Genomic DNA, 71,877 nt, shown 5'->3' on the forward strand with positions numbered 1-71,877 from the left:
AAATGCACGAACGAGAACGAACAAATCCAAACGAGTGTTGGGTGACGAAAGAGAGATCTCATAGTCTGAACAATGGAACACGGGCGCATGGAATTAAATTTTCATAAAAAGAAAACAAATTTCCTTAATTGCACTTAAATTGTATAATCTCACAGCCACAGGTGAAAAAATAAAAAAACAATCAAGGACTAACGCAAGCACTACATAAGAACATGAAAATAAACAACACAAGCATAACATATATCTAGAAAACGGTTTGAAGGTACTCCACAACACTCTTGTCCAGTTGGAATGATTTGGACAGTATATCGGCCGGCACCGCCGGTTTGGATCCGAAGACGGCCCCGCTCGCCGTTACAAGGCCTGGGTTTTGGCTGCTTAGGCTGGCGACGGCTACGGCGCTGCCATATCCGACGTTTCTCTGGAAGTGAATAAGTCCTACTGGGAAGACGAAGACATCGCCCTTCTTAAGCACTTTCGAGACGAGGCGGTTGTCGGGGTTGGAGGTGACGAAGCCGGCTTCGACGGTGCCTTCCAGCACCGTCAAGATCTCGGTGGCGCGAGGGTGCGCGTGTGGCGGGATGACTCCCCACCGCGCATAGTCGATGCGGACCATTGAGATTCCGAGCGTGTTGAGTCCCGGCAGTTGAGCCACGGTCATCGGGGTGACGGCTGAGCCGAACTTATTGGACGTGTTTCCGGCAATATGAAGGCCGCTGAAGGAGAAGTGATCGGCTTTCACAAGCTTGGCGTCCAGGCAGGCCGCTGAAGAAGAAGGTACAAATTAAGTTCAATTTTCAAGAAAGAGAACCAGAGCTAGCAGGGTCTGCAACGCAGAAATCTTGCAAGGGACTGGGCTCGTAAGCAAAGGCCATCGAGCACGAGATGGCTAGCAGACTCAGAACCAAAATGCAGTATTTCGCCATCTTTAACTCTAGTTGATTCTACCTTCTCTATATATCTTTGTTTGAATTAGAATTATTGTCTATGAAAGCTTTGACGCAAATCAAGGGGTGCAATTGGCCTCTATATATAGAGAGCTTGAGAATTGAGCAGTGACAGAGGAAAGGAGGAAGAACAAGTCACCTTCATCAGCATTAATTAGTAGAATGTATATCAATTATAGGCTGCCGTCTGAGCTCCAACATATATTGATGTGTTGAGATGGTCTTCTATGACTAACTACAAGCTGGCAGTAATATCGAAGGATCCAAAACGGTAAACTTGTTTCCAGCTGGATTAGTACTGTTGAATTCTAATGGCTGAGGAGGACAGAGTGTCCGTGTTCGATCGTTTGGTAGTAAAGTACTTGTTCCACGCTCCTTTAAATGGCGCCGTGGGTATGGCATTATGTGGCAAAGGAAGATGCTTTCTGCAATAATCACTCTGATACAGAAATAGAACAAAAAAGGGTAAATGGCAGCTGGCCATTTACAGAAAATTTTTTGTGATTTAAAAATATTTAAGAAATAAATGGTTTTGATTTTTTGCTTGTATATCTTTTAAGACATTCTTAAATTAACGAGAGGAGTTTGAGAAAAAATATAAAATACAAAGAATAAATTCCTTCCTCTGTCACTTTTGTGGAAAATGACCTAAACTATAGGATTTGCATGCAATTTACTAAAAAAAAAAAAAAAAGAGAGGATAAAATCCTTTATATACACAGTATTATACGTGTTGAAATGTAATTAGATTTTTATAAAATGGCCTCATCAATTTTTGTATAATATATATAGTATCAAAAGACAATTTTGGGAATTAGAGTTTTACTTTTTGTACCTATAATAATGAAGAAAAAATTATCTTCATCTAATTGTCATTTAAAATGAAAAAAATATGTTAAATTCTACTTTGTTTTGTTGGTCGTTATTTTAATTTAAAGTGATCATCACTTGTGTATTATAAAATTGCTATTAATTTTAATATTTAAAATTAAAAATAATAATTTTAAAACTTCAAATTTCAGACTTAATTATGTCAAATCTTATAATGAAAAAAACCCAAAAATCCTTTAAAATTTTTACAGGAGAAGAAAAGGAGGAAAAAAAAATTCTTATTTATGATTAATTATAATTTTTGTTGTTTCTCAAAACATATTTTTATTGATATTTAATTAGAATTCACTTTACTTTTATTTTATATAGATGATGGTTTCGAAGCTGATCATCCAATTCAAATAATGGCCATGTTTTATATTGGTTCTTCTCAGTTTCAAAATACTCCTAGCAATCCTTGAGCTCAATCTTGTTTGTACTTGCTCTACTTACAAAAGAAGGGCCTGCTGTCTCTTATACTGGATCTTTTGACACTCTGATTAGTAGTTAGTTAGTTAGGATACTCAAGATAGAATGATACAATAGTGATGCAATCAATGAATAACTAATATGTAATATATTTTTAGAAAATCACACCTTTATATAGACTTGCTAAGGGGTCGGGGGCCTTGAGCCTGTTCTTAATATTTTCTTCAAAATTATTTAATTTTGTTCTTTTAATTAATGTCATTTCCACTTCTCTCAATTCTCACTTACGGAACTATTATCAATTGTTCATATCTTGGCCGAGCAGCAAGAGTGAATGGGCTTGCCTGCCTAGACGCCAAGCAGGGGCGGATTCATTCATGGCCTAGCAGCTCACAATTAAAATAATTTTTTAATATATAAAATTATTTTTTTAACATAAAAAATAATAATTTTTAATAATAACTTAGTTAAAAAAAAGCTACGGCCCATCCAAAATCTGTAGTTTTATACCTCAAAAAAAAAAAAAATTTAACCTCTTCCTATATAGATTTCTAAATCCGCCCCTAACGCCAAGATCGCCAATGTCGATCAGTTCTCATTCAACAGTCTTCATGCCACTAGAAACACGTCCAATAAGTTTGTCTCCGTCATTACTTCGGTGACCGTTGCTCAATTACCTGGACTCAACACGCTCGGAATCTCAATGGTTCGCATCAACTATGGGTGGCAAGGAGTCATCTTGTCGCATGCGCACCCTCGCACCATCGAGATCTTGATAGTGCTGGAAGGAATCGTCGAAAAGCTAGCTTCATCACCAAGGGCGGAGCCACATGAGGCCCAATGCCCCACTAGGTCAGAATTTTTTTTTTTTAGTTTTTAAGATTTTTTTTTATTAACGTACCATCACGAGTGTCCTCCGTTGTTCAGCTCCACGATTTCGGAAGGAGAGGTAAATTAGGAAATCCAGTAGACAGGTATTGACCCCTAGCACAACCGTAAACGTGAAGGCAACAAGCATTTTTTATTTTTTAAGGTCGCTCATTGCCTGTTGAACTATCTCCTGGGTAGGACTCGAACACTGAACCTGGGGTCCAAAGAACAACACTCTAGCACATTCTTCCTTTGCCAGTTGATCTACGCCTTGGGGCTGGTTTTTAAGTATTTAAAAAAATAATATTTTATATTAATAAATCAAACACTCAAATAAATTTTCATAAATTGTCTTTTAAAAGGCATTCATAAACTTAAACTCTACCATGAACAATACTCAACAAAACTTTAATCATATTTTAATACCATCGTTGTAAAATTTTCTCTATAATCTTTTTACTAGTTTAGTATTTTAAAAATGTGAATATTTTGAATATAATTCTCTATAATCTTTTGACTAGTTTAGAATTTTAAAAATGTGAATATTTTAAATATAATTTCTCATAATAGTAATTTGACCAATATTACTCTTAACAAGATAATTAGGTTTGCTAAGATTTAGAAAGTTTCAATAAACAGATAGAAAATATAAAAATAAAGATTTAGATATAAAATATATTAAGAATTTATTAAAATAAACAAGTAAATAAAATTAATTAGTGGTCTTTTACCTCTCTCTTTGCGAAAATCACTGTTGGAATGACCAAACAATGGGCAGGTAGTGCAAACTTGTGGCCGCCATTGGTATTCCGCTTTGACTTCAACAAAGGTTTATTTCCCACTCATGAGATCTCACCCCACGACAACTACTTTTTTGGGTAATATAATAGTAGCATGAACCTCAATTATAGCTCTAGCATTTTCAATTTTTGGGTGTAAAAAGTGAAATTATTCACCTAAGGGTCCTCCACACACTATTTTACGTATGTGGGAGAGGTTAATCACGATACACAGTAGCACACTAAGTGAAATCTCTCACCTTAAGGGTTCCCCACACTGTTTCACATACGTGAGAGAGGTTAATCACGATACACAGTAGCGCACCAGGTGAAATCCTTCACCTTAAGGGTCCCTCACACATTGTTCCGCGTACGTGGGAGAGATTAATCACGATACACAGTAGTGCACTAGGTAGGAGGCATAATGCATGGTGTCCACAAGGAACCACCCTCACAGGAGGGTGAAACTCTCACACTGTGATTGTCATGACTCGAACCTGCATTCTTGAGTACAATCTGTTACCTAAGAATCAACTGTGCTATGCCGGTGCAACATTCCCAATCCTTGAATCAGTTTTGAGTGGCTTCCCAATTGCACTAGCTATATTGCTTAGCCATGAGTCATTACAGTTCTTCATAGGAACATCATAAAGTTTAACCCATAGTGGGAGAATCATATGCTCCTCTTCCTCTAATGACATTCCCCATCTCTGTTGAAAAATCAATGTTTGGCCCGAGAAAAGCCATGGGCCACCATCAAAGGTCTGTAACCTTTGATCTCTTGAGGCAATCATTCCCCATCTCTGTTGAAAAATCAATGTTTGGCCCGAGAAAAGCCATGGGCCACCATCAAAAGTCTAAAACATTTGATATCTTGAGGCAAAACAAAAGAAAAAGAAGCCCTTGGGGTATACTAGAGCATCTAGAAGTTCGCACTTTCCCCACACCTTCCTTGCAATATACTCAAACCATTGGAAATGGTAATTTCTTCTTGATAAAGTAACCTACCAATGTTGTTATTCATTTTCTTGTGAAATTCCTTATCTTAAGGGCCCCTCACACATTGTCTCACGTACGTTGGAGGGATTAATCACGATACACGACGGCACACTAAATAGGAGACACAGTGCATAGTACCCACAAGGAGCCACCCCCACTCACATGAGGGTGAAACTCCACACTACGACTACCATGACTCAAACCTGCATCTTTGTCTGCAATTTACTACCTGACTAACTAGCTTCTCATTCCATGAAAAGCTACTTCCAATGGAGGTTTAACAATAGAAATATTACCTGGGAGTATATGGTCTGGTTGAAAGAATTTCAACTTCATGGGTTGAGGTTCTGAGGCAACATCCCATCATGATGGTCCGGTTGTGGTGGTTTCTAGAGTAAGCTAGGCATTCTTCAAGTAAGAGAAAGCAGAATCAACAAATATGGCAAAGTAAACAGTGAGGTTGCAGATGGGAATAGGATTTTTATGGCGGTTTTGAAGATGTTCTTGGTGGTGGTTTTGGCCTTGGGGATGAAGAAATTCATGGTTGGAATTATCATATCTGCGTCCTTGCTATTGTTCATGGAGTATGCCGGTAAACATTTGTGCCGAACGGCCACACCTTGAATGAATGCAAAGAAGTTTATCCAATTGTTGATGGAAAGGGTTCTGTTTTTCTTGGAATCAAGAGACAGAAGTTGAAGATGGAGGCACCATTTGATCAAGAAGAGGTGGCAATGTTCATCTCTACTTCTTCGTCATTCACAAAGGGGCGAGGCTATGGTGGTCGCATTCAAGAAATTCAATTTTTGCAATCCAATTATGATTGTGGTTCTGAGGGGAAAGAAGATGAATGATACTGTTCAAGGAATTCAGGTTCTGCAGCCTGGTCTTAATTTTGTGCCTTCTACTCGGAGGATACAAATTGCGAGAGAGGAAATGGGTGGAAATAATGTTGCTTTGGAGAAAGAAGAGACCTACAAAAGTCATAAAACTCATAGAGGCGAGATAAGGTCCAAGATGAAGAAACTTGTAAAGAAGTTTCATGGTTTGAAGAAGAAACAGTCTGCTTCCAAGAATGAAGCCTGTGGTTCGGTTGCAGATGACAAAGCAGATATTGGTGAAATTGAGCACAAAGATGGTGGAATGAGTTGTGCATTGCAGCATGATGACTACGTAGAAGGTGGACAGAATTGTGGATTGCAGTGTGATGCAATTTGTAGTTCGAATGAACCCCCCAGGGTACAAACTGAAAATGACAAAGCTGGGAAACATGTCAGTAAAAAGAGGAGGAATTCAGGGCATCTCATTATTTTTTGTTATTGTATTAGTTGAGCCGGTACAAGGTCGGACTTTATCATTTGCACTTATCATGTCATGGTATTTGCTGGTGAAATTGGGTCGAAGTTTATGGTGACATATTAAAGGTGACACAGGTGATGTCTCAAATTCTAAATAGTGATGTGACAATATATCTTATATGTTATTACATGAGGTTGTAGAAGAGGGACTGAATTGTGAATCACACTATGGTGACTACTCATCATCATTATCAAGTTGAGGAATTGTGACGTAGCGGAAGTCTTCTAGTAACCCGTTTATTCGCTCATGAATATCGAATTATAGGACTCAATCAATAAATCGTTGATTTTAAAGAATACTGAATAAATTGAAGAGAATAAAGGAAAAATTTCAACAGAAATTTTATTGAAAATTCATCAATCAATTCAAAATCTCCTATAAACATAGAATTTATAGGCTATAATTTGATAAACATCCAAAAATCCTAAATCTCAAATTTTACCAAAAAAAGCAAGATTGAGATTTTATTACAGAATTAAAAATCAACAAGAAATAAGAGAAATCTCTCAAAACGGCATGTTAAAATTCACTCCTTAATGAAAGTTAGAGAATCAATTATTTCCTAAAATAGAAAAATTGCTAATTTTGAGATCTAAACGAAGGAATTAGCCCAAAAAAGCATGGACCTCATCAGCGAAGCTTATGACTCAAAATCATTAACCCGATTTCCTTAAAGTTAGCATTTAGAATCGCCCAAATCACACTTGTCATAAAATGCTAAGGTCATCTCATCCAAATCAAATTGGTGATTGAATTAATAAGGGAGATGCACTTTGGCTTTGGAGATCCAGCAAACTTGCAGAATGGATGCCAAAGATAGCATAGTTGGGGAACATGCCAAAACAAAGAGAAATTCAGGGATCTAACTGCTTTTGTGATTGGTCTAACTGAACTTGTCATATTACTTATCTTGTCATGGTATTTCCTGGAAAAATTGACTGGAGGTCTAGGAGATATATATAAAAGGTGTCACTTGTGACGTCTCAATGTCTAGTTTAAGGCTTACATTGAATGGATCAGCACTGGATTTAGGTATCTCTGCTGCATGCTTGTCCAATCTGATTGGCATTGAAGCCCCTTGCATGTCGCTGCTATCTGGCAGCCGCTCCATTACATTAAGTGCAGATTCTACATCATTCACCCTGGACAATTGTGAGGGGAGCGAAGCCCTAGTGGGTAAGGTGTGGTCCAGGACTTCCGTAGATGGATCTATGTTGCACCACGACAATCTCAGCTAATGGACTTCTATGATTCAGTATCTTCGATGTTGCTTTGCCACGTTATGCACCTACCGTGCGTTCACAAGTGGATGACTGTCCAGCCTCATTATGGACAGGGTTGTGTATTGCCAAGACTCAGAAAATTCTTGTGGGAGGTGGGGGCGTCAAGCAGCTAGAGCGTCGGCCCTAGGATTGCAGGAGGGAAGGAGTTGATTCTTGATTGGCGAAAGTGTAGCTGGTCCTTGATTCGGGACAGTAGGAAAGAAAGAGAAGAAGAGAAAGAATGGCCAAAATATCAATTGTGTTCAATAAAAAGTTACATGAGCCTTATCATAGGCCAAAATAATCCTAACTGTAGTTTGATTTGGAATCCAAATCCTAATATGATTTTAATCCAAATCCTATAGTATCTATAATTATCTATAATTATTTGACAAAAATGGAAACAAATTAAAATAACAAGATAACAAAATAAGTCCTACAGTATCTATGGTTTCCGCTACTCCTATATTTTTTAGGAGCATCTCATCCAGTCTAGTAAGAAATTAATGCCCTCAACACTTCAATATTAGAGCCCAGATGGCAGCTTAATCATGAGTACTATTCTAGTGATGAAGACTTGTTCTTCCTCCTTTCCTCTGTCGACAGTGCTCGCTTCCCTAGCATATAATAGAGGCCAATTACGCTACTTGATTTGCTTTAGAGTTTTCACAGACATTCTTCAAGAAAGAGAGAGCAAAGTCAACTAAGATGGCGACGTACCGGATTTTGTTTCTGACTCCCCTAGCTATCTCTTGATCAATGGCCAGTGCTTTCGGGCCTAGTCCCTTGCTAGATTTTTGCGTTGCAGGCACCGCTTCCCCCTTCGGGTGGCAGAGTTGCTTGTTGGAGCAGTCTGACACTGAAACTAAGGATGTCAATGGGGAAGGTGAAGGAAATTGGTGAGGTTGCATATGCAAATAAGGTTTTTGTGGCGGTTTTGAAGATGTTTTTGGTGGTGGTTTTGGCCTTGGGATGAAGAATTTGTGGTTGGATTATCCTGTCTGCTTTCTTGCTATTTTTCAAGGAGTATGCCGGTAAACATTTGTGCAGAATGGTCACACTTTGTGTAATATCCCGAGAGTCCAGAGAAGTTAGTATATATCGAGGATAGTGTAAGAAAGGAAATAACACCAGCTGGATATCTTTTGGACTGAATGTTGGCAAAGAACTCCCAAGTTAAGCGTGCTTAACCTAAGGTAATCCAGGGATGGGTGACCCCTCTGGGAAGTTCGTGTAGGCCCATTAGGGTAAGTTGTTCTGGTCTTTTCTATCGCTCGAACGGGATGTTACACTTTGTATGAATGCAAAGAAGTTGGTCCAATGCTTGATCGAAACGGGTCTGTTTTGTCTTAGAATCTATAATCAGAAGTTGACGGTGGAGGCACCAATTGATCGAGAAGAGATGAAAACTTTTGTCTCATCTTCTTTGTTCTTCAGGAAGCGTGACATGGGTGGTCACATTCAAGAAATTCAAGTTTTGCAACCGAATTATCATTGTGGTTCTGAGGGGAAGATGATGAATGCTACATTTCAAGAAATTCTAGCTCTGCAGCCTAGTCCTAATTTGGTGTCTCCTACGCAGGGAATATGAAGTCCTGGAGAAATTGGAAACGGTGATTTGGAGAAAGAAGACACCAATAAAAGTCATAATATTCATAGAGGCAAGATAAGGTCCAAGATGATGAAACTTGTGAAGAAGTTTCATGGTTCGAAGAAGAAATAGTCTGCTTCCAAGAATGAAGCCCGCGGTTCGTTGGAGACAACAAGGTGAAGGTGGATATGGGTGAAAGTAAGCACAGAGACGATGGAGTGAGTTGTGAATTGCAGCATGATGACTATGCAGGACAGAACTGTGGATTGCACTGTGATGCAATTTGGAGTTCTCACAAAATCTGCAGGGCAGATTCTGCAGATAGCAAAGCCGGGGAACATGTCAGTAAAAAGAGAGATTCAGGGCATCTCATTATTTTTGTGATTGTACTAGTTGAACTTGTACAAGGTCGAATTTCGGCATTTGTACTTATCATGTCATGGTATTGGCTGGTGAAATTGGCCAGAAGTTTAACGGATATATTAAAGCCGAGGCTGGTGAGATCTCAAGTTCTGGATAGAGATTTGACAACATATTTAACTACATGAGCTTGTAGAAGATAGACTAAAATTGTGAATTGCAGCATGGTGACTACTCATCATCATTATCGAGTTGAGAAATTGATGATCAAATTGTTGAAGAAGATGTGCCCTGGAGTTCCAGGAAATTTTCAAGTGTGGATGCCAATGATATCATAGATGGGGAACATGTCAAAACAAAGAGGAATTCTGGGAATCTAACTGTTCTATGATTGGTCTTGTTGAAGTTGGCATTGCAATTGTCAAGGTATTTTCTGGTGAAATTGTCTGGAAGTCTAGGAGATGTATGGAACGTGTCACTTGTGATATCTCAATTTCTAGTTAGAGATTTGGGCAACATATTTTAGTACACGTCATTTTGGTCCTTACATTACTAAAGTTGCTTTTCAATTTTCCTTTCTATCAAGCTTTTTTAAACGTCAATGTGTAGTATGAGAGCATGCCATGAGAGAGTGTTCAACCTATGACTGCAAATACAACATGCGGTGGTGTTGTACACCTGATGAACTGTAAACTAACATATACAAAGTTATACCTTTTGATAATTCTTTCTTCTCTTGGCCTTTTTTTAATTGTTGCGCTGCAGCTATTACATTTTATTTCAACACTTCATTTTTCTTTTTCACTGCTGCATTTTCGTGTTATTTTCCATTTCATCATTACTTGGGATTTTTTAATGGTTTGTCAAAAGCTCCTGATTGCAAAATTTTCCTCCTACTTTACATAGATAATATATGCCAAATGCATAAATTTGTGCCTATCTCTACTCTCATCTTCTTCAGTTATTTTGTGCCAGTCACAGTACTTGTTAAATCAAAAAACATCTTCATGTACCGTATGGCCACCCACACGGCATTTGAAATCAGTTACTAGGATACTAGCAATTCACTAACAAAATTACACATATATGATTTTGGATCCTTCGATACTGTCAGCAATTATAGTTGAGATATGTAGAAGACCATTTCAAACTCATCAATGTTAAGAGTTCGGGTGGCAGCTTACTATGATTATTAGTCTAGTCATGGAGACTTGTTCTTCTTTCCTCTGTCGACACTACTCACTTCCTAGCTATATATAGAGGTCGAGTACGCTACTTGGTTTTCACCAGAGCGTCCACAGGCATTCTTCAAGCAAGAGAAAGCAGAATCAACTAAGATGGCGAAGTACTGTATTTTGATTTTGAGTCTGCTAGCTCTCTCTTACTCAATGGCTGTTGCTTACGAACCTAGTCCCTTGCAAGATTTCTGCGTTTCAGACCCCGTTAACTCAGGTTCTTTAGTTTCAACGGCCTTCGCCGGAAACACGTCCAATAAGTTCGGCTCCGCCGTCACCCCGATGACCGTGGCGTAGCTGCTGGGACTCAACACGCTTGGAATCTTAATGGTTCGCATCGACTATGCGCGGTGGGGAGTTGTTGGGTTTTGTGTTTCCTAATGAGGCCCAAGGCGATGACGATGGTTCGGGTTAGCTTCATAGGCTACGGCCCGGGATTTAACCAACGGTTCAACCTACTTATTGGCAACCCACTTATAGAAGTTGGGCCATAAGCCCTTAACCCTCCCTTTGGAGGAGAAATGGGCCTTGACCCATTTGCTCAAGCGAGGGAGGAAGCCCATGAATCCCAAGTCCATGAAGCCCAAGCCCATTTCCTCTCTTTCCCTAAGCCCACAATATAAAAGGGATTCTTCCCCTTTTGTGCCCTAGGTGTGGTGGCCGATTGTGTGCTCTCTCTTGTTCCCTCTCTCGGCCGAATCTCCTCTCATTGATGGCGATCCTCTTGGGGTTTCTTTCCTTCTCGGATGGATGCTTCTTTTTTTTGCTGTGTGCCGCACTTTCCTTGTGCGTGGTGGCTGTTCATCAATGGCGTTTGCAACGCCTATTCAGTCCCAGTTGCTGTCTTCTCTTTGGGGTAAGTTTTTCAGCCATTGTTGAACCCATATCTTTGTGATTTCCCTCTGTTCCTTGGTGGATCCTACTGTGTGTGGAAGCTTGTGTGGCTTGGGTAAGAGGTGTCGATTGGCTGAGAGATTTGGGGGTTTGAGGGCTTCGGTTCTTGGGGCTTTTGGGCTCCTTTGTGGCTTGGTGTCCCTATTCGTTGGCGTTACCTAAGTGGTGATTGAACGAGCCTAGATTGAGCCTTGTAGCAGTCTTCATGACTGCCATTGTTGCTAAACAGGGAGTTTAATTTTCTGCCTTGATTTGTTCTTGCATTCGATTATTTTTTGGTTTGATTTCGATTGAGTTCTAACCCTCTGTTTTGTAGAGTTTTTCGCAACAATTGGTATCAGAGCCTCGTGTGGCTCCTGGGTTACTCAAAATCAAGACCGAATCAAGAATCCCCTTTCGGTTTTGGGTTCGATTTCACGATAAGAGTTTATCAACGCCAAATCTGCGTTTCCTTGATTGTTGTGTGCAGGATTCGATTTGGAGGTGAAATAGCCCATAGCCGAAAATCAATCGACCAAGGAGAGTCCCCTTAACCGGCACTGGCTTGTGAGGAGCCGACGATAGCGACGCATGCCAACTCCGGCAGAGGCAGTGGCTCAAACCATCTTCTGTTTACGGACTGTTAAAAACAGTACGTTCGGTGAGAAATTTCCAAACCCTATTTCTTTTTCCAGCAACTAGCAGGTCATCGTGTGGGGGTGGCCATTAGGATTGAGAGTTACCCTGTGGTGGTAACCATTACTTGTTGCTAGAATTAGGATTATCTGTGATTTTCTTGTGTTAGCATAACCTGTTTTGATGCGGTTAAGTCTTGCTTAGAAAATCAGTTGCTTAGTGCTGTGTGTGAATTATGTCTGGTCTAATCCTTTGTGGGTTCCAGTGGCTGTTTATGATTTACTGTTATCTAAACTGCTTAGTATTTTTTTTTTAAATATTACTGAGTAAACTTGTGCTAATCTGTGTGATTACTGAAATTGCTAAGTGTTTGAAAAATCTGTTTCTAATCGATCTTTGATTCTTTGAGAATCTGCTGCCTAAGTTTTGTTTAAATTAAAACTTTGTGTTTTTCTTTAAAATCTCCTTAGGTTGCATATCTATTTTCTTATACTCTTGGTGGGTATCCAGTGTTTGTTTTGATATTTTATGATTTACTTGTGACTGTTTTAACTGCTTAGTGCTTTAAATCAGTATTATCCCTGTTAAAAATCTGCCCTTGATTGAATCTGTTTTGTGCATACCCATTGTTTAGGATACAGTGTGAAAAAAACTTAGTGTTTTATAGGTTACGCTACTTATTTGTGTGTTGAGCATATTCTTTGAGAACATGGCTACACATTTTGAAATAGGGATGTTCAATGGGAAGGGTGATTTTTCTATTTGGCAACAGAAAATGAGAGGAATTTTAGTTCAACAAAAAGTATCAAAAGCCATAGATGGCAAATATCCTGAAATCACAACAGCTGAATGAAAATTAGAAATAGATGAACTTGCTTATACTTCTATAATCTTGCATCTATCTGATTCAGTGTTAAGGAAAGTAGGAAAACTTGACACAACTAAAGAACTTTGGGAAAAATTGGAAAACTTATATGTTAAGAAATCCACTCCTAATAAGCTTTATTTACTTGAAAGTTTCTTTAGTTTTAAGATTGACCTCTCTAGGGACCTAGATGACAACTTAGATGTCTTTAACAAGTTGGTTCAAGATATCACGAATTGTGGTGAAAAAGTGTCTGAGGAATATAAGGCTGTAATCATTTTGAATGCCATTCCTGATGCCTTTAAAGAGGTAAAAAATGCCATTAAGTATGGTAGGGATACACTAACACCTGAAATTGTCATAGATTCTCTTATGAGTAAGGAATTGGAATTAAGGAGTGAGAGAAAATATGGTGAGGTCCACATGATGAAGGGTAGAACTAAGAATCAACAGGAAGGTTGCAAGAAAGGGAAGAGTAGGTCAAAATCCAAAAATCAAGGGAAGGGTAAGAAGTGTTATGGTTGTGGAAAAATCGGACATTTCATTAAGGATTGTTATTGTTAGATATGAGCCCTAAAGACCAGTTCCAGTGACACAAAGGGACTCGATCTTGTAATTCTTTAAATATTATTTAAATGGCAAGTTTATGTTTTTATTTAAATTGCAATATGGTTTAAATTATAAAACATATATCCATTAGTATAATAAGAAGTGGATACCATTCTTAAGTGTTAAGAATACGAGTTACGGATAATCCACAATTTGTTATACTATAAACATGTTCCTGGCCATAGAATTCCTATCATGGATGATAGCAACTCGTAAAGGCCAGCACATTGTCTTCCTCCTTGTTTCAGTATGAGATACTGAAAGATAAGGTTGGTGAGTCTCGTGCCATTCTGTATGAGCTATAGAAGGAAGATAAGTGGGTGCTCGTTACAAGAACGAGTTCACTGAACGGGACTGTTAACATTAAATCACATGGGTTATTTCTCACGGGTCAATGATTTAATGTTAGCTGCGATTTTACAACTAGTCCTTAGACCTGAGATGACATGGATATCTGTGTATTGGTGGATTAGGATATCAACGATATCATGTGGTTGTTCTAATCAAGGATAATCATACGTATCTATGTGCCTGATTCAGTGATACATGAGGTATGTGTGCATTAGACATGGAATCTATCACCTCGAGATTTATGAGGAGGATATCCTATGCGATCCAGTAATCACTTGACGATAAATCCTTGGCCGAGGTAATATGACGATGGAATTTGTTCCATACGGGTTGTGTCATAATTTGTCAAGATTGATTTTGGATTTGGTCATATGACAAGATTAAGAGATTCGACCTACTGACCATGATCTCATATCTTGTCGGGATATAGGATGATAGAAGGACCGTATTGTATGGTAACGTAGTAAAAGGTTCACAATACCCGCTTCACAATAAATTGGGTAATCATGATATATTGCTAGATGTCACTCATGGTTTACGAGAATTAATTGTTGATTATTCTTGTTGCCAATTTATTTGTGGACCCAGAAAGTCCCACCCAAAAAGAAATTACTTTCAAAGAGAAAATAAATAAATTAGTAATTTTATAATTACTAATTATAGTGCATTTATTTATTGGATAAATAAGAGTAATTAAATAATTATATTATGAATGTAATTATTTAATCATAGATTGGGTTGGGCCTTTTGCTAGTACATTAGGCTTGGCCCAATGTCACTATTGGATTCAAATAAATTCCATTGGATTGGGCTTGGTCCAATTGCATTAAATGGAATGGGCTTGAGAAGCCCAACCCATTTAATGAAGAATAGTTTTTAATTGGAACTATAAATAGCTCCAAACTCTTATTTTCTCTCATAAGTGTCTTCTTGATTCACTTGAATGTAGAGAGAATTTTGGAGAAGTGTTCTTGAATCCAAGAGGTAAGTTAGAAATTTTTGTGAAAAATTTCTTCTACTTATCTTCTCTCTTTGATATTCTTGAATAGAAGTGATTTCGGGTGGACCGACTCGGCATCCTACACTTGGAGGATTATACGGCGGGAAATCTAACGGTGAAATAAGATTTCATCAAAGAGGTATTTTTCGTTTATGCCTTCGTTTTATTAAACCATAATTTCTGAAAAACGGGATACCTCCAAATTAAATTTTAATTTCCGCTGCGCATATGATAAGATCTATGTAACTCAACAGTGGTATCAGAGCCATCGTTTTTCAGTTTTATGGTTTTATTCATGTGATTATTGGACATTGAATTGGTATTTTGAAAAATAAAACAATTTTGGATGAGATCCGAAGAAGAGTTGCATGCCGGCAGCGTTTTAAAACTGATTTAACACTGTTAGACAGTGCTGGAATCAGTTTTGGCGTAGCTGGAAGTATCGAAATTTGTTTCGGGACGGACGGGCAGTACCGGGTGCATCCCGGGGGGCAACCAGCACGCTGGGTGCGTGCTGGGCGCGCCCCAGCGCGCCCAGACGCGAGCGTTGGGCGCGCTGGGCGCGCATGGGCGCGCCCAGATGCGCGCAAGGCGCGGGGCTAGCCCGCGCCGCGCGGGCAGGGGCGCGGGCAGGGCCCGCGCACCAGCGCCGCGCGCTGGTGGGTGCGCGGGCCCCGCCCGCGCACCACCGCGCGGAATGCGCGCGCAGTGCGCGCACTATGCGCGCGCACTGTGCGCGCAGTGGGGGCTGGCCCCCCCCCTCTGTCTGCCATTGGCAGATTTATTTATTTATTATTATTTTTAATTGTTTTAAATAAAAATAATAATAATAAAATAAATAATAATAATTGTTATTATTATTTGTTTTATTTATTTGTTTTATTATTTAAAAATAAAAATAGAATAAATAATAATAATTGTTATTATTATTTGTTTTATTTATTTGTTTTATTTAAAATAATAATGATAATGAATAAAATAAATAATAATAATTGTTATTATTATTTGTTTTATTTATTTGTTTTATTTAAAATAATAATAATAATGAATAAAATAAATAATAATAATTGTTATTATTATTTTATTTATTTATTTTATTATTTAAAAAAAATACCAATGTATAATTAGTTATACAATTGTCCAATAATCATATGATTGCTTATAATATGCTTTTAATTGTTAATAGCATGTTGTGGATGCCTTGTTGCATATCGGTAATGGTCATGGACTTAGGACACTACATGGATGATGTATGTGTGATGTGGATGTATGGATTATTTTATTTAACGGCCTGCGTGCCGAAGGTAGCCGTCTTTTTCATGACGGTTGTAAAATAATTATTTATTGTTTTAATTTTATTGTAAAAGTAGTTTATAGTAAATTGTAAAAGCAATGGATTCACATCAATCGAGGCACGGCTTGGAGTGAAGTCATTGATGGCAAAATAATCAAGGAAATGAAGACCCTATGTGAAAGGGTTATGTTTGTAATAGTTATAGGCGTTTCCTTATTTATTCACCCACGAATGCACCGCACAATTCCAATGGCTGGAATTGCGCTTAGAATGCATGATTGAGTCCATGACCATATCGACTAATTTTATGCAATGTTTATTTACATAGTTGATGTATGTTAAAACGTTGCATGTGAAAAGTGAGACCAATTAATTAAAAAATCTCCCATATTTATAAAATTAAATTGTAACCGGTTGGACCTTAAGAGTTAAGACAATCTAATCGGGGCTCTCCATCACGGTAGAAATTGGGGCTTTTTAATTTGTGTGTTGATCGGCTATGGATACATAGGGGTTGCACATTGATTAAAATACTTTAATTTCTATTTAAAACATTTGATGAGATGGGGATGCACAAATATCGTGACCCAAGAATCTATTATGTGAGGCAATCGATATTCAACTGTGTAGACTTGTCAGCGTGATGGTATGATTTAACTATGTTCAATTGCCAAGAAACTATTATGTGAGGTATATTGGACTGGGAGCCGAAACAAAATATTTGGGTCGTACATAAGATGTACTGGACAAGCGTTGTCCACTTATTGAATTTATTATTCCAAGAATCTATTATGTGAGGAGTAATAAAATTAATAAGAATCCAAATACCCACTAGAATTCATGCCAATGTGAATTTGCTTGTTCCTTTAAATGGGAGTAAGGAATTTGAAAAACTCAGTGGGAGGTACTGTTTGATTTAAAGACCAAAATCAGATAGTTAAGAAAACAAGATATCTAATAATCTACTTATTTTCTGCAGATATATCAAATGGCTTCACTAAATGCACTTTCTAAATTTGTTGACGCAAACCGGCTAACTGGACCAAATTTCAACGACTGGCTTCTAAATTTGAAATTGATTACAAACTTGGAAAAAATCACATATATCTTGGAAACGCCTATCCCTGAGCCAACTGTTGAACATATTACTCAGGAGGAACAAGATACACTCAATAAGTGGCAAGATGATGATCTTGTTGCTAAGAGTTACATCTTGCTTACTATGAGTCAAGAGTTACAGCGGCAGCATAATAAGATGCCAAATGCGTATTCGATTATTGCTCGTTTACAAGAGTTGTATGGTGAGCGAAGTCGAAGTGCTAGATATGAGATATCTAAATCAATCTTTCGAGCAAAGATGTCTGCTGGAGGATCAGTTGGAGACCATGTTCTCAAAATGATCTCCTGGATGGATAAACTGAATGAATTAGATGCTCCAATGCATCAATATCTTCAAATAGATGCAATTCTTCAGTCTTTGCCAGATTCGTATGGGGGTTTTATTTCAAACTTCTATATGAACAAGATTGAGTGTACCCCGGCGGAACTTATGAATATGCTAATAACGGCCCAGAGTACCATGAAAACAGGCACTGTGATGGCTGTGTCCTCTACTAGTAAGACTAGAAAGGGGAAAGGTAAAAAGAAGGCCACCCAAGCAACTAAAGTGATTGAAAAGAAGAAGGGAAAAACTGTTGCCAAAGGAAAATGTTTCCATTGTGGCAAAGAGGGACATTGGAAAAGGAACTGTAAAGATTACCTTAGTTCCTTGAAGAAGGAAGCGACAGGTATGATGATAGTTCATGAGTATTTTTCCATTGCTTACTCTTCTACTTTATGGATTCTAGATTCTGGAGCGACAACTCATGTTTGTGCATCTATACAGGATCTGGAACAAAGTAGAAGGCTTGCAGATAATGAGATTGTGCTAAAGGTAGCAAATGGGGCAAGAGTTGCAGCCACAGCTATCGGCACTGTATCTTTAATTTTATCACATGAACATAGTTTAATTTTAAACAATTGTTTATGTGTACCTGGAGCTTTTAAGAACATTATTTCTATTCCTGTATTGGTGAAAGAAAATTATGAATTTTCTTTTAAGAATAATGTTTGTGAAATTTATTTTAGAAATAAATTGATTGCTACTGGTAATTTTGTCAATAGTCTTTACATTTTGAATGTGACTGTTGATAATAGTGAGCATCTGCATGTATCAAATAATAATAAGAGACCACGTGATAACCCAAATTCTAAAATTCTGTGGCATTACAGATTGGGTCATATAGGGGATGACAGAATCACTAAGTTGGAGAAAGATGGGCTTTTGGGTCCATTAGGTTCTGAACCATATCCAACTTGTGAATCTTGTATCCTTGGAAAGATGACCAAATTGCCTTTTACTGGGCAAGGTATAAGGGTCACAGAATTGTTAGGACTTATACATTCGGATGTGTGTGGGCCTATTAATGTAATAGCCCGAGGAGGTTATCAATACTTTATAACTTTTACAGATGATATGTCTAGATATGGATATGTTTATCTCATGAGACATAAATCTGAATCTTTTGAAATGTTCAAAGATTTTAAAGCTGAAGTAGAAAATCAAACTGGTAAAAAGATAAAGGCCTTACGATCAGATCGTGGAGGTGAGTATCTTAGTAACGAGTTTGAAGATTTTCTTAAAGTCTCAGGTATTATTTCACAACGGACCCCACCAGGAACGCCTCAACTGAATGGAGTTTCAGAAAGAAGGAATCGGACTTTATTAGATATGGTTCGAAGTATGTTAAGTTGTACAGACTTACCTTTGTTTCTATGGGGACACGCCCTTCTTACTGCAATATATATCTTAAACAGAGTTTCTTCCAAGTCAGTTCCTACAACACCACATGAGATATGGTTTGATAGGAAGCCCAGTCTTAAACATGTTAAGATTTGGGGATGTACAGCTTTTGTGAAAAAGCTTAAATCAGAGAAACTTGAGACACGATCTTTAAAGGGTAGTTTCGTGGGTTATCCTAAAGATACCTTAGGATATGAGTTCTATATTCCTGAACTGCAACAAGTAGTTGTAAGCAGGAATGCCATTTTTCTTGAAAAAGAGTTTATTCAAGAAAGAGGCAATGAAAGGAAAATAGAACTTGGTGAAGGGTTCACCGAGCCTGAAACTATGCCACGAGATGTCCAAGTACCAATTGAGGAGCCAGGGTCGAGTGTTGCACGTCCCATTAGAAGAAGTGAGAGGATACCCCATCAACCCGAGAGATATGGTTTTCTAAATGAACAAGAGTTGTTCCTTGTAGGAGACAATGATCACTCAGATGATCCTACCACTTACCAAGAGGCGATATCAGATATCGACTCGAAAAGATGGCTAGAAGCCATGAAATCTGAAATGGATTCCATGTATGAGAACCAAGTCTGGACTCTTGTAGATCCACCAGAAGGTATAGTACCTATTGGTTGTAAATGGGTCTTCAAGAAGAAGATAGGTTCAGATGGAAAGGTAGAGACCTATAAAGCAAGACTTGTGGCAAAAGGTTATCGACAAAGACAAGGGATTGACTATGAAGAAACCTTTTCTCCAGTCGTCATGCTTAAATCCATCAGAATTTTACTAGCCATTGCTGCTCATTATGACTATGAGATTTGGCAAATGGATGTGAAAACAGCTTTCTTAAATGGTTATATAGATCAGGAAATCTATATGGAACAACCTGAAGGCTTCACACCTAAAGTTAACGCAGGGAAGGTATGCAAGCTTAAGAGATCCATTTATGGTCTTAAGCAAGCATCCAGAAGTTGGAACATTCGTTTTGATGATGAAGTCAAATCGTTTGGTTTCATACAAAACGTTGATGAACCCTGTGTTTATAAAAAGGCTAGTGGGAGTGCAATAGCATTTTTGGTCTTATATGTAGATGATATCTTACTCATTGGGAATGATGTAGGGTTGTTGTCAAAAATAAAGGTCTGGTTGTCAAGTAAGTTCTCCATGAAAGATTTGGGAGAAGCAGCCTATATTCTCGGTATACGGATCTATAGAGATAGAACCAAGAGATTGATAGGACTCTCCCAAAATAAGTACATAGAAAGAGTGTTGAAGAGGTTCAACATGGAAGATTCCAAAAGAGGACTGTTGCCCTTTAGACATGGAATCCACCTCTCTCGTGATATGTGCCCCAAGACACAAGAAGAGAGAGAACGCATGTCTAGGATTCCTTATGCTTCAGCAATAGGAAGCCTAATGTATGCAATGCTATGTACTAGGCCTGATATTGCTCATGCTGTAAGTGTTACAAGCAGATATCAGTCTAATCCAGGTGAGCAACACTGGATTGCCGTTAAGAATATCCTTAAATATTTGAAAAGAACTAAGGATTTGATCCTTACTTATGGTGAAGGAGAATTGAAAGTGGAGGGTTACACAGATTCTGATTTTCAATCAGATGTTGATGATAGAAAGTCTATCTCTGGATATGTGTTTACCTGCAACGGAGGAGTATTCAGTTGGAAGAGTTCCAAACAGGATACGACTGCCGATTCTACAACAGAAGCCGAGTATATTGCAGCATCGGATGCTGCAAAGGAAGCAGTCTGGGTCAAAAAGTTTGTGACAGAACTTGGAGTGGTTCCTTCTATAAAGTCTGCCGTCCCCTTGTTTTGCGACAACAATGGAGCCATAGCGCAAGCTAAGGAACCGAGGTCTCACCAGAAGTCCAAACATATTGAAAGACGCTTCCATCTCATTAGAGAGATCATTGGTAGAGGAGATGTCAATGTGCAGAGAATAGATACATCACAGAATGCAGCAGATCCACTGACTAAGGCCATGAACCAGAAGCAACTAGATTTTCATCTAGATAGGTGGGGTATGAGATACCACACTGAATGGTCTTAGTGCTAGTGGGAGATTGTTAGATATGAGCCCTAAAGACCAGTTCCAGTGACACAAAGGGACTCGATCTTGTAATTCTTTAAATATTATTTAAATGGCAAGTTTATGTTTTTATTTAAATTGCAATATGGTTTAAATTATAAAACATATATCCATTAGTATAATAAGAAGTGGATACCATTCTTAAGTGTTAAGAATACGAGTTACGGATAATCCACAATTTGTTATACTATAAACATGTTCCTGGCCATAGAATTCCTATCATGGATGATAGCAACTCGTAAAGGCCAGCACATTGTCTTCCTCCTTGTTTCAGTATGAGATACTGAAAGATAAGGTTGGTGAGTCTCGTGCCATTCTGTATGAGCTATAGAAGGAAGATAAGTGGGTGCTCGTTACAAGAACGAGTTCACTGAACGGGACTGTTAACATTAAATCACATGGGTTATTTCTCACGGGTCAATGATTTAATGTTAGCTGCGATTTTACAACTAGTCCTTAGACCTGAGATGACATGGATATCTGTGTATTGGTGGATTAGGATATCAACGATATCATGTGGTTGTTCTAATCAAGGATAATCATACGTATCTATGTGCCTGATTCAGTGATACATGAGGTATGTGTGCATTAGACATGGAATCTATCACCTCGAGATTTATGAGGAGGATATCCTATGCGATCCAGTAATCACTTGACGATAAATCCTTGGCCGAGGTAATATGACGATGGAATTTGTTCCATACGGGTTGTGTCATAATTTGTCAAGATTGATTTTGGATTTGGTCATATGACAAGATTAAGAGATTCGACCTACTGACCATGATCTCATATCTTGTCGGGATATAGGATGATAGAAGGACCGTATTGTATGGTAACGTAGTAAAAGGTTCACAATACCCGCTTCACAATAAATTGGGTAATCATGATATATTGCTAGATGTCACTCATGGTTTACGAGAATTAATTGTTGATTATTCTTGTTGCCAATTTATTTGTGGACCCAGAAAGTCCCACCCAAAAAGAAATTACTTTCAAAGAGAAAATAAATAAATTAGTAATTTTATAATTACTAATTATAGTGCATTTATTTATTGGATAAATAAGAGTAATTAAATAATTATATTATGAATGTAATTATTTAATCATAGATTGGGTTGGGCCTTTTGCTAGTACATTAGGCTTGGCCCAATGTCACTATTGGATTCAAATAAATTCCATTGGATTGGGCTTGGTCCAATTGCATTAAATGGAATGGGCTTGAGAAGCCCAACCCATTTAATGAAGAATAGTTTTTAATTGGAACTATAAATAGCTCCAAACTCTTATTTTCTCTCATAAGTGTCTTCTTGATTCACTTGAATGTAGAGAGAATTTTGGAGAAGTGTTCTTGAATCCAAGAGGTAAGTTAGAAATTTTTGTGAAAAATTTCTTCTACTTATCTTCTCTCTTTGATATTCTTGAATAGAAGTGATTTCGGGTGGACCGACTCGGCATCCTACACTTGGAGGATTATACGGCGGGAAATCTAACGGTGAAATAAGATTTCATCAAAGAGGTATTTTTCGTTTATGCCTTCGTTTTATTAAACCATAATTTCTGAAAAACGGGATACCTCCAAATTAAATTTTAATTTCCGCTGCGCATATGATAAGATCTATGTAACTCAACAGTTATGCCAAGAAAGACAAACAAAAGGAAGAAGCCAATGTAGTGACCCCCTATGACCCTAGTGAGGTTAGTGAGGTATACATGCTTCTAGATTCTAATGCAAAATTAGTGGGGAAGGACTATGTGTCTGTTGTTCCATTTGAAGGAAGGGTTGAGTATCCTTATTCCCACCACCTTGAGCAAGGTGGAGAGTCCTAACCTAAGTGGGAGGATGAGAGAAATCCTAACCTAAGTGGTAGAATGAGTTAGATCCTAGCCTAAGTGGGAGGATGAGAGAAGGCCTTAAAAACATGTATATGCATTTGTTGCATTTCCTATGTGGATAATATGCATTTGTTGCATATTTAAGCTTTTGTTGCTAGTCTAAGAATTTGTTGCATATCCTATGCATTTGTTGCATGCTTTGCATTTGTTGCATGTGCTTGTTTCGTGTTGCTTGTGTGTGCTGGCCTCATTAGGAATCAAGGTGGAGATTGTTGGGTTTTGTGTTTCCTAATGAGCTCCAAGGCGATGACGATGGTTCAGGTTAGCTTCATAGGTTTCGGCTCGGGATTGAAGCAACGGTTCAACCCACTTATTGGCAACCCACTTATTGGCAGCCCACTTATAGAAGTCGGGCCATAAGCCCTTAACCCTTCCTTTGGAGGAGAAATGAGCCCTGACCCATTTGCTCAAGCGAGGGAGGAAGCCCATGAATCCCAAGTCCATGAAGCCCACAATATAAAAGGGATTCTTCCCCTTTTGTGCCCTAGGTGTGGCGGCCGATTGTGTGCTCTCTTGTTCCCTCTCTCGGCCGAATCTCCTCTTATTGATGGCGATCCTCTTGGGGTTTCTTTCCTTCTCGGATGGATGCTTCTTTCCTTTGCTGTGTGTCGCACTTTCCTTGTGCGTGGTGGTTGTTCATCAATGGCGTTTGCAACACCTATTTAGTCCGAGTTGCTGTCTTCTCTTTGGGGTAAGTTTTTCGGCCATTGTTGAACCCATATCTTTGTAATTTCCCTCTGTTTCTTGGTGGATCCTACTGTGTGTGGAAGCTTGTGTGGCATGGGTAAGGGGTGTCAATCGGCCGAGAGATTTGGGGGTTTGAGGGCTTCGGTTCTTGGGGCTTTTGAGCTCCTTTGTCGCTTGGTGTCCCTATTTGTTAGCGTTACCTAAGTGGTGATTGAACGAACCTAGATCTGAGCCTTGTAGCAGTCTTCGTGACTGCCATTGTTGCTAAACAGGGAGTTTAATTTTCTGTCTTGATTTGTTCTTGCATTCGATTATTTTTTGGTTTGATTTCGATTGAGTTCTAACCCTCTATTTTGTAGAGTTTTCTGCAACAGGAGTCATCCCGCCGCACGCGCACCCTTGCGCCACCGAGATCTTGACGGTGCTGGAAGGCACCGTCGAAGCCGGCTTTGTCACCTCCAATCCCGACAACCGCCTCATCTCGAAGGTGCTTAAGAAGGGCGATGTCTTCATCTTCCCAGTAGGACTTATTGACTTCCAGAGAAACGTCGGGTATGGCAGCGCCGTCGCCGTCGCCAGTTTAAGCAGCCAAAGTCCCGGCCTTGTAACTGCGAGCGGCGCCGTTTTCAGATCCAACCCTCCTGTGCCTGCTGATATTCTGTCCAAAGCATTCCATCTTGACAAGAGCATTGTCGAGCATCTTCAAACCGTTTTCTAGATCAATTTCCCATTGTTTATACCGTTTGGAATTATATATCATTTCTGATTCATGAATCATGTAAGCGCATATGGGGAGAAGGAAGATATGATGGCTGATGAATTGATTTAGTAATTCTACAGGCATGGGAGCGACAATCCAGTACCCTGTCTTGTGAATTGCTTGATTGGAAGAGGGAAACAACAGAAAAAGAGAAAATATCAAGCAAACAAATAACTTGGTTCTCAATTAGAGGGATTAAACTAGAGAACATATCTTGACAGAAATTTTGTTAAATAAGTAGTCAAATTTTGATTAATTTGTGATTGGTTTTATCTTATATGATAAAGATTAATTTAATAGAGAAAAATATTTCAGATAATTTTATCTGAGAGTTAATTCATTATGATTACGATTTGAAGCCTAAAAATAAACAACTCTATTTTATTTATTGATGGTTCACTCTTGATAATTTGTGGAATGATATATCTAATTAAATTAGTGTGGTTATCTGTTTTGGTGAGTGTGTGGATTGTATTTCATAACTTGATAAGTAGAGTTTCATGGTGTCCAAAGTCACTAGTTAACTGAACTTAGAAAATTAGTTTATAGGTTTGGTTTGATTAATAAATTACCTCCTTGTAGTGGGATTATAAATGTAAATTATTAAGCCAAATTAATAATCTTATTCTAATTTTCTCATTTGATTTCTATGTTAATTTAGGCAATCCGAATCTAACAAACTTGAGAACTCTGATTCCAGGTATACCCAATCTCTTAAATTGTACTGCAACTTAGAAGAGAGAATAACATTGTACCCACGTTGCAGTGGTATGGAAGTTCCATTTTTCATTACTATATATGGCAAGGGTGAGATGAGTATGGTTGCCTTTATAGAATTAATTATGTTTTGAGGTGAGTGACTGATAATAGTGCAAAAAGTAAGCCCAAACCCCATATTTTTGCCTTAATATTTTTATATGATAATTTAATTTTTTTATTATTTTAATTATACTTTTAAATGATATATTTTCAAGTCAATTGCATCTTCATCAAAATTGAGTTAAGAGCATTCTACATGAGTGTTTTGAAATGCCCAAATTACAATCGTTGTTGATTATCATCTTCGCCATAACTTCCTTCAATGGTCGTCAACAATTAAGATACAAAGAATGGAAAAGAAAATAGGTTAGAACAAAGAGGGTTTGCGGGAGTAAAGGATTGGTGAAGATAATTGTTGGCAACGAGGTTAGATAGGCAACGTGGTAGGATAAAAAGCAACTGGCGACAAAGTACAGAGGATAAAGGAAAAGGTGTAGGCCGACGATTATGACAGAAGATAAAGATAACCGCTTGTTATGGTGGAGGGCAATCGACAATAAAAAAGCATCAATGGTGGAGGAAGACAAAGAGTTGAAGAAGCCGTCAGTGGGAAAAACAATTCAATTGAACAGAAAGTCAATTGTTGCAACTAAAGAAGAAAGTGGATGGTCAAAGACATCGCTGACTAGAAAGACTATGACTAGAAAAGACGAAACAAGAGCTCTTGTCAATAGAAGAAGACTAACAATTACTCGCAGTGATTAAAGGATTAAAGAAGGCACAAGAACAATCGTGATGATCGAAAACAACGATTGATGTAGTCAACAGCAATTGTGAGGAACTAGTGGTAGTCAGTGACGTTGAATAGACCTTTTCCTCCACCCTTTGTACTTGTCACCAACCACTTCCCTTATCTCGTTGTCGGTTGTTTTTTGCACGTGTGAAGAATAATTTGAATATTTCAATGCGTGTGTGTTGCAAGTTCTACGTGAGATATGCAATTGACTCAAAAATACATGATTTAGGGGTGTAATTGAAACAACTAAAAGTTATGATCACACAAAAAAATGTGAAAGTATAAGAGTAAAAATATGGGATTTGATCAAAAAAAAAAAAAGGGGGGGGGGGGGGGGGTTGGGGGAACCTAAAAGTCACTTAAGTAGCGGAAAAAAAAAAAAAAAAACTGAAGCCATGCTATAAATACACTGTAATTCTTTAATGCGCCTTCACAAACACTATTAGATATGTATCAAGAGTCCTAAGGGTCGATTTAGTTATGGAAGCTCCACTTTTGCATTTACCTCGAGTTCCTTTCATCTTCGAACTTGCTCTTGTTTCATGGAAGATTTGAATATGAGAAAATCAAACAAATAAAGATTTGTCAAGATATGTTCTCTAGTTTAATCCCTCTAATTGAAAACCAAGTTATTTGTTTGCTTGATATTTTCTCTTCTTGCTGCCCTCTTCGGATCAAGCAATTCACATTTTCCAACTTCTTGAGAATTCAAAATTGGTAAAAAAAAAAAAGATGCAAGACAAGACAATGTACTGTAATGGATTATCACTCTTATGTCTGTAAAATTACTGAAATAATATTTATTAAAATAAATAAGATAAAATTAGAATATTTTCTAGACTATTACATGATGGGATCAAGAAAGATTAAGAATAATTTAAAATTTTTATCAAATTATTCGTTAAATTTTTTAAAATATACTAAAGGGCATATGTATAATTTTTTTTATCTATAAAATTTAAAATATATTTATCTTCAAAGAGAAAAAGATAAAACATATATAAAAATATTAAAAAAAGTTATATAATTTTTTTTAAAAAAAATCATTAAATAAATTTAACAAACATATTAAAAAAATAAAAATATAAAATATTTTTTTATATCTTAGTGTTCTCCGTCTATATATTAGTTAACAAAACCCTTCCTAAATCCATTCATCAGGCATCATCTCTTCCTTCTCCCCATATGCGCTTGCATGATTCATGAATCAGAAATGATATATAATTCCAAACGGTAAACAACAGGAAAGTGATCTAGAAAACGGTTTGAAGATGCTCGACAATGCTCTTGTCAAGTTGGAATGCTTTGGACAGAATATCAGCAGGCACAGGAGGGTTGGATCCGAAAACGGCGCCGCTCGCAGTTACAAGGCCAGGATTTTGGCTGCTTAAACTGGCGACGGCGACGGCGCTGCCATGCCCGACGTTTCTCTGGAAGTGAATAAGTCCTACTGGGAAGACGAAGACATCGCCCTTCTTAAGCACCTTCGAGATGAGGCGGTTGTCGGGGTTGGAGGTGACGAAACCGGCTTCGACGGTGCCTTCCAGCACTGTCAAGATCTCGGTGGCGCGAGGGTGCGCGTGTGGCGGGATGACTCCCCACCGCGCATAGTCGATGCGAACCATTGAGATTCCGAGCGTGTTGAGTCCCGGCAGCTGCGCCACGGTCACCGGGGTGACGGCGGAGCCGAACTTATTGGACGTGTTTCCGGCGGCATGAAGGCCGCTGAAGGAGAAGTGGTCGGCGTTCACGAGCTTGGCGTCCAGGCAAGCGAGCCCATTCACTCTTGCTGCCAGGCCAAGATATGAACACTACTCAGATGTGAGCCGAGCAAATACTGGAAATAGAGGTTAAAGAGAAACAGATTAAAAACAATGCACAAAATTAAAGAACCTGAGTTAGCGGGGTCAGCGACGCAGAAATCTTGTAAGGGACTAGGCTCGTAAGCAACGGCCATCGAGCAAGAGAGAGCTAGCAGACTCAGAATCAAAATGCAGTACTTCGCCATCTTAGGTGATTCTGCTTTCTCTTGCTTGAAGAATGCCTGTGGGAGCTCTGACACAAACCAAGTAGCGTACTCGGCCTCTATATATAGCTAGGAAGCGAGCAGTGTCGACAGAGAAAAGAAGAACTAGTCTCCATCACTAGACTAATAATCATAGTAAGCTGCCGTCTGAACTCTAATATTGATGTGTTGGAAATGGTCTTCTATGTATCTTAACTATAATTGCTGACAGTATCGAAGGATCCAAAATCATATATTTGTAATTTTGTTAGTGAATGCTGTGTGGGTGGCCATACGGCACATGAAGATGCTTTTTGTTGTAACAAGTACTGTGACAGGCACAAAATAACTGAAGAAGATGAGAGAAAGACACAAGTAGAGATAGGCACAAATTTATGCATTTGGCATATATTATCTATGTAAAGTAGGAGGAAAATTTGGCAAGCCGGAGCTTCTGACAAACCATTAAAAAGTCCAAGAAATGATGAAATGGAAAAATAACACGAAAATGCAGCAGTGAAAAAGAAAAATGAAGTGTTAAAATAAAATGTAACAGCTGCAGCGCAACAATTAAAAAAAGGCCAAGAGAAGAAAGAATTAGCATAAGGTGTAACTTTGTATGTGTTAGTTTACAGTTCATAAGGTGTACAACACCACCGCATGTTGGATTTGCAGTCAAAGGTTGAGCACTCTCTCATGGCATGCTCTCATACTACACATTGACATTTAAAAAATCTTGATAGAAAGGAAAATTGAAAAGCAACTTTAATAATGTAAGGACCAGAATGACGTGTACTAAAATATGTTGTCCAAATCTCTAACTAGAAATTGAGACATCACAAGTGACACGTTCCATACATCTCCTAGACTTCCAGCTAATTTCACCAGAAAATACCTTGATAAGTGCAATGCCAACAAGTCCAATCACAGAACAGTTTAGATTCCCAGAATTCCTCTTTGTTTCGACATGTTCCCCATCTATGACATCATTGGCATCTACACTTGAAAATTTCCTGGAACGCCAGGGAACATCTTCTTCAACAATTTGATCATCAATTTCTCAATTTGATAACGATGATGAGTAGTCAACATGCTGCAATTCACAATTCAGTCATCTTCTACAAGCTCACGTAGAAAAATATGTTGTCAAATCTCTATCTAGAACTTGAGACCTCACCAGTGTCAGCTTTAATATATCCCTTAAACTTCTGGCCAATTTCACCAGAAAATACCATGACATGATAAGTACAAACGCCAAAATCTGACCTTGTACAAGTCCAACTAGTACAATCACAAAAATAATGAGATGCCCTGAATCTCTCATTTTACTGACGTCCCCAGCTTTGCTATCTGCGGGGTCTACCCTACAGATTTTGTCAGAACTCCAAGTTGCATCACATTGCAATCCACAATTATGTCCACTTTCTACATAGTCATCATGCTGCAATTCACAACTCACTCCACCGTCTCTGTGCTTACTTTCACCCATATCCACTTTGCTGTCTCCAACAAACCGCGGGCTTCATTCTTGGAAGCAGACTATTTCTTCTTTGAACCATGAAACTTCTTTACAAGTTTCATCATCTTGGACCTTATCTTGCCTCTTATGAATTTTATGACTTTTATAGGTGTCTTCTTTCTCCAAAACACCATTTCCGATTTCTCTGGCACTTCTTATCTCCTGCATAGGAGACACCAAATTAGGACTAGGCTGCACAGCTTAATTTTCTTGAACCATAGCATTCATCATCTTCCCCTCAGAACCACAATGATAATTCGATTGCACAACTTGAATTTCTTGAATGTGACCACCCAGGTCACGCTTCTTGAAGGACAAAGATGCAGAGACAAAAGTTGCCATCTCTTCTCAATCAATTGGTGCCTCCACCATCAACTTCTGGTTATTGATTCTAAGACAAAACAGACCCGTTCCATCAAGCATTGGACCAACTTCTTTGCATTCATACAAAGTGTGACCATTCTGCACAAATGTTTACCAGCATACTCCATGAAAAATAGCAAGAAAGCAGACATGATAACCCAACCACGAATTTCATCCCAAGGCCAAAACCACCACCAAAAACATCTTCAAAACTGCCACAAAAACCCTATTTGCATCTACAACCTCACCAATTTCCTTCACCTCCCCCATTGACTGCCTTTGTTTCGGTGTCAGACTGCTCAAACAAACAACTCTGCCACACCAAAGGGGAAGCAGGGCCTGCAACGCAAAAATCTTGCAAGGGACTAGGCCTGAAAGCAATGGCCACTGAACAAGAGATAGCAAGCAGAGTCAGAAACAAACTGTAGTACTTCGCCATCTTAGTTGACTTTGCTTTCTCTTGCTTGATGAATGTCTGAGAAAGCTCTAAAGCAAATCAAGTACCTCTATATATAGCTAGGGAAGTGAGCACTGTTGACAGAGGAAAGGAGGAAGAACAAGTCTTCATCACTAGAATAGTACTTATGATTAAGCTGCCATCTGGGCTCTAATCTTGAAGTGCTGAGGGAATCAATTTCTTGCTAGACTGGATGAGATGCTCCTAAAAAATATAGGAGTAGCGGAAACCATAGAGAACTGATAGGGATTGATTTATCTTGTTTTTATTTATTATTATTATTTAGAAGATGAAGATATATTTGATTTAGAGATCAGAATCATATTTTGATATTGTTTCCTATCTTGATTTTAAAGATTAGATTTAGATTAGGATTTATTTGTTACCTTGTTATTTTAATTTGTTTCCATTTTTGTCAGATAATTATAGATACAATAGGATTTGGATTTAAATCATATTAGGATTTTTTTTAGATGATTATAGATATTATAGGATTTGGAATAGAATCATATTAGGACTTGGATTCCTAATCAAACTACAGTTAGGATTATTTTGGCCTATAATAAGGCTCAAATAACTTTTTATTGAATACAATTGATAATTTGGCTATTCTCTCTCTTCTCTTTCTTTCCTCCTTTCTGTAATTTTTCCTACTGTCCCGCATCAAGGACCAGCTGGACTTTCGCCAATCAACTCATTCCCACCTGCAATCCTAGGGCTGACGCTCTAGCTGCTTGACGCCCCAGCTCCCACAAGAATGTTCTAAGCCTTGGCAATACACAACCCAGTCCATAATGTGGCTGGACAGTCATCCACTTGTACACGCACAGTAGGTGCATAACGTGGCAAAGCAACATCGAAGATACTGGATCATAGAAGTCCATTCACTGACATTATCATGGTGCAACACAGATCCATCTATGGAAGGCCTCAACCAAATCCTACCCACTAGGGCTTTGCCACCCTGACAATTGTCTTGAGTGAATGAAGTAGAATCCACTCTTAACGCAATGGCACAGCTGCCATTAGGGAGTGAATATCCAGCAAGCAGCGACATGCAAGGGGCTTCAATGCCAATCAGATTGGACAAGCATGCAGCAGAGATACCTAAATCCAGTGCTGATCCATTCAATGTACGCCTTAAACTAGACATTGAGACACCACAAGTGACACCTTTTATACATCTCCTAGACCTCCGGCCAATTTTTCCACAAAATACCATGACAAGATAAGTAATATACCAAATTCAGTTAGACCAATCACAAAAACAGTTAGATCCCTGAATTTCTCTTTGTTTTGGCATGTTCCCCAACTATGCTATTTTTGGCATCCATTCTGCAAGTTTGCTGGATCTCCAAAGTTAAAGTGCATCTCTGTCATTAATTCAATCACCAATTCCTCAACTTGATAATGATGATGAGTAGTCACCATAGTATGATTCACAATTCAGTCCCCCTTCTACAACCTCATGTAATAACATATAAGATATATTGTCACATCACTATTTAGAATGTGAGACATCACCTGTGTCACCTTTAATATGTCTCCACAAACTTCGACCCAATTTCACCAGAAAATACCATGACATGATAAATGCAAATGCTAAAGTCCGACCTTGTACTGGCTCAACTAATACAATAACAAAAATAATGAGATGCCCTGAATTCCTCTTTTTACTGACATGTTTCCCAGCTTTGCCATTTTCAGTTCGTACCCTGGGGGGTTCATTCGAACTACAAATTGCATCACACTGCAATCCACAATTCTGTCCACCTTCTACATAGTCATCATGCTGCAATGCACAACTCATTCCATCATCTTTGTGCTCAATTTCACCAATATCTGCTTTGTCATCTGCAACCGAACCACAGACTTCATTCTTGGAAGCAGACTGTTTCTTCTTCAAACCATGAAACTTCTTTACAAGTTTCTTCATCTTAGACCTTATCTTGCCTCTATGAGTTTATGACTTTTGTAGGTCTCTTCTTTCTCCAGAACAACATTATTTCCGCCCATTTCCTCTCTCACAATTTGTATCCTCCAAGTAGGAGGCACCAAATTAAGACCAGGCTGCAGAACCTGAATTTCTTGAACTGTATCATTCATCTTCTTTCCCTCAGAACCACAATCATAATTGGATTGCAAAAATTGAATTTCTTGAATGTGACCACCATAGCCTCGCCCCTTTGTGAGTGACGAAGAACTAGAGATGAGCATTGCCAGCTCTTCTTGATCAAATGGTGCCTCCATCTTCAACCTCTGTCTCTTGATTCCAAGAAAAACAGAACCCTTTCCATCAACAATTGGATAGACTTCTTTGCATTCATGCAAGGTGTGGCCATTCTGCACAAATGTTTACTGGCATACTCCATGAACAATAGCAAGGAAGCAGATATGATAATTCCAACCACGAATTTCTTCGTCCCCAAGGCCAAAACCACCACCAAGAACATCTTCAAAACCACCATAAAAATCCTATTCCCATCTGCAACCTCACCGTTTACTTTGCCATCTTTGTTGATTCTGCTTTCCCTTGCTTGAAGAATGCCTAGCTTACTCTAAAAACCACCACAACCAGACCATCATGGTGGGATGTTGCCTCAGAACTTCAACCCATGAAGCTGAAATTCTTTCAACCAGACAATATACTCCCAGGTAACATTCCTATTGTTAAACCTCCATTGGAAGTAGCTTTTCATGGAATGAGAAAATGGACAACAACATTGGTAGGTTACTTTATCGAGAAGAAATTACCATTTCCAACGGTTGAGTATATTGCAAGGAAGGTGTGGGGAAAGTGCGAGCTTCTAGATGCTCTAGTAAACCCCAATGGCTTCTTTTTCTTTTGTTTTGCCTCAAGAGATCAAATGTTACAGAACTTCGATGGTGGCCCATGGCTTTTCTCGGGCCAAACATTGATTTTTCAACAACAGAGATGGGTAATGTCATTAGAGGAAGAGAAGCATATGATTCTCCCACTATGGGTTAAACTTTATGATGTTCCTATGGAGAACTGTAATGACTCATGGCTAAGAACTTGGGAAGCCACTCAAAGCTGATTCATGGATTGGGTATGCTAGAGCTCTTGTTGAGGTTCATGCTACTACTATATTACCCAAAAAAGTAGTTGTTGCGGGGTGAGATCTCATGAGTGGGAAAGAAACCTTTGTTGAAGTCAAAGCGGAATACCAATGGCGGCCACAAGTTTGCACTACCTGCCAATTGTTTGGTCATTCCAACAGTGATTTCCGCAAATACATAGTGCAAAAATATGTTGAGAAGACTGCTCAAGGTCACTTAGAAAGCACCAAGATAATGGAAACTACTGAAGGAGAACAAGGGGACCATATGGAGGCGTTAGAAGTGGAAGATCCTGATCGAGGCAGCCTATAAATAGACTTTGAGTGAGGATTCTTCCAAGACAAAGCATAGTTCAGTGGCTTCTAGGACAAGGAACAACACTTCTACCTCAAGTCATGTCTAGATAACTAAGGAAACCAACCACACTTAGATTGCAAGTCAAGGTACAAACCAAAAGATTGGGAATGAATCTAGACTTCAGCCACATCTTGCCAATAAATAGTAACTATTTTACTCCCTTGGGGGAGGAAGAAGCCAAGAGCAATGGGGACCCTTCCATGAGCATGGAGGATGGACTTGGTAAGCAGGTGGGTTATAACTCAAAGAATCAGCTTTCTGAAGGTAAGGATGAAGAATCTAAGAAATAAACAAAAAAGAAGGGGCATGGAAGTTCAATTCCCCCAAAGGGTGGTCACTCATGATTAATTCTGCCAATAGGATTATTTGGGGAATTAATACTCCCATTAAGCAATGTGAAGTTGCTACTCTCATTAATGCTTTTCAATTATTGTTTATTGGTTTGGTTATCACGAGAGTTCAGGAGTGTGATGCACAATTAATATCTGCTGCCAAGTTAGGAGTGGGTCATGAATTATTCTGTTTCTTCACAAGGTAAAGTTTGGTTTGAATTATTCTGCCAATCATTGCCAGGTCTAGGTTCTATCTACTTTAGCATGCTTTTCTTTATCTATTGTTTATGTTTCATATTGGATTCTATGATGAGGGAATTATGGAATTGGCTTCAGGTTTTGGTTTGTCCCAGTGGTGATCAACCTTGGCTGCTCTTGGGTGATCTTAATGTATGTCGGTCTCCAATAGATATGATGGGGGTGTGCTACGGTACAAAACAAGTATGAGGCACCTTAATGATTTCTTGTTGCAATGTGATTTATAGGATCTCAACTTTCAGGGGCCTAGTGATCAGGATTGGTGACCAAGTTAATAGCAGGCAAAGTACTTTTAAATTTAAAGGCAAAGTGTCAAATAAGTCACTATACCTTCAAACTCGGGGCTACTTTAACCATTATGATAAATGCCATCTTAATGCCATCAACATCTTAATTTCACTAACTACATCAACTCTATCCCCAATCAAACCCTAACCCAAAAATTAGACCCAAAATCAGATTCCAAGTGCACTAGATAAGAGAGTACTCAAATTTTGATGTTGGGCTCTTGTGTTGTGAGGCATTTGCAACTGTGTGGGATTTATTCAAATCTGATTTGGGGTTCCATTTGGGCATTTTGGACTATATGGGGTCTTCAAATAAGTGTTTGGGGTTTGATTTGGGCATGCATTTGTGACTATGTGGGGTTCTTCAAATCTAGATTTGGGATTCAATTTGGGAATTTGCTACTGTTCTTCGAATCTCAATCGCGACTAAAATGGATGGAATTAAAACGCCATTGAAAGCATTAAAACTTATACCGCAGTGGCTAGCATGGCCCCAAATGAAAAGGTACGATAGGTTTTACAATGGCTAATTTGGACCCATGTTTGAAAGTATAGTGACTTATTTGACCCTTTTAAAGTACAATAACTTATTTAGCACTTCACCCTAAATTCAACAACTTTTTGGCAAATCATTCACTTTTTAGGGGTATAGTGTGTCATGACCCAAGGAGCAATAAAGGGGTAATATAGTAATAGACTTATGATAGTTGTTAGGAGATATTTTACAAGTTTTTAGGAGCACATGAGTGTTGTTAGGAAATTAGTTAGTAAACATATATGCTTATATAAAAGGCTACTGTAAACGGAGGGACATTATACTGGAATGAAAAATGAATATTCTCATTTCTCTCTCAATCTCCCTCATGTTTCTCTCTTGTTTCTCCCCCCCTTTCTCTCAATATCTCTTCCTCAATTCTATATGTTATCTTCCCCCATTTCTGTCCAAATTCCTCTCTAAACATTCTATTCTTAATCCTAAGCCTCTAGGATCCTTCCGAATTCAAATCCTAATCTTAGTTAAACCCTAGGTTCATGACAATTGGTATCAGAGCGATTGTTCTTTGGCTGTGAGTTCAGAATTCAATAGTGCCCGATCCGATTGGAAGTGAGCAAGTTGGGCAAATCTTTGGCGATCGAGCCAAGATTCCAACGAGTAAGGAAGCGAGCCTGAAAGCAATTGCCGAATCAAGGCAATCGCATGTTGGATCCAAAGTATTAGCGGTTCAGTGGGTGTCGCAATTTGAACTAGCAATGAACCTGGTGATTTTGGAATCCAAGGTGATTGCGAGTCCATAGATGTTGATGCAGACGATCAGGAGACTCACTACCAGAGCAGAAGGCCAGTACAGGAGCTTCGTTGTAGTTGGCAAAGCACAGTAGGCGATCAATTATAGACTCGGAATCGAAGACGCAACGGAAGCGGGGTGGGATTTCGATGATCGTGGACCATGGCGAATTCAATCAGGTGAGCTTTGCTAAAATTTCAAGAAGAGTACAACAAAGCCGGTGGACCATTGGACGGTGACTGGGTGAGGCGAGCGCAAATTCAATCAGGTGTGTTACTGGTGTTTCCACTTAAATCAGTCGGCGATTCCAACCCAAACGGACGGTGATTGGGTTGGAAAAGCAAATTCGGTGATTGGGTTGGCGACTTCCCTGGGTAGCTGACGTGAGGCGATTGTCGCCTGTAAATCTGGGCCCTCCTCTTCGAATCTTGAGAGGGAAGCAGGTGGTAGCTTCAAAGCTAGAATTTTAGCTGTCGAAATAGATAGCAGCAATATCTAAAGATTGTTTCTTTGTTGTTAGTTGAAACAATGTTGGGCAATTTTCGACGAGCCGGAGTAGCGTTGATCGAACAAGGAGGCGAAACTGAGCAAAGCATTTTGGCTTAGGAATTGAATTCGACGCAGGTCAGGAGAGTTCCGAGAGTGATACCCAGTAGAATTTGAAGGTAAAATCAGATTCAGCTACAATTATGGTAATTTAGTAGTCGATCAAGGTTCGAGTATTGATAGGAGATTGTTGTGAAATTTAGAAGTGTGTTTGACTTGTGGAGATGAATAGGTTGGCATTATCGACGTGATTCCTGCAAGTATAGAAACTACTTGCAACATGTGAGTTAGAAGAATTGGTAGCTCTAGACAGAGTCGGCCCTACTATAAGGCTAGATATGCGGCTGCCTAAGGCCCTCAATTGTGAAAAGCCTCAATTTTTAAAATTTTATAATTTTATATGTTTTTTATTTTTTTAATAATAAATACTTTATTAAAAATTTAAATTCAAAATTTTATTTTTTATATATTTTTTCTGTGTTCGATAACTTTGATTTTTTTTTACTTTAACTTTTATTTTTTGGTGTATAACATATGTTATTTTTTAAGTTTTTGTATTCTTGTGAGTATTTTTCTAGGTTTAATTTGTTGATTGTTGTGTCATAATTATTGATTAACAGGTAAGCTAGCTATCTTTCTTTTATTTTTGTTACTTTTCAACCAATATGTATCTCCAACCATTTTTATTTAACATAGATGATTTGAGATGGAGTCTAATATAAATTTATAAGACATTTCTCATGAGTCAAATGTAAATTTAAAAAAAAATCATTAAGTTATTTTTAATATTTAATTAAATTACTCATATAATTTATAACTAATAATTGTAATGATTGAATTAATGTAGGTCTACCAATAATATTTTTTTACCCATAGTATGAATTTGATGTTGAATACAAATTTAGTAAAATTAAACGATGTTTTCAATTTTTATTTTAAAAAAATTAATAAATAAAAATAAAAAATGACATCAGTTATGTAATTGATTGAAATAAAAAACTAATAAAATTTGTAGTGGATTGAACTTCAATTTTTTTTTTAATTTAATGAAATAATGAAATTTTCTTAAAAAAATATGTATTATTTATTTTTTTATAAAAAAATTAATGTTTTTGAAAAAGCCTAAATTTTTTTTTCTGCCTAGAGCCCCTAAATTGGTTGGGACGACTCTGGCTCTAGGTGACTCTAGAACCTGCAATTTGCCACCACTTGGATCAACTTTAGAGGTGATTGTTGCGAAGTACATACTGAAGAGAAGTGAGGGATTTAGAATGTACAAAGCTCCTATTTATTGGCCTTCGGGTTGTCTTGCTCGTGAGAAGTTTGCTAAAAGGAGTAGTGCACGCACGAGGGCATTGGAGTCTCAATCGCAACAGAAGGGTGTTGCATTTTCAAGGGGACAACCTGCTCATGAGGCCATTGGGAGCAGTGCATACATGAAGTAGATGAGCTCACAATTGCAATAGAAGAATGCTACGTTTTCAATTGGAGTCAAACAGCATGAGGAGTTTGGCCAAAAGCCTCAGGCATGGGAAAGGAAGTTTGAGAATTAGATCAGCCAATTGGATGAGGAAACAAAAAGTTGGGTACATGATACGAACAAGGAATTCAGTTATATGTTACACGAGCAGTTGCAGGAGTATCATTACAACTTTTCCATGGAATTTTTCAAGGATTATCACGGAAGTTTTAATAAAGAAGACTTCCTTAAAATGGAGCAGCCGAAGGAGAAGTCAAGATTATGGAAGAGTAATTCATTATTTACTTTAGATTTTGGAAAAAAAAAAGAAGTATTCTGATTTCAGCAACAATGACAAGAAGTTTGACTACAATATCGGAAATGGTATTGGTGGTGAATGGCATTATCCAAAGGGAATCGGTAACAATCAGGTGGATAGGACAGTAGATGCAAAGGGACCATTGAATATTTTTGAAAAAGTTCATATAGAGGAAAATTCCAACAAACACAAAGAAGAAGAAATGTTGGACTGCTGACATGGAAACAGGAAATTCTGACAGAAAAAGTAGTTAAGGTTGTTTTGCAAGAGTTAATACATTTGGATGTGCCCAATAAGGGTTGGCAGGTCATACTCGCGGAAAAGAGAGATGTTGATTTCTCTTTCATTCAAGGGAATTCTTCTACGAGTTATGACTCTGAAAGTAGTTCTCTCCACCTACAACAGATTCAAAGTGGTGAGAAATTTTGGAAGCTAATGGTAGCTGGGGAAAAGCTAAGGGAGGTAGTTGAAGAAGTCAAAGGTGTTATCAAAGAGAACAAGACTCCCGCTACTGTGTTGGTTCTTCCTCCAATTGGCAAATCCGAATGCGTGTCTATTGAACTGAAGGATGGCTGGACAAATGGTTGGAGAACTAGTTAGTCAACCATTTGGGTTCAAAATAGCCAACATTAAAGATGATGAGAAGAGGGAAACACATGTGGTAACCCATCGAATGGGTGAATTTCATAATGGACATCATTTGACGACTTTAGGGTTGCAGGTTTCAGCTGCCACTTGCGACAGGGAACGCCTAAAGTCATTGAAGGCATTTGATATGTCTATATCGATAGGTTTTGGCATCGTATTGGATCCTCAGACTATGGGTACTAGCAATCTTAATTTGGTAGCTATTCCAAAACCAAGGGAAATGGTATGTTATTCCTTGGAGGTAGATGCAGCCTTGACTAAAATGATCATCATTTTTGTTCTAGTTGATGAGAACCTAAGAACAAAGAAGAAGAGACCTAGAAAGAGAAAGAAAGAAAAAAGGATGAACCAGATAGAGAAAGCTAGAATTGGATGAAGAGCCATGGCTACTTGCTGCAAGTTCTTGGGAACAAAAACTCTCTCAAGGAGGGGGGAATTGTTATAACCCAAGGAGCAATAAAGGGGTAATATGATAATAGGCTTATGATAGTTGTTAGGAGATATTTTACAAGTTGTTAGGAGCATATGGGTGTTATTAGGAAATTAGTTAGTAGCCAGATATGCCTACATAAAGGGCTACTATAAACGGAGGGACATTACGCTGTAATGAAAAATGAATATTCTCATTTCTCTTTCAATCTCCCTCATGTTTCTCTCTTGTTTCTCCCCCCCTTTCTCTCAATATCTCTTCCTCAATTCTATATGTTATCTTCCCCCATTTATGTCCAAATTCCCCTCTAAATATTTTGTTCTTAATCCTAAGCCTCTCGGATCCTTCCTAATTCCAATCTAATCCTAGCTAAACCCTAGGTTCATGACATGGTTCAATTTGAATGGTCACAAAATTCTGATAGACCTATGTACAAAGTTGTGACAGCTCTTAAAAACATCAATTGAAGTAGTTAAATAGTAAGGTTGGATGTGTTTTGTAAGAGTTGGGGTAGCTTGGAAGGCTTTGTCATCTTGTCAAGTTCAGATCCAACAAAACAACTCCACACCCAGGAGTGAATCACACAAATTATACTTTGATGTCCACTTGCTCCTCAGAACCAACATTAGACCAAGATGTTTTCGTTGGAATGCCGCTGGTTTACATGCCCTCAAGCTTTGTAAGAAACTAAAGTCAGCAAATGAAGCTCTAAAGTTGTTTGAGTAGATGTAAAGCCAGGGTGTTTCTGAATTGGCAGCACAGAGAAATCAGGGCTAACAAATGTATTTGTGGAATTGGACCAATTGGTCCTTTGAGAAGAGTTGGTCCAGGGAGAGGACTTGAACAGAAGCATGCCTACTAAGAAAAAAAATTCTATGTTTCAAAAATTTACTCAGATGCCTGCATTAAAAAATCAATGTTGTTGGATGTTCAAAAAACTGACTAGGTTCAATTCATAATAAAGCCATATATGCACCTTATGTCTTGCTAATGGAATTCCTTATACAAACAGGAAAAATGATCTAAAGCTGCAGAAGCCAGGAAGAAATGACATAAGCTTCTGACATGCTTAAAGAGCTAAGGCACTATTTCCAGACAAGTGAAAACATAATGCGTGTTTTGACAAAAAGAAGATAGAATGTAAGCAATGGATGGTAACTAACACATCAATTTGTATTATATTAAGAAACAAAAATCTAGAACTTACTCAGAATCATGAGTTTGTAGTCCCCCTTGGCATCAAAATGATATCATCAAAGAGAAACAATCAATCTACCCAAAAACAACCTGGAACTGAATGATTGTCAACTCCTAACTGAGAAGATTAATTGTTGTACCATTTCATTTTTCTTTCTTCTTGAGGATCTTCTGCTGAAATTCAGCAATTCAGCTGTGTCACAGATTTCATTTGGACACATATGTTCATGTCTCCTCTGAGGATATTAGAACATGGAAGAAAAGGAAAGAAAATTATCTCACAACTGGAAATCAAAATTGACATTGGGAAGGGTCAGGGTCAAAGTTTATATTTAACTGATGAGGACACTGACCAAATCACATGAGCAATCTTGCAATCAGGAGCTTCCAAAATGGTTAAAAGTCCAAGTAATAACATGTAAAATAACGTGAAAAATAAAGCAATTATTCAAGCAGTGAAATGAAAAAGAAAGTGTTAAATAACATGTAATAGCTGCAGTGCAACAATTAAAAAGGCCAAGAAAAGAAAGAATTATCATAAAGTGTAACTTTGTATGTGTTAGTTTACAGTTCATAGTACAACACGTAATGTTGGACTTGGATTTGCAACCAAAGGCTGAACATTCTCTCATGGTAAGCTCTCATACTATAGATTGATGCTTAAAAAAGCTTGATGGAAAGGAAAAATAAAAGCACCTTTAGTAATGTAAGTACCAGAATGGCATGTACTGAAAACTATATCGCCCAAGTCTTGAACTAGAAATTAAGACATCACATGTGATTTTATGTATCTCCTGGACATCCGGCCAATTTCTCAAGAAAATACCATGAGGAGATGAGTAACATGCCAAGTTCAGTTAGACCAATCACAAAAACAGTTAGATCCCTGAATTTCTCTTTATTTTGGCATGTTCCCCAACTACGCTATTTTTGGCATCCATTCTGCAAGTTTGCTGGATCTCCAAAGTGTAAGTGCATCTCCGTCATTAATTCAATCATCAATTCCTCAACTTGATTATGATGATGAGTAGTCACCAGAGTCAGATTCACAATTCAGTCCCCCTTCTACAACCTCGTAATAACATATAAGACATATTATCACATCCCTATTTAGAATTTGAGACATCACCAGTGTCACCTTTAATATATCTCCATAAACTTCGGCCCAATTTCACCAGCAAATACCATGACATGATAAGTGCAAAAGCCAAAGTCCGACCCTGTACAAGTCCAACTAACACGATCACAAAAACAATGAGATTCCCTGAATTCCTCTTTTTATTGACATGTTTCCCAGCTTTGCCATCTTTCGTTTTTACCCTGGGAGGTTCATTCGAACTACAAATCGCATCACACTGCAATCCACAATTCTGTCCACCTTCGGCATAGTCATCATGCTGCAATTCACAACTCATTCCATCATCTGTGTGCTCAATTTCACCCATATCAGCTTTGTCATCCGCAACCGAACCACAGGCTTCATTCTTGGAAGTAGACTGTTTCTTCTTCGAACCATGAAACTTCTTTACAAGTATCTTCATCTTGGACCTTATCTTGCCCCTATGAGTTTTATGACTTTTGTAGGCCTCTTCTTTCTCCAAAACAATATTATTTTTGCCCATTTCCTCTCTCACGATTTGTATCCTCCGAGTAGGAGGCACCACATTAGGACCAGGTTGCAGATCTTGAATTTCTTGAACCGTATCATTCGTCTTCTTTCCCTCAGAACCACAATCATAATTGGATTGCACAAATTGAATTTCTTGAATGCGACCACGATTGCTACGCCCCTCCTCTGAAAATGACGAAGAAGCAGAGACGAGCATTGCCGTCTCTTCTTGATCAAATGTCGCCTCCATCTTCAACTTCTGTCTCTTGATTCCAAGAAAAAACAGAACCCTTTCCATAAAAAATTGGATAGACTTCTTTGCATTCATACAAGGTGTGGCCATTCTGCACAAATGTTTACCGGCATACTCCATGAACAATAGCAAGGAAGCAGACATGATAATTCCAACAACGAATTTCTTCGTCCCCAAGGCCAAAACCACCACCAAGAACATCTTCAAAATCACCAGAAAAACCCTATTCCTGTCTACAGCCTCACCGTTTACTTCCGCTCTCTCATTGGCAGCCTTAATTTCATCGTCGACCCGCTCCGGCGAGCAAGTCTGCCCAGTCGCAGGGGAAACGGGGGGAGTCGGCAGAACCGGCGGCGAATTCGGAGGACGCGAGCTCGAGGCGGTGTTCACGGCGGTGGAAGTCGGCGAGAGCGAGGAGGAACTGGAACGACGAGGAGGTATGGGAATTGGATCAGGGGTTTCTTTCTCGAGGCGCTTCTTCTTGGAGCGTTTCTTCAAGCGGTCGCGGTTCTTGTGGAAGAGATCGACGAGAGACGTCGGAAAACCGGTCTCTACCGGCAGAGATCCGCCGCGCTTCGGCGGGTGGAGGTGGTCCGCCACCAGGTTGGAGATTCGCTTGCTCTTTGAGTGCTTCCATGGCAAATGCATGATCTTTGCAGGCAATTCAACTCCTCAAATCAGCAAATGGCAAACCAATCAAATCGGTTATCGACAGAATCGCAAAGAAATTGGATCCCGGAAAAATGTATCAAACCATAAACCAGGAAAACAGGCTTTCAACCGTGCAAAGAGTGCACAGAGAAAGCACGGTTTCCCCCCCCAAAATCAAAGAATCGAAGAGCGACGGTGTAGCAATGAGAACACCGCACAAAAACTACATGATCTTTTATTGGGTTTCTTGTCATGCGCGCGGAAAGATCCAGGAAAATCATCCGGGGAGAGAGAAACAGAAATTTTACTGAGACGATACGAACGGGTTGAATCTGAGAACGTGAGAGAGAGGGGAAAAAGCGGACACGGGACGCATGTGAAGTTTAATAATTAGACCGGGGACGATCAATGCACGATTTTCTTCTGACCATTTTCTCGAGAAAGTGACGGATTTAAAAATGGCACGGCTGTTCGTAACAGTTCATGAAATGCAGGGCCTGTTTTTAGCAGCTCATCCCCTCTCGCCCATTTTGGGGAAATTATTTGTTGTAAAGAATGAAAGTGAAAAGACGCAAGCTTTGGAATGGGTAGTAACTATGCTATTTTTTCATCCATTTTGGTACCTCTATTTATCAGGTTTGGTTGTTCCTTCAAGGTTTACTGCTGTTAAAATTACAATTTAAATCCTTTTTATTCATATTTGTGGAATAATTAAAAAGTTGTTACATTTTTTTAGTCAATTTTTAAAAGTAGATAAATTCATATAATGAAACCCCAAAAAAAAAAACTACTAAGGCAAGAGTGTGCTTTTATTCATATTTGAGGGCTGCCATGATTGTTTATGACTTTTTTTTTTTTTTTTTTTTTTTGGCTAAAGACACTTCCAGCCCTATACTTTTCATTTAACCAGTTGTGCACTTCAACCTAGAGGAGGCTTAGGTTATAATTTAGGATTTATTATATCTCTCATTCTTTGTGTGTTATACGCATTTTTTTTTTTTCACTAGTCACTGTTATTGTCATTATCGTTGTCGATTGCACTTATTGTCACCGTCGACCGCATCCGTAGTCACCATCAATTGCACTTGTCATCATCGATCCTATTGTCATTAATCGTTAATGTTATTACCATTACATCTATTCATTATCCTTAGCTAGATTTGGATGACCCTTCGCCTTTTTCAATTGTTGCTACAGTCGTCTCGTCATTTGCCCTTTCATCGGTCGTTTCTTTCTCATCATTGTAGTTCATTGCTACGTTGTTCCCGTCGCCAATCGCCTTTTTCCTTGCCGATTGCTTCTGTTTTGTTCGGTCAAGTTTCGCCTTCGTTGTTTCTGTCAGTCACTAACAACTATCGCTTGTCCTCTCACCATCAGTTGATCTCACATCGTCAATCTTCTAGGCCTCATACTTATTGATCATTTGTCCCTCATTGCCATCAATTACAGCTCATCCAACTCCTTCATGAAGAAGAGGGTAATTTTATAAATTAAGAAATTGTGTGAGGGCAAAATTAGTAGTCGCATAAATCCAATTGTCTCTCAAGCTCCTCAATTGCGCATTATTCCACACACACATTGCTGATTGGATTATGAGGGGGCTGATAGGTCTAAATTAAAAATTAAGGTGTTTAATAGGCTCCAAATTAGAAGTTGGGAGATAAATAGGTGATCTTTCAAGTTTAAGGGCCAATTAGTTAAACAGCAAAAAAGAGGGGCTGAATGTGTCTGACTTTTTTATATTTGTTTGTTGTGGCCAAATAACTAAAGCGTTAAAATGAAGTAATAAAAAATAGGATAGTGATTTGTTAAATATTAAGCATTCAATTTAATTAATCCAATATTAATATTTAAGTGAATTTTTAAGAATTAAATACGAATTACTAAGAAACATGACAGAAAGAAATAATAATGCGCATGCATGGTGGATCAGTTTGGGGTTGTGACAGTAATTAGCTTTGTTGTTGGTGCTGGTGTGATAATATTTAAAACATATAAAATACGAGTTTAATAGGGTTTATTATGAAAAATTAAAGAGATTTAAATAAAAGCTTTATCTGAATAATTGAATAAGTAGAAATACATATAAACGCGTATCTAAATTCATCCTTCTATATATGATTTTAGACCAAATGCATGAATTCACTATTCAATTTTCATTACCCTATATTTTACTTGGCTCTAATTGTATCTCTTTAATATGGAGCAAATTTACTTTTTAACTTTCATATTCTTTTTATCGTGGTACTCTCAATTTTATTTGATCTCAATTGCATTCTAATTAATTAATTTTATGACATATGAACACTTGGCCAATTTTAAAGATGCGACTGATAGTCATGCACTTCTAATAACTTCAATTGCGTTGCCTCAAGATTTGGGTCAATTGTACAATCTATTGTTAATATTAATGGAAACAAAATTCAAACTTTCAACACTATCTTCATTTTGATTTTGAAATTTTTCAATCTAACCCAACCAAATACTACTGGTTAATGGTTATGCCCCCGCTCTCTTTTCTAACAAAAACGATGATGACAATAAAGGTGTAGTGATTAGATTGAGAAAATGAGCGGTCATTATTTGAGACAAGATGGAGGGCCCATTCAAAACTCGGTCCAAACTGATCCTTTCAAGAATCGACCCAAACAAGGGTCGAAACTTCATATTTTTCATATTCTTTTAGGATTTTATTTTTATTAAGATTCTAATTGATTTTTATTTACAATACTACCATGGGGTAGCCAAACACTATAAGTACTTAGTTTTTAGAATTTGTAAATAGTTATTGTTGTGCCATGTAAAAAGAATAAAAATCAAAAAATCAAAAAAGAGTGAAATGGAAGAAAGCTGGCAGCAATTTGTTGCTGCCAGCTGGCAAGACTTGCGGCTGCAAAGCAGCCGCGAGGTGCAACCTCGCGGCTGGCTCGGCCTCGTGGCATGCAGCCGCGAGGCACAGCAGCCTCGCGGCAAGGCGCCGCAACCTCGCGGCCGCACGCCGCGAGGCACAGCAGCCTCGCGGCTGTTTGTCGCGAGGTGCATTCTCGCGGCTGCATGCCGCGAGATAAAGTCTCGGGGCAATTTGCTGCGAGGTTCCTCGCGGCTGTTTGCCGCGAGGCGCAGCCTTGCGACTGCGTGCCGCGAGATGCCTCGCGGCAATCAGCCGCAAGAAGTTACTGCCTTGCGGCAGTGTTGGCCGCAAGGCACACTGCTGCAAGGCTCGGGTGCCTGCGACTACATCGTAGCAGCTCCCCCCATTTTCTTTGGCTTTAACCCATTGAGAAAATGCCACGTGTCGGCACCAGACACTCTTGAGATCCGTGCCCTATAAATACCCGACTATAGAACATTAATGAGGACTTCCAACTTCGGTAAAAACTAGTCACTTTGAATACATTTTTACGATTTTCCTGAATAGTCATTGGGATCCGAGACTGACTTTGGCATCGGAGGGCCTTCGCGGGAGAAGATTCCCGCGAGCCTTCTAACACATTTTTTGAGCATCAACAGGGTCAAAGTCTTGCGGCAAACCTTGCGGCGAACCTAGCGACGAAGGCGAAGTCTTGCGACGAACCTAGCGGTGAAGGCAAAGTCTTGTGGCGAAGTCTTGTGGCGAACCTTGTGACGAAGCTTGTGGCAAGGGCTTGTGGCAAAGGGCTAGTGGCAAGAGCTAGTGGCAAGAGCTTGTGGCCAAGGCTAGTGGCAAGGGCTTGTGGCAAAGGCTAGTGGCAAAGTCTTGTGGCAAAACCTTGTGGCAAAGCTTGTGGCAAAGTCTTGTGGCGAAACCTTATGGCGAACCTTATGACGAAGCTTGTGGCAAGGGCTTGTGGCAAAGGCTAGTGGCAAAGTCTTGTGGCGAAACCTTGTGGCGAACCTTGTGACGAAGCTTGTGGCAAAGGCTAGTGGCAAGAACTTGTGGCAAAGGCTAGTGGCGGCGAAAACTTCAGACGAATCCTTGTGGCAAGCATCTTAACAGCAAACTCCCTTGTGACAGCATCTCTAACGGTAACCCAACTTCACCCGACATCAAGCTCGAGTGGACCCCACACATCACAAATTTTAATTGTTGTATTTTGGCAACAACAGTTATTTTTTTATTTCAATTTTCTAGCAATTTATTCGATTTTCTTCTCTTACCCAATACCAAGTTTCGATGCTTGAAATTTGTTGCTTTGAGAGTATCATTTGTGTGTAAGTTCTTTACACATGCACTACATACTACGTCAGGTGATACTAGAATGGTAAAATCAACAAATCAGATGCCCAATTTTGAAAATGTTAGCAACCAACCTTGCGACTGTAATATCCCGAAAATTGAGAAATAACTAAATGATTATTAATTTGGTTGGGAGCAATTAATAATTGTTAAATATTTTTTTTGGGTTTAAGAGAAATATTAATTTAAATTTTATTTGTGGTGATTATTGAATATTTGTGGGTTAAAAAGAAAGTATTAATTTGTTTGGGTATTTGGAGATTAAAGGAAAAACATTTATTTATGTTGTTTTGAGAAAATAATTATTTAATTGGGAGTATTTATGAAGATGGGAAAAAAATAAATTAAATAGGTGGAATTTTGGAAATGTCAGGGTGTAAGTGAAACTAGAAAGAAATGGGAATTGGGCGATAGTGCAATTAATAGAAGTTTTGGGTGTTGAAAAGTAATTTGCGGAAGTGGCTGAGGATCTATTTATAATTAATAAAATGCGTATATAAATTAGATGGAGTGGCTGGCGCGAGCGGTTATGTGCGCGTGTGCGGTGGGTGAGGTCGCGGGATCGACCCGCGGCCTATGCGTGCGCGCGCAAGAATTTTTGGGCTGATTTTATCAACCCATGGCGCCTGAAACGACGCCGTTTTGGGGCGCCAGTGCTGGTCCCTTGCGCGGCCACGTGGCGCGTGCTGGCGCGCCCAACGGCTGCCTCTCTTACGCCCACCGCCTTGCACGTTTTTTAAGGCCAAATTGGCCAAGCTTTTCTACCGATTTTGCTGCTTTAAACTATTTCAATTGAAGCTAAAAATTTAAATTAATTTGGGAGAGAAACAGAGAGCTCGGGAGATGAAGAAATGGCGCATAGAGGCTGGAAAATTGGAGGAAAGTTCAAGCAAATTAAGGTTTGAATAATTAGGTAAGTTGTGTAAATTATGCAATCAAATTTATACGGTTTGAAATTTAAATTATGGTGTAATTTTATTAATTTTAATTGATTAAACCATTATTTTGCTGTGCGTATATTATATATGTGTATATATGTATATATATCTACACGAGTGCACTGTGTGCAAGTGATGAGGTTTCTGTGTGTAAATTAATTTGATTGTGAGGATTTGTGTGGCAGTGAGTGTGCCGTATGTATATATGTGTAATCAAAGTGTGAGTGTGAATCAGAGGTGAGTGCAATGAAATTGAAATGAAAGAACAATTAAGGAATGCTAGCCGTATGTGCATATAGGTGAGTTATTATTATTATAAATTAATTAATTAATTATATACATTGAGAATGTTATTAGTGTGATATAATTTAAATTAAATTTAAGATTCGTTGGGGTTTTATTTACAGAGTGCCAACATAGAATTTTAGACGATTAAATTATTTATATTACACGATTAGATTTAATTAATGTGAGTTAGGGTTTTATTAATCGTTATTAAACGTTTTACTTCGCAGCGGGAGTGCAAGAAAGAGAAGAAACGGCCGTGTAAAGGCAAGTTCTTAACCCCCTCTTCTTGATCTTTAATTCCCGTGAAACACCCCGTGATTTCCTGTACTTTATTCTCTCCCTTACTTTAATTCGGCTCCTAACTTTATTTGTTAAATTATTATTCATTTGTTCTAATTTATATTAAATTCGAGGCTTCTATAATTTTATTCGTTGTGAGCCTACGGGGGTTTGTACCGCCCCCATTCCTTTCGGAATGATGCTGAACCCAGTTGGGGAACTAGGTTCCTAGTCGTGCGGGCTTACTTACAGTTTTTCTCAGATTTATTTATGGTTCGGTTAGAGCTATTGAGCAGTGGGGCAAGGGTCGGTTGTTGGTGACGTTGGGGTAGACTATGGTACGACCCTGATGTGGACCGTCGGGTGGACACCCCTAGTCACTGGCCGTTGACCGGTGCCGGGCATTGCTGACTAGCTCTGCCGGTATGTGATTTACTGCATGGTTAGATACATTGTATTACTATTCATGATTTGATATGCACATGGGTACGGGATGCATGTTGGGATATTCATTTATTGAGTATGCTTGGACACGGACATTCTAGATTCGTTAGGTTGCATCCAGCGCGGCATATGCATGGCGTGTGGTTTACTATGTGGGCGGAGCATAGCCTGATGCCTGGATGTATGGGCGCCTTGTATCACGTTGATGCTCATTACGCCATTGCATTTTTATGTGCATTGCATGGATACTGATAGTATTTAGTTCTCGGACGGGAGTACCGTTCCGAGGGAGCCTATGGCTCGGTTGTCGGGAGTACCGACGGATACAGGTGACGGGAGTACCGGCCTGGGACAGCGCGCGCAGGTTTGTGGAGATATTTGTTGCCTTTCAGGGCAGCGGCAGGTTGGTATGGGACTTGGGTGCCAAGTGTCTTATGTGGGCCCCAAGGACCGGTATGTGCTTTTATTTTGTTATGCTATTGAGCTGTTGTGTTGTAGCGTCTCATGGCTTGTGTGTACCTGGGGGTTTATTTTGGGAAGAGTTTTTTTGGTTATACTCATCCTACAGCCTTTCTTTTCCTTATGCTTGCTGAGTCTCTCGACTCACCTTGCTTTCCATCATTCCAGGTAGTGGCGGCGTGGGCCATAGCAAGGGAGTCAGCTTTAACAGCAGAGTCGGTGTGGTGTACAGGCAGTCTCGTCAATCCCTGTCAACTCTGATGATTGTGTAGGGTCTACTCTATTATTTTCTACTGTGCCAGGTGTTCTCTCGAGTCTTGTGTATTTCGGCACAGGAGTTTGTGTTTGTTTATTTATCTTGTGACCGCTGTGTTAGCGGGGTACCCGTAGTGCATGCATGTGTTTTTCTTCACTTCCGTTGCTCTCATATTTGAGTATGCATGCCGGGGTGGTTTTTGTCTGATGTCTCATTCTTTTCTTCTCCCGTAGGCGCTCCCGTTCGGGTAGTCCGGGTGGTTGGGGATATCCGGGCGGGGGTGCTTACATTGTTGGTATCAGAGCGTGGTTTGAGTCAGTTTTCGGGGACGAGTTCCTGTACACCAAGGTTGTCGGGTAGAGTTAGGGATGTCAAGGTGAATCGAATAGGGTTAGGCTGTGTCCAAGTTGAGTTTTGTTGATTCGTGTGAGAGATTGTGTCCCAATTTATATTCGTGCAGGGGTGATAAGTGCACGTAGGGATGGGACTATGAGATCTCATAAATGGGATTTATTTAGGACACGTGCCTGCCCCTAGGTGTTTGGGTAAGATGGTGGTTTCGCCTTAATATAGCTGCCTGATGTTTGGTGATGTATACAGATTTTGAGTTTTCCCAATGGAACCCGAAGGCCTAGATCCCAGTGTACCCCTACCCAATTTGGATGCCTTCCCAGAATTGCATTGTTTATGGTGTCAGTGGCAACAGGAGTTTGCTTCTGGATGGGGAGGCGGGCAAGACGAAGAGGAGTACCTAGTGGGTTATGTGTATCGGCTTGAAGAGTTGTCTCAAGAGATGATCCACGAGATCTTTTTGGGGACTGTCAGAGAGACAAGTCATGTTCGCCCGCGAGCACATGAAGGACATGTGGAGGCGACTGACTAAAGTAGTGATGAATGATGGGAGCCTTACTAGGGATTGATACAGAGTGTGCCCAGGATTGGAACACTACCTGACACTCAGTCAGTCTGAGCCACTGTGAGGGTGTCGTCATAACCACCGGAGGGACTTGTTGGACTTAGCTTACTTGGCAGATGATTTGCCGGGCTAACTCTGAGGTGTTTTCTAAAGAGGTCTGGAGTTCCTTGGTCTCGCTAGGTGTTGTCGACGTCCTATTAAGGCTAGCGTCAATGTCATGAGAGATGAGGTCATGGTAAAATGTGAGATGGAGGTCCATGATTGGATTTTGCTAGGGGTGGTACGGGAAGGTCCCACATGGTGGAAAATGTGCTATAGGAGTCTGATGGTAAATGGTAGATCCGTAGGTACCGAGATGTGTATAGGGTGTACTGAGATGAGAAACTGAAGGTTGGGTAATGCGGTAGCTCGTGTGTAACAGTTAAATTGTCTGTACATATTTGGTCGAGAGACGTGTTATTTGATGAGGTATGGAGGTAAATTGAGGTTCTGAGGGGTTTGCATTTTCTTGGAGGTTTAGGGCATCCACCCTAAGTTTAATCGAATCTAGAAGGATAAATTGGAACATTAATACGAAGTCCCAAGAGAGATCTATGATGGGAATTTATTGAGGGATTATTATGGACTTATGAACTTGGAGTTTACAGTGGTTATGCTGTTTGGAGATTTAGCATCACGACCTGGCTATGGTGTGTAGGTGTTTAGTTTTCACAAGTGGAGCGGAGTACAGGTGACGTCGCGGTTGGCGTGACGAAGAGCTAAGGCTGTGAGGTTCTGTAACAAATAGGGTAAAGTAAAGGTGGTAACAGGTGTTTTAGGCTATCGTGGTGCATTCGTGATAATGTGAATTAGAAGTAAGGAAAACCCCTCTACGTTTGGTGTTGTGGGAGATACCCCGGTGTATGGACACGGCCGAAATTGGATACAGGTCTAAGTAACTATTGGGTTCTGCTGCAAGGATAGTAGTTGCTATGAGTACGCGCGGTGCTAATCACGGACCACATGCCCTAGGGTCGGTTATTGACCGAATGAGGAGATGAGACTCCTTTGGGTGCTGGTCAAGTGGTACATCGACAGAAACATGAGATGGCTTGTTATGCCAGTCAGATGAACGCTTAACCCACATCTTTAGGTTGCTTTTCGTTTTTGAGGTGACTTATGAGATGTCGTGGGAATGGAATAGTTTTTGATACGGTGAGGTGTTTTTAGTCATACAGGCTATAGAGTAAATAAGATCGGTTCTAAAGATCGAGTCCCAACTACCGTATAAAGTCTTGAGAGAAGGTATGGTCCTTTAGTTGTTTGGAGTTAAGATCGGCGGCAGGTCAAGATTGAGGGTTGGTGGTCACCGAATAAGTCAAAATTGGGTGTGTTGATTCCTTTAAGGATGGGAGATTTGACGACATTTAAGATCTCGAGGTGTATTGAGGGGGGAACGTGTAACCTTTGACAGTTCTGATTAAATGGCTACTCATGTTTATTAACAGGACCCCGAACGTACGCGGCAAATTGTGGGAGAAAATACTACCGAGAAAATGATGTGTATCTGGTTAAGAATCAGTTGGCAAAAGTCAAACTAAACGATATTGCTGCTGAATTCTTGATTGAGGATGTCGTATCGTTTCTGTGTTCCGATGCGTCGTAAGTACGTGACAGGTTTAGGTCACGTTATCGAATATTAGCTTTTCGAGGATGGCTCCACTCCTATCGTTACCGAATGCACTTGAAGTTAGCTGCATTTGCACTGAGGTTTGTGCTGGTGTAGTAAGTCAAGTAGGATAAGTAGTAGACTCAGATTTGTGGGAACTGGAAAATGATGATATGGAATGTTCTAGAGGTGTTGATGAATAATATCATGAGAGTTGTGAGCGTATCTTGAGGAAATGGATTAAACGAGAATTTCGAGGACGAAATTCTATTAAGGAGGGGAGAATTGTAATATCCCGAAAATTGAGAAATAACTAAATGATTATTAATTTGGTTGGGAGCAATTAATAATTGTTAAATATTTTTTTTGGGTTTAAGAGAAATATTAATTTAAATTTTATTTGTGGTGATTATTGAATATTTGTGGGTTAAAAAGAAAGTATTAATTTGTTTGGGTATTTGGAGATTAAAGGAAAAACATTTATTTATGTTGTTTTGAGAAAATAATTATTTAATTGGGAGTATTTATGAAGATGGGAAAAAAATAAATTAAATAGGTGGAATTTTGGAAATGTCAGGGTGTAAGTGAAACTAGAAAGAAATGGGAATTGGGCGATAGTGCAATTAATAGAAGTTTTGGGTGTTGAAAAGTAATTTGCGGAAGTGGCTGAGGATCTATTTATAATTAATAAAATGCGTATATAAATTAGATGGAGTGGCTGGCGCGAGCGGTTATGTGCGCGTGTGCGGTGGGTGAGGTCGCGGGATCGACCCGCGGCCTATGCGTGCGCGCGCAAGAATTTTTGGGCTGATTTTATCAACCCATGGCGCCTGAAACGACGCCGTTTTGGGGCGCCAGTGCTGGTCCCTTGCGCGGCCACGTGGCGCGTGCTGGCGCGCCCAACGGCTGCCTCTCTTACGCCCACCGCCTTGCACGTTTTTTAAGGCCAAATTGGCCAAGCTTTTCTACCGATTTTGCTGCTTTAAACTATTTCAATTGAAGCTAAAAATTTAAATTAATTTGGGAGAGAAACAGAGAGCTCGGGAGATGAAGAAATGGCGCATAGAGGCTGGAAAATTGGAGGAAAGTTCAAGCAAATTAAGGTTTGAATAATTAGGTAAGTTGTGTAAATTATGCAATCAAATTTATACGGTTTGAAATTTAAATTATGGTGTAATTTTATTAATTTTAATTGATTAAACCATTATTTTGCTGTGCGTATATTATATATGTGTATATATGTATATATATCTACACGAGTGCACTGTGTGCAAGTGATGAGGTTTCTGTGTGTAAATTAATTTGATTGTGAGGATTTGTGTGGCAGTGAGTGTGCCGTATGTATATATGTGTAATCAAAGTGTGAGTGTGAATCAGAGGTGAGTGCAATGAAATTGAAATGAAAGAACAATTAAGGAATGCTAGCCGTATGTGCATATAGGTGAGTTATTATTATTATAAATTAATTAATTAATTATATACATTGAGAATGTTATTAGTGTGATATAATTTAAATTAAATTTAAGATTCGTTGGGGTTTTATTTACAGAGTGCCAACATAGAATTTTAGACGATTAAATTATTTATATTACACGATTAGATTTAATTAATGTGAGTTAGGGTTTTATTAATCGTTATTAAACGTTTTACTTCGCAGCGGGAGTGCAAGAAAGAGAAGAAACGGCCGTGTAAAGGCAAGTTCTTAACCCCCTCTTCTTGATCTTTAATTCCCGTGAAACACCCCGTGATTTCCTGTACTTTATTCTCTCCCTTACTTTAATTCGGCTCCTAACTTTATTTGTTAAATTATTATTCATTTGTTCTAATTTATATTAAATTCGAGGCTTCTATAATTTTATTCGTTGTGAGCCTACGGGGGTTTGTACCGCCCCCATTCCTTTCGGAATGATGCTGAACCCAGTTGGGGAACTAGGTTCCTAGTCGTGCGGGCTTACTTACAGTTTTTCTCAGATTTATTTATGGTTCGGTTAGAGCTATTGAGCAGTGGGGCAAGGGTCGGTTGTTGGTGACGTTGGGGTAGACTATGGTACGACCCTGATGTGGACCGTCGGGTGGACACCCCTAGTCACTGGCCGTTGACCGGTGCCGGGCATTGCTGACTAGCTCTGCCGGTATGTGATTTACTGCATGGTTAGATACATTGTATTACTATTCATGATTTGATATGCACATGGGTACGGGATGCATGTTGGGATATTCATTTATTGAGTATGCTTGGACACGGACATTCTAGATTCGTTAGGTTGCATCCAGCGCGGCATATGCATGGCGTGTGGTTTACTATGTGGGCGGAGCATAGCCTGATGCCTGGATGTATGGGCGCCTTGTATCACGTTGATGCTCATTACGCCATTGCATTTTTATGTGCATTGCATGGATACTGATAGTATTTAGTTCTCGGACGGGAGTACCGTTCCGAGGGAGCCTATGGCTCGGTTGTCGGGAGTACCGACGGATACAGGTGACGGGAGTACCGGCCTGGGACAGCGCGCGCAGGTTTGTGGAGATATTTGTTGCCTTTCAGGGCAGCGGCAGGTTGGTATGGGACTTGGGTGCCAAGTGTCTTATGTGGGCCCCAAGGACCGGTATGTGCTTTTATTTTGTTATGCTATTGAGCTGTTGTGTTGTAGCGTCTCATGGCTTGTGTGTACCTGGGGGTTTATTTTGGGAAGAGTTTTTTTGGTTATACTCATCCTACAGCCTTTCTTTTCCTTATGCTTGCTGAGTCTCTCGACTCACCTTGCTTTCCATCATTCCAGGTAGTGGCGGCGTGGGCCATAGCAAGGGAGTCAGCTTTAACAGCAGAGTCGGTGTGGTGTACAGGCAGTCTCGTCAATCCCTGTCAACTCTGATGATTGTGTAGGGTCTACTCTATTATTTTCTACTGTGCCAGGTGTTCTCTCGAGTCTTGTGTATTTCGGCACAGGAGTTTGTGTTTGTTTATTTATCTTGTGACCGCTGTGTTAGCGGGGTACCCGTAGTGCATGCATGTGTTTTTCTTCACTTCCGTTGCTCTCATATTTGAGTATGCATGCCGGGGTGGTTTTTGTCTGATGTCTCATTCTTTTCTTCTCCCGTAGGCGCTCCCGTTCGGGTAGTCCGGGTGGTTGGGGATATCCGGGCGGGGGTGCTTACAGCGACGATAATCAGAGATTGCCTATGGAGAGTAATCGAAGAACATCAGGAAATAACTTGTAATATGCAACAACAATTAGAGTAGATTAACAATCAATTGGATACTTTATTACGAGGTGATGGTAACATAAACCAAAATAATGGAATGAAGTCGAAGGAGTTAACCTGAAAAGATCAACCATTAATCTTGTCCTTGTTAATCTTAAAAGAGCACCAAGATGGATGACGGTGATGATAGAGATATTCTTGGTCTTGTAATGGCTAATCCTAACTATAGAGGGGTTAGGAAGAATACGTAGTATAATAATTATTAGGGAAACGATGAGTTTAAACTAAAGATTAATATTTCTATCTTAGTGGAGATCTAAGAGGTTCTTGGATTTGTTTACACCCCAAATTAACCAATTTTAAGCCATATAAACACTTAGAGGTGTGACTAATAATCGTGCACTTTTAACAACTTGAGGTGCATTGTCTCAAGATTTGGATCAATCGTACAATCTATTTGTTAATATTAATGGAAATAAAATTCAAACTTTAACCAGTATCTTCATTCCGATTTTGAAACTTTCCAATCTAACCCAACCATAGAACACTACTTCTGCTCATGTTCAGTCTTCCAACAAAAACAATGTTGACAATGAGGGTGAAATGGGTTAGAGATTTACTTGGTTCTTTTGATTTTAGTAGATTTTGGTGTTATAAAAATGCTTCATTTAAGAAAAGGGGAAAGAGAATAGAGGAATTAGATTTACTTCTTCTTTTTATTTTAAACTTTTAATACAAATAAAAATCACATTATCAATGCTAATAACTCCGTCACTCTCAAGCGAGTGCATTCAGGTGTTATAAGACACACTTGGCCCAGTGTTCTTATGGCATAAAATTGATTAATTCAATAATACAATTGAGACTAAGTAAAGTTAAGAATATTATAATAAATAAATAAAATTTAAAAAATAAACTTATGTCATATTAACTGGTTCAAATGTATAATTTAAAAATTAAATAAAGTTAAAAATATCACAATAATAAAAAAGATAAAAGTTGAATGGTAAATTTATACACTTTGCGTATGATCTTTAATGTGGATTGGATGATATGATACTAGAGATGGCAAAATAGGCCCGGCTCAGGACCGGGCTAGGGCCAGCATTTTGTTGGCCCATTTAAGGTCGGGCCGATTTGGCCCGGCCTGCTTGGCTCGGCGAGCCAAATGGTGGCGGGTCAGGCTGGCCTGCTTGGCCCGTTAATCAACCACAAAACACCCCCCCTCAGTCTCACCGCCCACGCCCTCACCTTCGCCCTCTGTCGCCATCACCCTCTCCCTCTGTCTCGCCCTCGCCTGCGCCCCTCGCTCTCGCCCTTACCCTCGCCTGCGCCCTTCGCTCTCGCCTTCGCTCGCCCTCTGTCTTGCCCTTGCCCTCGCTCGCCCGTTTGGCTCGCGGGCCCGTGTAGGGCCGGGTTAGGGCCAGCAATCTGCTAACCCGTTTTTAAACAGGCCAATTTGGTTCGGCTCGCTTGGCCCACAGGCCACTTGATGGTGGGCCGGGCCGGCCCGACCTGTTTGCCATCTCTATATGATACCATCAAATTTATGAAGAAAAAGATTGGGAATGTAGAAATATCTCATGAAATGTTTGTCCAGATATTTCAAAACCGTGGTACTTTCCTTGATAGTGATCCTGAACAACACAGAAAAAGAGTCTGAAATTGTGGCAGCCTATCCTACAGGGGCCCAAGCCCAAGCGATTAACCCTGCATGTCAGTAACCAGTTTCTGGGCCACTCCACCCCCAAGCGCAAGTAGGAATGCGTGCACGTGCATGTCCCTTCGCCGTCAAATCACAAGTTCGAGTGATTGCTTTGCTTGTCAAGATTGATTGTAGCGTTGAGGTCTGATTGACTATCAGCTTTGCTTTCCATTACATTTACAAAAGAAAAGGTGAAAGATATCGAATGATAAGTATTCTTGAATTTAGAGACGCTGGTACAAAAAGAGTGGATCGCGTTGGGTGGGAAGGTTTGGGTGATTTTTCTTTTTTAATGATTTATATGTTCGAGTTCGCTTGAATAATTTTAAAAAGAGTAATATTTTTTTTAATTTATTTTTTTAAAAAATTTGAATGTGGTTATAGACAATAAGAGTAAACTTTTAAAAAATGACTACACACTCCTTACATTACACCTTTACATCTTGTAAATGCGACTTCTTAAAAAGATGATAGAACGCTTCATGAAGCTGACTTCATGTACGTGATTTATTTTTTAATTTTATTATTATTATCTTTTAATTAATGTTTCCTTCTAATAGTAATTTTATTTTCTAATTTTAGGTGAATTTTTGGAATGATAGTCCTTGTAATGTCCCGATACTCATGTCTTTAATTATAAGTTAAGTTTTTGATCCTTACGCAAGATAAGAATCAAATTCATAATCCACAAAACTGATATTGATATATTACTCATATGATTACTTGAGTTATAGCTACAGATATTGGTTGAATTTTTTAGTGCAAAAGGTGAAATCCCTCACCTCAAGGACCTCCACACACTACCCCATGCACGTGAAAGGAGTTAATCATGGTACATGATGACCCCCAATGTAGGAGACACAGTACATAGTACCTACAAAGAGCCACCCTCACAAGAGGATAAAATTCTCACACTGCAGCTGTCATGACTCGAACTTATATCCTTGAGTACAATCTTCTACCCTATGAATCATCCGTACTATGTCCGCGGCGGTGACATTAGTTGAATTCTTATATCTCGCTAAAGCTGCTGCATTGCATAATTTTATTTATATAACAAGTTTGAATTTGGATATTACTAAAATGAGCATTTGTAAGTCCGGTAAATATTAGAAAACAGAGGGGCATATCTGGAAACATGCGCAGTATAAATAACCAATGATGCCGCTTCCTTCCAACGCCCCCTGCCTCCATTTCCGTGCGGCCACTGCCGATTATTGATCGCTTCAGAGATCTCTCCGCTTTTCATCGGACGCAAACAGCCCGTTTCCCGAGAAAATGAGAGAAATCCTGCACATCCAGGGTGGTCAATGCGGAAACCAGATCGGCGCCAAGTTCTGGGAGGTCATCTGCGACGAGCACGGCATCGACCACACCGGTCGCTACAATGATGCCAGCGGCAACCCCGACCTCCAGCTTGAGCGCATCAACGTCTACTACAATGAGGCCAGCGGCGGCCGCTACGTTCCCCGTGCCGTTCTCATGGACCTCGAGCCCGGTACCATGGACTCCGTTCGATCTGGCCCCTTCGGCCAGATCTTTCGCCCGGACAACTTCGTCTTCGGCCAGTCCGGCGCTGGGAACAATTGGGCCAAGGGCCACTATACCGAAGGCGCCGAGCTCATTGATTCCGTTCTCGACGTTGTCCGCAAGGAGGCCGAGAACTGCGATTGCTTGCAAGGTAATCTGGTTTGTTGCTCGACGAACTTTTCAATTCGTTTTGTCTTATTAACAGATCTGTTTGTATTCGTTGTGAATTGATTGGGGTGGATGCGAAATTGCGAATTGATGCGCGTTTCTCCTTTAGTTCAGGTTCCTTTTTTTTTTTTTTTTTTAGTATTGATGTATGATTAGGTCTGGAATTTTATGAAATTATGAAATATTTTTTGTTTTGTGTGTGGATCCGTGGATAATTAGTAAAATTTTGATTGAAGGGGATGTGAATTGGGGGTTTTCAAGATTAGGTTTTGTTATGTCTAGTTGGTTTCTGCATTGGCTTTAGGAAAAAGTTTCTATTGTATTTGGGTTTGCGATGGTTGGATAAGGAATTTTCTGAAAATTGAGTTTTTTTTTTCTATTCTCTCTCTTTATGGGGCTTGTATATTCAGTCTCATTTGATCTGCAATTGTACTCCTAATGTACACTAATGCTTGTTTGGTCTCTCTCTGAGTGGGATTTGGATTCACATCATGCAATATTTGATCTAGATATGACAAGGGCATTGCTTAGTTTTGTTTGGCTTTCATTTTATTTCTTCGAGGTTGCAATTTTATTACATTTGGTTTTTGCGAATCAGGTTAACGGTTTCTTTATATTGGCAGTAGTTAGTGATTTTATCCTACAAAGTATTACAAATTTTGATACTAATAAAAAATAGTGATTGCTGATTGGGTAGATTACATTGACATGACCTATTTGATATCTAACAGGATTATAGTAGCAGTTAATAGCAATTTTCTTCTTATCATTATGCATTTGCCTCAGTAGTTTTCCTTGCTCAAAGAAGATTCTCCCCATTTCTCTGAGATGCTATCCTTTCATTTCATCTCTAAATTGCTGAAACGCTTATTCATGTTTCATTTGTACTTAAACTTGCATTATTGACAGGATTTCAAGTTTGTCATTCATTGGGTGGAGGCACTGGTTCTGGTATGGGCACCCTTCTGATCTCCAAGATCAGGGAGGAGTATCCAGATCGCATGATGTTGACATTTTCAGTCTTTCCCTCTCCTAAAGTATCTGATACTGTCGTTGAGCCATACAATGCTACACTTTCTGTTCATCAACTTGTTGAGAACGCTGATGAATGTATGGTTTTGGACAATGAAGCTCTCTACGACATCTGTTTCCGAACTCTCAAGCTTGCAACCCCGACTTGTAAGTCTGTTTTTCGTTTCTTCTTAAATTGTTTTGACCGATATAGATTTACAGAAGTGCTTAAAAGTATGCCACCGCCCCTGCCGGGTGGGAGCGGGGGGGTATTGTCTTGTAAACTGGTAATATGCGCCAAAAAGAAAAGAAAAAAAAACAAAAGAACCACCATATATCTGTCAGATTATAAGTTACCCAGCAAATCAGTTAATGAGTGCCGACCAGTAGGATAAGCTCTCTCCCGTCAAAAACCATACACAGATGAGAGCATCTCCCTTCATTCTAAGGATAGAAATCTCTTTTCTTTCAGAGGATCTTCTTTTATTCTCTTCACATGCCCCACAACGTTTTGTTGTCCAAGCTCTATAATGGATGGCCTCAGGACAAGCTCTACCCTGAGTGGCAAAAAGATTGGCCTCCTTGATCATGAACGATTCCAGCTGGGACAGAGAATATAGTATTTGACAACTGTTTGGCCACTTTCTGGGGCGACCTTTCACGCACAACACCATTGCAAGACCAAAATATGCGTCTCCTATAAGTTATCACGATGGCTTCCCTACGGTTAATGTCAATGAGCAAACCATGAAAATAGAAAAAAGAACACTTCGGTGGATCATTATATTTCCACTCTTCTTGCTGGGAAAGAGCCAATTTACACACACACAATCACACAAACACGCGCGTACAATTGAAAGAAACATGAAATCCATTCAAACAAACTTGATAAATGGTTCACTTTCTTACAGCTATTGTCTGTGACGAGGTGATATCTGAATGGCGCATGCTCTTAACAATTTTAATTAACTAAATTCTGCTGTCTTGTTTAAGTTGGTGATCTCAACCACCTGATCTCTGCTACCATGAGTGGTGTTACATGCTGTCTCCGGTTCCCTGGACAGCTTAACTCAGACCTTCGGAAACTTGCGGTTAACCTTATTCCATTCCCTCGGCTCCACTTCTTCATGGTTGGGTTTGCCCCCTTGACCTCAAGAGGCTCACAGCAGTACCGAGCCCTCACTGTCCCTGAATTGACTCAGCAGATGTGGGATGCCAAGAACATGATGTGTGCTGCTGATCCACGCCATGGCCGCTACCTAACTGCTTCAGCCATGTTCCGTGGAAAGATGAGCACCAAGGAAGTTGACGAGCAAATTATAAATGTGCAGAATAAGAATTCTTCCTACTTCGTTGAGTGGATTCCCAATAACGTTAAGTCTAGCGTGTGTGACATCCCACCAAGGGGCCTGAAAATGGCATCGACCTTCGTTGGGAATTCAACATCAATTCAAGAGATGTTCAGGCGAGTAAGCGAGCAATTTACTGCTATGTTCAGGCGGAAGGCTTTCTTGCACTGGTACACTGGCGAAGGGATGGACGAGATGGAGTTCACAGAGGCGGAGAGCAACATGAATGATCTCGTGGCCGAGTACCAGCAGTACCAGGATGCAACTGCGGATGACGAGGAGTACGAGGAGGAAGAAGAAGAAGAGGAAATTGTTGGTTAAGGTTCACCTTTGTAATCTGTAATCTGTCTGGAACACCTGTGTTCTGAGTGAGTAAGTGTTTGCCTGTGATATCTGGAGGGGATTAATTCGAGAGGTTGGCATATATAGTGGATTTATGTGTACGGATTGTGGAACTTGTAATGGGAGTTGGGAGGTGGCCCAGGTGGGTTTGTTCCTTCCTGTGCTTTCATTTGCCCAATCTAAATCATCATGGATTTATGTTTAGGCTTTTGTGCTCACAGGTCGAGGGAAATTAAACAGTTGCCTAGTACCAACCATCAGTAACTACCGAATCCTTGTTTATTATTATTGTTATTATTATTATTATTAGTGATTGATGTTGGAAACATATCGTTATTACTTGTTGTTTGTGTTTTGCACAAGGTATAATATTAGTATTCTAAAGGAAGTAATTTTGTGTCTTAGGCTCATTAACAAAAAATAAATAGAAATTTTGGCTGCAGTTCCTGAATGAATATATTGAAGTCTCTCCCTGTTTTTAAAGCTTTAGCAGAGGTTAAACATGAAATCAGTTGCCAATATAACTTATGGCACATATATCCAAGATCTATCATCTCCTTTAAGCCAAAAACTAAATCGATTTCTTCTAGCTACTTTCTTCAGTTTTATTCACTCATCACTTCCTGAACGTTTTAAAAATAAAAAAATTATGTGTAATTATTAATGTCATCTATTATAATTTAATGGATGCATATTATTTCTTAAAAAAAAAAAAATAAAAGCTTTATACATTCAAAACTCAAATATTAAAAAATATAATATTTTATCTCTAGTCTAATCATATCTATTATTCATTGTTAAATTAATATTTTAAGTTATTTTTAATACAAAAGTTAACACTTGTGAAGAATATAAAATCACGTGTCATTCAAAATTCATGAAAGATATTTGTCTCCTAAATTAAACCTTCCCAAGCCCTAATTTGCACCCCCTTCTCCCTCTTTGTATTTGTCGTCATCATCTTCAAGCATTCCTCCTCTCTTATGGCTCAATCTTTATATTAGATTAGACAACAATCTTTATTTGTATTTAGTGTTATCGTCTTTACTTTATCATTATCTTTATCTTCTTCTACTCCATTCTCGAAACCATTGACCAAAGGTATATTTTAAGCAATTATTGACCAAAAATTTCTCTATCTCATATCTCATTGTTCTCGAAAATCATCTAAAAAATTATTTGAGTTTTGTTCATTATGGTCCAAACTTGGTGTGTATTGGGTTATGAGTTGGTTTCTTTTCTAGTCACCTTATTAGAAGTCACCATTAAGTTTTTCATTTACTCTCAATTAATTCTTAACTTAAAAATAACTTAAAATATTAGTTTAAGAAGAAAGAGTAAACATGAATCAGATGAGGAATGAACGCTATATATTTTTTAATAATTCAAATAATCTCATATATATAATAAAAAATAAAATAAAAACAACATAAAGACACTTTACACTTTATTTTCTAGAGCAGAGTGTATTTTAGTTACAAGATCCTTTTTTTTTTTTTTAAAGTGTAGAGAGTCAATTAAATATTGAATGAGTGTTCTCTCCGAAGTTACAATTCCCTTATTATTCAAATTCAATTTCTCAATCCACCATTTATTTAACAAAGCCTATGTATTCCAATTAAAGAATAAAAGGGCTTTACCAGTTCATTCTATCATTTTCCTTGCAGTACATTTCATTCCATTTCTGTTGAAGAAAATAAAAACTCTGAATGTTCTTTGATTTTGCTATGAGCTGTAAGAAAAATAAAAATGAAAACTAAAATTGTGTTTAATTTTTTGAATACGTGTTCAACATTAAAACTCTATCGTTAATAACTTTATTAAATTAACCAAAATTATGTTAGTTAATTTAATTTAATTATAATTAATGTAATTATATTAATCGTAATTATAATTAATTAAGTAAAGTTATAATTGATTAATTATAATAATAATTAATTATAATTATAATTTAGAGAGGTTATAAGTTAAAATTTTATTAATATAGTTAGTTTTATTTTAAGTAAAAAATTAGAGGATATCTTAAAAATAAAAAAATGTTAAATTTAATATTTAAGTAATTAATTGAATAGATAGATATCCACAGTATTTTTGTTTTCTTAAGACTATCAAAAGATAGCTAAAGATACAATCTTTGGAAAAAATAAAAAAGAAAACGACGACGACGACCCACCTGTCGGCGGGCTCCTTGGTACAATGCAGTACTGCCATCTGAACTTGGTTTCTGCTAACATTAATTCTCTAATCCAAATTATTTAATACTAAAGCATTTAATTAATTAGATATCATCAGCCGGCACGATGAATGAGCATGGATGATAATTACCTACATCATGTAAGCTAAGAATGATTAATCCCGCGTTTACAATTTCAACACGCCCTCAACGATGAACACTCTAGTGAAGAACAAATCTTCATTTGGACATGGCGTTGTGTCTGGAGGACGGCAACGAGCTATCCACTAGCTAGGCACCCCAAACTCCCTCTATAAAAACACCACAAACCGTTACTCTTTTCCCATCCCATCAAGAATTAATCTTTCTTCTTACCACTGTCCATTACTTCAGTGTTTCTCTGCTTCTCCAATGGCTTCTCATCATTTTCTTCTGCTGGCAGTTCTCCTGGCTATGGCTTGCTCTCTGGCTATGGCGTCTGATCACAGCCCTCTTCAAGACTTTTGTGTTGCCGACCCAAACAGCCCAGGTAATATTAAGCAAAATTAATTAAAACTAGCCCATTAATTATTTCTTCTTAATTTTCTTGTGCGCATGGTGATTAAAGCCTTAAATATTCGTCATCCTGCTCTGATGTGTGGGCATGCCCGCGTGTATATATGAATGCAGTGCTGTTGAATGGTCTAGCTTGCAAGGATCCAAAGCTTGTAGAAGCCAACGACTTCTTCTTCTCCGGCCTCCACCTGGCCGGCAACACATCCAACGCCGTCGGATCCAAGGTCACTCCGGTGACGGCAACCCAGTTGCCGGGACTCAACACTCTAGGGATCGCCATGGCGCGGGTCGACTACGCTCCCTGGGGGATCAACCCGCCCCACACCCATCCTCGGGCCTCAGAAATCTTGACGGTTCTTGAAGGCAGCCTCTACGTAGGGTTCGTCACTTCCAATCCGGAGAACCGACTCATTTCCAAGGTCCTTCATAAGGGCGACGTGTTCGTGTTTCCCCAGGGGCTTGTCCATTTCCAGAAGAATACTGGGTATGGCAATGCAGTGGCCATTGCAGCGCTCAGCAGCCAGAATCCTGGCGTTATCACCATTGCCAATGCCGTCTTCGGATCCAAACCCGACATAACCACTGATGTTCTTGCGAAGGCTTTCCAAGTGGATAACAACGTAATTGCTCGTTTGCAGTCACAGTTCTAGAAGATGACCTCAAGGCGCGCCAACTCTGGAAGATCAATATTTAAAGTCTCTAAGCCAAATGTTTTGGATGTTCCCATTATGATTTATCAGTTTCCGTTCTCTGTTTGATGACATTGGTTTTGTTTTTGTTGTTGAAACACATGTTGATTTGTTATTCTTTTTATTGGGTGTTTTGAAAGTAAAAGAAAATTATTGCTGAGAGTTGTGGGGAGCCTTAAGTATGAAATATATATTGTGAATTTAATTAAGTTAATTCTTTTTTGCTGAAAGAATACTGAAGAGCAATGAATATTTAATTAAGTTAATAGAAACAGTTTTTATACTATTTTATAGTTCCTCTCCATCTTAAAGCCAACTTCCTAGATACTCTTTAATTACATGATAAAAAAAGAAAATAAAACAACTCAATGTTGGACATTTTAGAGTTTAGTGTTTAAGTTTTAAGGAACTCCATAGGTATTTTGCAAGGGGTCGTGGGCTCCGACAGGGGGCCCATTATCTCCTTATCTATTTGTGCTTGTTATGCAGTGCTCCAAGACAATGTTTGCCATCAGACTTAGGCTAATTCATTACAGTACCATGGGAGATGCGAAAGGTTGGTCTCGTTGATGTTGATGTTTGTAGATGGTTTACTATTATTTTCTCATGGTGACTGAGAATTGATGGGAACCTTGAAATTTGCCTGGATTGCTTTGCTGAGTTTTCAGTGCTTCAGGCGAACCCAGCAAAGAGTAATTATTTTATTGTGGGTGTTGATGATTCTCTTCACGAGGAGTTGGTCAAGGAGTTTGGGTTTCAGAATGGTACCCGTTCCATTCTCTACTAAGCTCACCTATCGGGATTGTCATCCTATCCTTGATAAGGTGAAGCAGAGAATTGGGTCATGGCATTACTATCTTTTATCGTTTGCAAGTCGTCTCCAGACGTTGGCTCAATATGTCCTCTATACCAAGGCTTTCATTTGGAGTGGGACGAACCTGAACTCTCACAACGCTAAGGTGGCGTGGCATTATGTTTGTTGCCTTAAGAAGGACTAAGGTGGGCTAGGCCTTAAGCCTTTATTTGTGTGGATCTACACAAGCCCTGGTTACTAAACTAATCTGGCATATCTTGCAAGCCTCCCCTAAATCCCTATGCGTAAGATGGATTCATTCTTATAGGATCCAGGATCGTTGTTTTTGAATGTTGAGGACTCCTTATGTTGAGGAAAGTGGTCCATTCTCATTTTGGATGGAAGATTATTGGTAATGGTAGCAACGTGTTCCTTGGCATGACTCATGGCATCCTTCGGGAGTCCTGGTGGACCGCTTCTCACGCCAGCTCGTCAGACAAGTAAATATCCCTATTATAGCCCCTATCTCCGCTATTATTGACCATGGTGCTTGGAATTGGCTAATGGAGGACTCTTCTATTATGGAGCTTATTAAAGGCTCCATGCCAAGCCCCCCTTGGTAGATAGATCAGACTTATTTTAGAGATTGTCAGCGTCAAATGGAGTGTTCTCTGTAAAATCTACTTTTGGTGCCTTGACTGTAAGGCGAGCGAAAGTCCCTTGGTATGCTTTTGTTTGGCATATAGCTCAGGGTCTATACCTTTATTCTTTAGTTTGCTATTTAGGAGCGTTTATCCACTCTTGATCATATTAATCTTTATTTGTCTTTTCCTAGCTAATAGATGTTATATTTGCAAGGAGACAACGGAGCATCATAGTCATTTATTTTTTGACTGTTAATATTCTTGTCAAGTGCTATCATTTTTTTATTGTCTTGCAAGCGATGGTGTATTTAATATGGAGAGAGCATAATAATCGCTACTATCATGATAAAAAACATTTCGTGTCCCAGTGCATCTCATTCAATGCAGCCATCTGGACATGGTTGTCTATCCTAATCTTTCCTCAGACATTGTAGAGCTAGACGTTGTGGTATTACTGACTGCTTCTTAATCAAAATATTCATACTCATCTGTTTTCAACTACCTATTACTTGGGAGTTGGGATCATAAATGTCAACTTTTACATAAAAGGATGATTTGAAAGATGAGTATGTTTTGCACTCTAAGCAATTATTGGGTAGTAATTAGATATTTTTATCATAAAATATTGACACTACAGTCAAAAGTCAAATAATACTTTAGAAAGATAAGAGAAAAAAAAAAGGAAAAAGAAGAAGAGTGGTATTTGTCCTTTCTAAACTATTTGTTAATATTTGTGATTCAAAATGTATTTTACATTTGGGTTGCAATTCATATGAATTTGTGTATATATTTATAAATTGAATTGGGCCAAAGCCCAAGCCCAAGCCTGTGTCTTGCTTCATTTCTTATTATTTCTATTCATGTCCCTCGGCCCATGTATATAAAGGTTGGCATTTAGGGAAAATGTGTGTGCAACAGTTAGAAAATAAGCCTTAATCGGGCATCAAGAACGTGCACAAAGAGAGAGAGAGGGGGGGGGGGGGGGGGGGGCAGAACGAAGAAGATCACGAAGAAGATTGAAGGCGCTTTTTGTGAATAAGAACGAAGAAGAAGACGATGGCGGTTCTGATCTCGTTCTCGGTAAGTGCATAATCACTTGGGTGGTTTGAGGGAGAGATTGGTGAGGTTTGAGTGCATGTGTTGCTCAGGTATTTTGAGCTTTGTATTCTGGTTTTGTTTTATTTTCTTGTTTTTAGTTTGGTTTCTAATTTAAGAGTGGTCGTGAGGATCTTGTGCGTGTATTGTGTAAATACTTTGTTTATATTCATATAGTGGATTGACTAGAGGCGGAGCCTCTACTGTGAGTAGAATTCTTTCGAATCCGAACACATATACGTGGTGTTTTCTGTGTGTTGTGGATGTTCTTTATTTTCTGTTTCGACTTATGGATTTTGGTACTTCTCTTGGTCTTGACCGTGTGGTTGTGTGTTGGTTAATTTACACAGGTGATTTTTTAACACTATTTTTAGGGGAATGAGAAAAAAAGTGGATTGTGATTTGAATATTGCAAGTGCGATCTTTTGGAAGACATTCTCTAACATGTTTTATTATGTTGTGAGGATTATATCATCACAATTAGTTGTTTAGATCCACATGTTTTGGTTTGTTTCTGTTAATGCTTGAGGTATGTCTTAATATAAGATCTTATATACAAGTTTTGTAGTTTTTTTTCAATGAATTCTTTCCTTTAGAAAAAAAAAAATATTGGGCAATTTATGTAATTAAAGAATGTTATCAAAAAAGAATGGTAAATTATTTTAAAATACTATTTTTTGATTTTATTTTAATTTTATAATAAAATTTTCATTTTTCAATATAAAGAGCTTGAAAACAAATAAGGAATAACATGAAAATCACTATGTATATTTTCTTAAACTTAATTTGGGCTCCTTGGTACAATGAAGTACTGCCATATGCATGTACTTGGTTTCTGCTGGCATTAATTCTCTAATCCAAATTATTTTATAATAAAGCATTTAACTAATTAGCATACATATCATCAGCCGGCACCATGCAAGGGCAAGAATGATAATTACTCGTAACCTAAGAATGATTAATCCCGCGTTTACCATTTCAACACGCCATCAACGATGAGCACTCTAGTGAAGAACAAATCTTCATTTGGACATGGCGTTGGGTCTGGACGGCAACAAGCTGTCCACTAGCTAGGCACCCCAAATTCCCCTCTATAAAAATACCACAAACCGTTACTCTTTTCCCATCCCATCAAGAATTAATCTTTCTTCTTACCACTGTCCATTACTTCAGTGTTTCTCTGCTTCTCCAATGGCTTCTCATCATTTTCTTCTGCTGGCAGTTCTCCTGGCTATGGCTTGCTCTCTGGCTATGGCGTCTGATCACAGCCCTCTTCAAGACTTTTGTGTTGCCGACCCAAACAGCCCAGGTAATTAAGAAAAATTAATTAAAACTAGCCCATTAATTATTTCTTCTTAATTTTCTTGTGCGCATGATGATTAAAGCCTTAAATATTCGTCATCCTGCTCTGATGTGTGGGCATGCCCGCGTGTATATATGAATGCAGTGCTGTTGAATGGTCTAGCTTGCAAGGATCCAAAGCTTGTAGAAGCCAACGACTTCTTCTTCTCCGGCCTCCACCTGGCCGGCAACACATCCAACGCCGTCGGATCCAAGGTCACTCCGGTGACGGCAACCCAGTTGCCGGGACTCAACACTCTAGGGATCGCCATGGCCCGGGTCGACTACGCTCCCTGGGGGATCAACCCGCCCCACACCCATCCTCGGGCCTCAGAAATCTTGACGGTTCTTGAAGGCAGCCTCTACGTAGGGTTCGTCACTTCCAACCCGGAGAACCGACTCATTTCCAAGGTCCTTCATAAGGGCGACGTGTTCGTGTTTCCCCAGGGGCTTGTCCATTTCCAGAAGAATACTGGGTATGGCAATGCAGTGGCCATTGCAGCGCTCAGCAGCCAGAATCCTGGCGTTATCACCATTGCCAATGCCGTCTTCGGATCCAAACCCGACATAGCTTCCGATGTTCTTGCGAAGGCTTTCCAAGTGGATAACGACGTAATTGCTCGTTTGCAGTCACAGTTCTAGACGATCTCAAGGCGCGCCAGCTCTGGAAGATCAATTAAAGTCTCTAAGCCAAATGTTTTGGATGTTCCCATGATGATCGATCAGTTTCCGTTCTCTGTTTGCAGACATTGGTTTTGCTTTTGTTGTTGAAACACATGAAGTTGATTTGTTATTCTTTTTCTTGGATGTTTTGAAAGTAATAGAAAAATATTGTTGAGTTGTGGGAAGCTTTAAATATGAAATATTGTGACTTTAATTAAGTTAATTCTTTTTTGCTGAAATAATATTGAGGAACAGTGAATATTTAATTAAATTAATAGAATTTTTTTTTATACTAGATAATTAGACATATGAAACTGATCATGTTTGTCAAACACACTAATTTATAGTTCCTCTCAATCTTAAAGTCAATTTGCTAGATACTCTTTAATTACGTAATAAAAAATGAAAATAAAAAAACTCAATGTGGGGGAAATTTAGAATTTAGGATTTAGGGAATTCCATGGATATTTTGAAGGGGATGGATATTTTGCAAGGGGGTGTGGGCTCTGGCAAGGGGACCCATTATATCCTTATCTATTTGTGCTTGTTATGGAGGTGCTCCAAGGCATTATTCACCATCACACTTGGGCCAATTCATTTCAATACTAGTGGAGATGCAAAATGTTGGGCATGTTGATGTTTGTCGATGATATAATATTGCTTTCTCACAGTAACTAAGAATCAATAGGAACCTTGAAATTTTGTCTAGATCATTTTGTTGAGTTTTTTGCACTTGATCAGGTGAACCCAACAAAGAGCGATTGTTTTACTCTAGGTATTAATGATTCTCCTCGTGAAGAATTGCATGCCTGAGGAGTCTAGGTTTCAAAATGGTACCCTTCCCATTCGTTACTTGGGAGATCCCTTTGCTCTCTCTACTAATTAAGTTCACCTATGAGGATTTTCATCATATCTTGATAAAGTGAAACAGAGAATTGAGTCTTGACGCAACTACATTCTACATACCTTTTATTGTTTGTGGGTCGTCTCCAATTGACTCAATTTGTACTCTCTACTACTCATTTATAGTAGGCATTCATTAATTTCATTCACCCTAAGCAGGTGATTCTAGTCTTAGAGTAGATTATTTGGGCTTTCATCTAGAGTAGAATAATGGACCTAAACTCTCAAAAAGCTAAGGTGGCGTGGCACCTTGTCTGTTACCCTAAGGACCAAGGTGGGCTAGGCCTGAAGACTTTGTTTGTGTGGAACCAAGCCCTGGTTGCTAAACTAATTTGACATATCTTGGAAGCCTCTCTTGAATCCCTATAGGTCCAAGATCGTTGTTTTTGGATGCTAAGGACTGCTCACTCCTACCCGTGGTACTGGTGCAAGGGAAGCTGTGCGCTCTCATTTTGGATGGAAGATTGGTACTAGTAGCAAGGTGTTCCTCTAGTATGGCTCATGGCATCCATTGGGAGTCACGGTGGATTGCTTCGTTAGCTCATCAGACGGGGAAATATTCCCATTATGGCCCATGGCTCTACTATTATTGACCATGGTGATTGGAATTGGCTAGTGGAGGACTCTCCTGCTATTGAGCTTATTAAAGGCTCTATGCCGAGCCCCCTCATGGTGGACAAACCAGATTTACTTTGGTGGCTACTGGCGTCGAATGGAGTGTTCTTTGTAAAATCTACTTTTGGTGCCTTGACTACAAGGAAAACGAAGGTCCCTGCTTTGGTTTGGCATAACTCAGGGGTCCCTATAAGAATTTAGATTTTTTGTGATAAATTAATTTGTCGCAATAATTATAAAAATTGTCATAACATATTTATTGTGAGAAAATTAGTTTGTCATCACATTAATCACAACAGACTTGACTCAATAAGGATATTGTGACAAAATTATCATAAGTTTTATTCTGACATAGAGCACTTTGTCGCTTAAACTAGTTTATTATGGTAAATTATTTTGTTGTAAAAGAAAATATTTTTGTTACAATATGTTC

General features: G+C 39.0%; 4 protein-coding genes and 1 pseudogene across 8 annotated transcripts in view; 3 read left to right on the top strand and 2 right to left on the bottom strand.

The window, feature by feature from the left end:
* Positions 1 to 244: 244 nt before the first annotated feature.
* On the bottom strand, positions 245 to 1,125 carry LOC127808323 (putative germin-like protein 2-1). Its single transcript, XM_052346820.1, has 2 exons — positions 812 to 1,125; positions 245 to 765 (listed from the first exon to the last, which is right to left on the bottom strand). Exons 1-2 carry the CDS (start codon positions 924 to 926, stop codon positions 245 to 247), a joined length of 636 nt encoding a protein of 211 aa, XP_052202780.1. The 5' UTR covers positions 927 to 1,125.
* A 9,678-nt stretch (positions 1,126 to 10,803) lies between these two features.
* Positions 10,804 to 24,566, top strand: LOC127808418 (putative germin-like protein 2-1; annotated as a pseudogene).
* A 2,793-nt stretch (positions 24,567 to 27,359) lies between these two features.
* Positions 27,360 to 43,657, bottom strand: LOC127807819 (putative germin-like protein 2-3). Of its 3 annotated transcripts, XM_052345944.1 has the most exons (3): positions 40,718 to 41,813; positions 28,057 to 28,497; positions 27,360 to 27,952 (listed from the first exon to the last, which is right to left on the bottom strand). In XM_052345944.1, exons 2-3 carry the CDS (start codon positions 28,169 to 28,171, stop codon positions 27,417 to 27,419), a joined length of 651 nt encoding a protein of 216 aa, XP_052201904.1. In that variant the 5' UTR covers positions 28,172 to 28,497; positions 40,718 to 41,813; the 3' UTR covers positions 27,360 to 27,416. The 3 variants fall into 3 exon arrangements, with proteins under 3 accessions (XP_052201904.1, XP_052201903.1, XP_052201902.1); XM_052345943.1 differs by lacking the exon at positions 27,360 to 27,952 and having other exon boundaries at positions 28,167 to 28,497; positions 41,404 to 43,657; XM_052345942.1 differs by lacking the exon at positions 27,360 to 27,952 and having other exon boundaries at positions 28,167 to 28,497; positions 40,718 to 43,657.
* Positions 43,658 to 58,736: 15,079 nt separating this feature from the next.
* On the top strand, positions 58,737 to 65,434 carry LOC127807459 (tubulin beta chain-like). 2 transcript variants are annotated; one of them, XM_052345323.1, is made up of 4 exons: positions 58,737 to 59,254; positions 60,181 to 60,450; positions 64,589 to 64,675; positions 64,816 to 65,434. In XM_052345323.1, exons 1-4 carry the CDS (start codon positions 58,852 to 58,854, stop codon positions 65,349 to 65,351), a joined length of 1,296 nt encoding a protein of 431 aa, XP_052201283.1. In that variant the 5' UTR covers positions 58,737 to 58,851; the 3' UTR covers positions 65,352 to 65,434. The 2 variants fall into 2 exon arrangements, with proteins under 2 accessions (XP_052201283.1, XP_052201282.1); XM_052345322.1 differs by lacking the exons at positions 64,589 to 64,675; positions 64,816 to 65,434 and adding an exon at positions 61,276 to 62,314 and having other exon boundaries at positions 58,742 to 59,254.
* Positions 65,435 to 69,051: 3,617 nt separating this feature from the next.
* LOC127807461 (putative germin-like protein 2-1) overlaps positions 69,052 to 71,877 on the top strand; it is a 69,714-nt gene continuing 66,888 nt past the window's right edge. The window contains exons 1-2 of one of the 2 annotated variants that reach the window (XM_052345325.1): positions 69,052 to 69,231; positions 69,370 to 69,479. In XM_052345325.1, the coding sequence (XP_052201285.1) occupies positions 69,114 to 69,231; positions 69,370 to 69,479 (228 nt within the window). In that variant the 5' untranslated portion in view covers positions 69,052 to 69,113. Of the gene's footprint in view, positions 69,232 to 69,369; positions 70,118 to 71,877 lie in introns of those variants that run through there. The other variant, XM_052345324.1, reaches the window with a different exon arrangement.

Source organism: Diospyros lotus, chromosome 8, assembly GCF_014633365.1.
Source record: "Diospyros lotus cultivar Yz01 chromosome 8, ASM1463336v1, whole genome shotgun sequence".
Classification (NCBI taxonomy): domain Eukaryota; kingdom Viridiplantae; phylum Streptophyta; class Magnoliopsida; order Ericales; family Ebenaceae; genus Diospyros; species Diospyros lotus.

Excerpts from the sequence above, each read along its gene's own strand:
- LOC127807459 (XM_052345322.1), top strand. The coding sequence starts at position 58,852 with ATGAGAGAAATCCTGCACATCCAGGGTGGTCAATGCGGAAACCAGATC. Across the intron at positions 59,255-60,180 it reads GAACTGCGATTGCTTGCAAG|GATTTCAAGTTTGTCATTCA; the intron begins GTAATCTGGTTT and ends CATTATTGACAG. Across the intron at positions 60,451-61,275 it reads CAAGCTTGCAACCCCGACTT|TTGGTGATCTCAACCACCTG; the intron begins GTAAGTCTGTTT and ends GTCTTGTTTAAG.
- LOC127807819 (XM_052345943.1), bottom strand. The coding sequence starts at position 43,217 with ATGCATTTGCCATGGAAGCACTCAAAGAGCAAGCGAATCTCCAACCTG.
- LOC127808323 (XM_052346820.1), bottom strand. The coding sequence starts at position 926 with ATGGCGAAATACTGCATTTTGGTTCTGAGTCTGCTAGCCATCTCGTGC. Across the intron at positions 766-811 it reads TGCAGACCCTGCTAGCTCTG|CGGCCTGCCTGGACGCCAAG; the intron begins GTTCTCTTTCTT and ends CTTCTTCTTCAG.